Here is a 72089-nt window from a genome sequence, read left to right as displayed (position 1 = left end):
TCTCACTAGAAGAACACCGACTATAAGGCCTAGTAGGACATATGACTGTCATAGTGGGGAAGGTCTTCTGCTCAAGACTACCTTTTATAGAGAGCTGAGAGGAAAACAACTACCAAGAATGGCCGGCATTTCATACTACATCTCTCCTACAGTGAGGGCAGCACTAAAAGTGCATGACCGGCCACAATTATGGGCTGTTATCTCCAACAATTCCGAAAGCTGAAAGCACAATGACCCATGACCCATGGGGCGGTGGATGCTGCATTTGATATTATGGTATTTATGTCCTATATTTGGTGTTGTGCACATATATCAGCCTGGAGCTCCCAGTAATGACCCCATAATCTACTCACATTTCTGAGATGTTTGTGTTGGATTCTGGTGTACACTCTGGAGGGGTCTTGGGATCCTCGTTGTTCACCATCCCGTTAGTGGTGGTAGAGTGCTAAATGTGGATAACAATAAGTTATTAAATATACATACTTTTTAATTTTATAGATCCTTTTTTTGTACATATTTTGGATTTATCGATCACATACTTACTTTAGAAAGCCTCTCAGAAGATGATGATGCAAATATTCGGAAGATAAGGTTCTCATCGTCCTCACTTGTGCCCTCCTTATCCTCTGAGACCAGATGGTTGTTTTCATCAGAGTGATCTACAAGACATAGGTAAGGAAGGATTGTTAGAGGGTGTCAGTATAACACAGTCGCTATATCTCACTAGGTTACTAGATGATACAACGTAATATACAGAATACATGAAAAAAAACTCCTGTACAAAATTAGGGAAATAGGGATACAGTACGAACCCATGGTCAACATAGCTGAGATCCATGAAACATGGATAACATAGTAGACCAGAAAAACCATGTGGAAATATTTGAGCCTTGAAGTCAACATTCACATTGTTGGTGCTGAAGACATGTACATACCTGGCAATGGGGACGAGGGTGGCAAGATGGTAACAGCATCGTCTGTATTACATACAGGAACAGATTCTTTCTGCCTGTTTGAAGAAGAAAAACATGTAAATCGTAAGTAAACACAGTATAAAATGGGTTGTCTCACTATAAGAACACTGACTATAAGGCCTAATAGGACATATGACTGTCATAGTGGGGAAGGTTTTCTGCTCAAAACTACCTTCCATGGATCAGAACACAACTACCAAGAATGGCTGGCAAGTAATACTACAGCTCTCCTACAGAGTAGGCAGTGCTAAAAATGCATGACCTGCCACAATTATGGGCTGTTATCTTCTGCATTTTCTGAAGCCAAAAGTACAATGACCGTTAACCATGAAGCGGTGAATGCTGCATTTCATATTCTGATATTTATGTCCTATATTTGGTGTTGTGTACATAGATCAGACTGGAACTCCCAGTAATGAAGTAATGACCCTTTATAATCTACTCACATTTCTGAGATGTTTGTGTTGGTTTCTGGTGTATACTCTGGAGGGGCATTGGGATCCTCATTGTTCACCATCCTGGTAGCGATGATACAGAGCTAAATACGGATAAAAATAAGATATAAAATATTTTTTTTATGTACTTTTAGAGTTTTTTTTTAATCTTTTTTACATATTTTGGATTTATTAATCAGATACTTACTTTACAAAGCTTTTCAGAAGATGACGTAAAATTTTGGAAGTCAAGGCTCTCATTGTTCTCACTTGTGCCTTCCTCATCCTTTGAGACCAGATGTTTGTTTATATCAGAATGATCTACAAGAAATAGGTAATAAGTCACAACGGTCACATATAAACTTCCTATATTCACAATGTATCGCACAAAAAGCTCCATCTGAAGCAGCCCAGCTTCAAAGGAAGATACATAAACTAGTAAGTAAAAGAATAAACTTTATTTCCAAATTTTTTTTAAAACCAAAAATTAATTAAGAATAGTTAAAAAACAGAGACCTTCGGGTTCCATCCAACAACATGGTACATATAAAACAGGATACACTGGTTAAGAAACCCCAGACGGTGTTCCCAAAATAGATGCAAAATTAATTGTATAGCATAGCCCTATTAAATCATCTTATGACAGCCAAGAAATAACAAGGTAGATAAACCAAAATTGCAGGCTAAATTGCTACGCTAGATTACTGCGCTATACTTAGTTACTTATCTCAAACATGAAAAGTGCAAAGTGCTTATATAAGGGAAGTCCCTTTGTTATGAGTTGAGACAGCTAGATGTAAGGCAATAGATGATAAGTGGTAAGAAGGACTCAATGATTTACATATGTACTCACATGAGGAGGGATGGAACCTACCCCGACGACGCCGTTTCGCAAAAGTGCTTCTTCCAAGGGGGCGTGTGTGCATGTGCAAAGTGTCTTGTTTAAATCTGGTGGTAATCAGCTGTTTAGAAGGAGTGATTATGGAGTACCGCGGCGCGTGCGCTTACTACTAGGACTTCCGTTTCAAACCAAATTGACTTCTGGGGTATAGCGCTTGACACGCATGCGATGGAACGCATCAGTGTCTATCGCGCATAGCCGGAAGTCAGACGGGTCCATTCGTGCGCACGCGCACTCTCCATATTAAAATCCCCATATAGAGGTAACGTAGTTGGAGGGGTGCATGTCTATCAGGGCATTGCGGCTGTAACTGTTTTGTCTGAACGGGGGACACTAGAGAAGAAAGAAAGGCATGAACAATTAAAAAAAGATAAATAGCTAAAGCGAAGTAATGAAGTGAAACAGTGTCGAGTAAAGACAATATGTATAAAGATCATATATGGATGTTAATATACATGTGAAAACAGTGTTGAGTAAAGACAATATGTGTGAAAATCATAAATGAATGATAATATACAGACAATAATTCAATAATACTACAAAAATAGGAAAATAATAATAATGATAATAAGAAAAGGTGAAGGTGAAAAAAAATTAAATAATAAGTAAAACAACAATTAATACAGTGCAAAATATATTACAGAAGGGAAATATTCATAATAAAAATGAGTTGCAAAGTCCAAGATAAATACTATTTCTTAAATTCATGTGTTTTCTTATTCTTTATCTTCCTATTATGAAAAAAACAAAAACCCAGGGCTGGGGAGAGACAACTTCAGACACCGCAGCAAATCTCCAGACATCAAATAGGGGATCCACTCCAAGACTGTACCCACAGAAAGAATCAGCAATGAGTACTGGAAAGTAAGTACTAAAGTTAAAACCATATAAAAACACAGAAGACATATGACGTGCCCCTGGGCCTGAGTTGCGCAGCGTTGCGCACGCGGGAGCCTACCCGGAGCCGGATCAGATGGGGGTAGTAGTCTCGTGGCGGTGACCCGGTCCGTGTCCAGGGAGTCAGACTAAGTGGCAGTCTATTAGCAGTAGATGGTGGATGACTACGCCACCCATTGAATGCAGCTATGGAGCTGCCGCTGCAGGGCAGACCGCTGAGGCCGGTGGAAGGATGGTGCAGCGTGGATGGTATAACCCCCAACGGGAGGGGTATGGCCTCAGGGCAGCCGACGTGGATGATGGGGGTAGCAGGAACCACTCAGAGACGATGCGGTGTAGTTCAGGGTCTTTACTGGTGACAAAGATAGACCCTCCCGGAGTACTTGCTAGCAATCGGGGCCTGGTCAGTCCTTGAGCAGATGGGATCTCCCCTGGCCAGGCGGAGTTGTAGGCCTTCCCAACTAACTGTACTCTTCTGGCTACTTTGCTAGAGGCGGGTAAAAGTAGCCCACGTCCCTGAGTGTACCGTGTGGTGCTCACCCGTATGGCCGGTGACTTGGGGCCTTCTAATGGCTTCCGCTCCACGATGGCGGTGCTGGTCCCACTCGTGTGACCGTGCCTTCGGGTTTCTGGGCCAGAGGACCTGCAATCTCCTGCCGGTCGGTTTCTGCTGCTGGGTAGAGATTAGTCCCCACAGCCTCTGACTCCGGGTCCGGTGATACTTCTCAGTCAGGGCGAGCTCTGCAGCTGCCAGCCCCTGACTCCTTGTAGCACTGTTCCCACAGAGCTCCTGATGTTCTTTTCCTATATCTGCTTCTCTGTCTCTACTTCTTCTCTACTCACTCACCCTGCCTCAGCCCTAGGTTTATATAGGGGAAGTTCTTCCCCTCCCAGGACTGGGCAGGAGGTGTGGCATGCATAGGATCCCTGACCAAGAGACCTCCCACCTGCTCTCAGACGTAATATCTCTATCACTGTGGCAACCAGACCCCTGGGGTGTCACATTCCCCCCTAGTGAAATTTAGTACTCCGGGACTAAACATATTTTTGAAAAAAACATAACAAGGTATAAACAATAATAGTACAATAAGAAAAACATATAAAGATGGTCACGGCGTGTCCACAACCGGGTGCAGTTTTTGAAGAAAAGCAAGGTGTCCATTTCACCAAAACAGGGAGACGTAACCAGGTAGGGGTCTGTCCTACCCCGAGTCCTTAACAGTCTTTAGTCCGTCCTGGGTTACGCTCCAACTATGTACACAGGATTCCCGGTAAATCCACCAAAGACTCCTATAAACAACTAGAAACACATAATTATACACAAGCAACAAGAAAAACAGGTAACCACAAATAAAACAATTTATACACTTCAAATCCTCCAACGTGCGGGTAACTGGCCTCTAGTGGCCCTAGTGGACCTACGGAGCTGACTGTCTAGCCCTGAACTACAGGGTGTAGGAGCTGTCAAGGGTAAACTGGGCAGCTGTCTACCGGCTCCTTGGCTCACTAGGGGTACGGCAGGCTCACTATAAGCGGAGGGTTGATCCTCCTGTTCTGCTTGTGTGGAGTCTTCTGCCTCCTGGACCGGCTGCTCTTCCAGCTCTACCTGTCACTCCGTAGGTGCTTGGGATGCTGGTTGGAGGAAGGTGAGTACGGGTACCACAACTGCGCCATTGACTTGAGTCCAAGACCGAGGGAAGTCTCCGAGCACAGTACTAACCATGTCTTCCCTTTCCTCTACGGGTCGAGGGTCTTCTTGTTCCTCTTCAGGGTTCCGTAGCTGTTCGGGACACTTCTTCAGGTGATCCCGGGATACAATGGTCGTGGTTTCCCCTCCGTCTTTACTGATGGTACAGACCTTTGGGTTGTCGTGGCTTGAGGGCAGTACGGTGTACGGGTCCTTCTCCCACTGGTCGTCCAACTTGTGGAGCCGTCTTTTTCTCTTCAAGACCTGCTCTCCGGGTACCAGGGGAACAGCGGGAGCATACTGGTTGTAAGTTTTCTCTTGTCTTTCCCTAGCCTGACAGAGACTTCGCTCCACACTCTCCTGTACTCTCCGGTACTGCTGCTGCCTCTCTGTGTCCCAGTCTGCTTCTGGTGAAGTGTCCTCGGGTGTCAGGACTCCCATTTCCAGGTCAACAGGTAACTTACCAGGTCTCGCCCTCATTAGGTAAGCCGGGGTACAGTTGGTGGAACCTACCGGGATATGGTTGTATAGGTCCACCAGATCGGGCAGCTTCTCAGGCCACAGACTGCGTTCTTCCAGGGGCAACGTTTTCAGAAGATCCATTACCACCTGGTTCATTTTCTCACAAAGTCCATTAGTTTGCGGATGATAGGGTGTTGTCCTTATCTTCCGGCAGCCATACAGAGTGCAGAATTCTTGGAAGACCTCCGCTTCAAAGGCAGGTCCCTGGTCTGTCAACACTTGGTCCGGGTACCCGTGTGGACGGCAGAAATGCTGCTGGAAGGCTCTAGCTGCTGTTCGAGCTGTTAAGTCCTTGATGGGGACGACAACCAAGAACCGGGAGTAGTGATCCACGATGGTTAGTGCGTAGACGTAGCCACTTCTGCTTGGGGTCAGTTTTACATGATCCAAGGCTACCAGTTCCAACGGCTGCCGGGTGACGATGGACTGCAGGGGAGTCTTCTGGCTGGCACGGTCCTTCCTTCTTAGGTTGCACGGGCCACAGTCTCTGCACCACCTCTCGATGGTTCCCCTCATGCCTACCCAGTGGAACTGCTCGCGCAGCAGGAACTCCAGCTTCTTCCATCCGAAGTGTCCAGCCCCGTCGTGGTATGCCTCCATCACCATGGCTGCGTCTCTTCGTGGCACCACTACTTGCCAGATTAGTTCATGCGTCCGGGAGTTAACCATTCTGCGGCACAACTTCCCCTTGTAAAGGAACAGTCGACTCTTCTCAGCCCATAGTTGCTTGGCTTCCTCCGGAGCGTCTGGGTCAAGGCGAGCCTCTGGCCGAGTCAGCATCTCCTTCACCAGTCGGACGGCAGGGTCACTGTCTTGCGTTTCCTCCCAGTTGTAGTGAGGCAAGGGGTTAAACGTAGCGGCTTGCTTACTCTTTACCCGATGGGAATACTGGATAGTCCCATGACGGTGGAACGCGGGGAGTTCAACTTCTTCCAGTCCCTCTGGATCTTCTCCTACGTCCGGTAGGTTTGGCATCCTGGACAGGGCGTCCGCGTTGGTATTGGAGCGTCCTGCCCGGTATTTGATTGTGAACTCGTAGTTGGACAGACGGGCCATCCATCTCTGCTCTAGGGCACCGAGTCTTGCCGTGTCCAGGTGTGTCAACGGGTTGTTATCCGTGTACACGATGAACCGGGAAGAAGCGAGGTAGTGCTTAAAGCGTTCGGTGACTGCCCACACCACTGCCAGGAACTCTAGCTTAAATGAGCTGTAATTCTCAGGGTTTCTCTCGGTGGGTCGCAGTTTTCGGCTGGCGTAAGCGATTACTCGTTCTTTCCCCTACTGGATCTGGGACAGCACGGCTCCTAGCCCGATGTTACTTGCGTCGGTGTAGAGGATAAAGGGCTGGCTGTAATCAGGGTACGCCAGGATTTCATCCCCCGTGAGGGCCATCTTCAGCTGGCGGAAGGACTCTTCTTCTAACTTCTCCCATCTGAAGGGTGGCTTCTGGTTCTTGGCCTTCCGGGACTGGCCTATCAGGAGGTCCTGCATAGGAGCTGCCTTTTTGGTGAAACCGGGGATGAATCTGCGGTAATAGCCTACCAACCCGAGGAACTGCCGCACTTCTTTTACACTGGAGGGACTTGGCCATTCCTTAATTGCGGTGATCTTATCAGGGTCGGGAGCCACTCCGTCAGCGCTCACCACGTGTCCCAGGTACTGCACCTTTGGTTTCAGGAGGTGACACTTGGAGGGTTTCACCTTTAGGCCGTAGCTTGCCAGAGCTTCGAACACTTCCGCCAGGTGTTTCAGGTGGTCCTCATACGTCTTGGAATATACGATGACATCGTCCAGGTACAACAAGACCGTCTCGAAGTTTCTGTGGCCCAGACAGCACTCCATTAATCGTTGGAAGGTTCCTGGTGCGTTGCAGAGTCCGAACGGCATGCAGGTAAACTCGCTAAGTCCCATGGGGGTGGTGAATGCGGTCTTCTCCCGGTCCGCCTCTGCTACAGGAACCTGCCAGTACCCACTAGTGAGATCCAAGGTAGAGAAGAAGTTAGCAGATCTTAAAGCAGCCAAAGACTCCTCTATCCTTGGTAAGGGGTACGCATCCTTGTGTGTGATACGGTTGATTTTCCGGTAATCTACACACATCCTCATGGTGTTGTCTTTCTTTTTGACTAAGACTAGTGGAGCTGCCCAGGGGCTACAGCTATCCCTGATCACCCCAGCCTCCTTCATGTCTCTAAGCATCCCCTTGGCGTGTTGGTAGTGTGCAGGGGGTACGGGTCGATACCTCTCTTTTATGGGAGGATGGTCTCCCGTGGGGATGTGGTGTTCTACCCCCTTGACTCGCCCGAAGTCTAACGGGTGTTTACTAAACACTCTAATCATAGAATCATAGAATCATAGAATGGTAGAGTTGGAAGGGACCTCCTGGGTCATCTGGTCCAACCCCCTGCTCAAAGCAGGATTCACTAGATCATCTCAGACAGATGTCTGTCCAGCCTCTGTTTGAAGACGTCCATTGAAGGGGAACTCACCACCTCTCGTGGCAGCCTGTTCCACTCATTAATCACCCTAACTGTCAAAAAGTTTTTTCTAATATCTAATCTGTGTCTCCTCCCATTTAGTTTCATCCCATTGCTTCTAGTCTTTCCTTGTGCAAATGAGAATAAAGATGATCCTTCTACAATGTGACAGCCCTTGACATATTTGTAGACAGCTATTAAGTCTCCTCTCAGTCTTCTTTTTTGCAAGCTAAACATTCCCAAATCCTGCAACCGTTCCTCATAGGACATGGTTTGCAGACCAGTCACCATTCTGGTCGCTCTTCTCTGAACTTGCTCCAGTTTGTCTATGTCTTTTTTAAAATGTGGTGCCCAAAACTGTACACAGTATTCCAGATGAGGTCTGACCAAAGAGGAGTAAAGACCGATAATGACTTCACGTGATCTAGACTGTATGCTTCTGTTAATACATCCCAGAATTGTATTTGCCTTTTTTGCTGCTGCATCACACTGTTGACTCATGTTCAGTCTATGATCTATTAGTATACCTAAGTCTTTTTCACATGTACTGTTGCTTAGCTCTTTTCCTCCCATTCTGTATATGCTTTTTTCATTTTTATTGCCCAGATGTAGTACTTTGCATTTTTCCCTGTTAAAAACCATTCTGTTGGTTGCTGCCCACTGCTCCAGTTTATTTAGGTCTTTTTGAATCCTCTCTCTCTCTTCTCTAGTATTAGCTATCCCTCCTAGCTTTGTGTCATCAGCAAATTTAATCAGTTTACCCTCAATTCCTTCATCTAAATCATTGATAAAGATGTTGAACAATACAGGTCCCAGGACGGAGCCCTGTGGTACCCCACTTGAGACATTCATCCAGCTGGATGTGAAGCCATTTACAACCACCCTTTGAGTTCGATCACTAAGCCAGTTATGAATCCACCTAACAGTTGCCTGGTCCATTGCATACTTGGTCATTTTTTCAATGAGGATGGTGTGAGATACTTTGTCAAATGCTTTGCTGAAGTCAAGATATACTATATCTACAGCATTTCCCTGATCCACCCAGTCAGTGATTCTGTCATAGAAGGAAATTAAGTTAGTCTGACATGACTTGTTAGTTACAAACCCATGCTGACTCTGGTTAATCACTTCATTCTTATCCATGTACTTACATACATGTTGTTTAATAATTTGTTCAAAGATCTTTCCTGGTATAGAAGTCAGACTCACCGGCCTATAGTTCCCTGGGTCCACCTTCTTCCCCTTTTTGAAGATAGGAACAACATTTGCTCTTCTCCAGTCTTCTGGGACTTCTCCTGTTCTCCAAGAATTTTCAAAGATTATGGAGAGTGGTTCTAAAATTTCTTCTACGATCTCCTTCAGTACTCTGGGGTGTAATTCATCTGGACCTGGAGACTTGAACTCATTTATGTTAGCTAAATATTCCCTCACAATCTTTCTGTTTACAGATAACTTGGATTCCTCTATTCCTTTAAAAGGTCAGTGAAGATCAGTTGATGTTACATTTTCTTTCTGAGAGAAAACAGATGCAAAATAGGAATTAAAAAGTTCGGCCTTCTCAACATCCTCTCTTACCATTTCTCCATTTTCATCCTGTAAAAATCCTATAGCATCTTTGACTTTTCTTTTACTTTTGACATACCCCCAAAATCCTTTTTTATTGCTTTTGACATCTCTTGCAAGCCTTAATTCATTGTCAGCTTTAGCTACCCTGATACGTGCCCTACAGGAACTGCAGACTGTATTATAATCTTCTTTAGATATGCCTCCCTCTTTCCATTTAATAAACATTTCTTTCTTTCTTTTTAGCATGTGTTTAAGTTCTGTGTTCATCCATCCTGGTTTCCTTAAATGCTTCCCATTCTTCCTACTTTTCGGGATTGTTAACGATTGTGCTTTGAGAATCTCATTTTTAAAAATTTCCCATCCTTCCTGGACATTTTTGTCCTTAAGGACATCCAGCCATTGGATCCCTCCTATTCTCTTTCTGAGTCTCTTAAAATCTGCCTTTCTAAAATCTAACCTTGAAGTTTGAGTCTTCACATGTCTTCCTCCTCTAGTTATCCAAAATTCTATAATAGCATGATCGCTGCCTCCTAGGGTCCCAGCCACCTTTACCTCCTCAACCATTTCCTCCCTGTTTATAAGGATTAGATCCAAAGTAGCAGATCCCCTTGTTTTCTCCCCTACCTTTTGGAAGATAAAGTTGTCAGCAAGAGAGGATAAGAATTTGCTTGACCTGTTAGTTTTACTTGAGAGAGATTCCCAACAAATGTCTGGATAGTTGAAATCTCCCATGACCACTACGTCATATTTTTTGGAGAACTTGGTCATTTGATACATAAAGAGTTCATCCATATCTTCAGCTTGCCCAGGTGGCCTGTAGTAAATGCCTACAATGGTGTCCTTTCCGTTGTTCTCTCCTTGTATTCCTACCCAAACAGTTTCCACAGAACTCCCAGTCTCTGAAGCTTCAATCTCTGTGCAGATATACGCTTTTCTAACATACAATGCAACACCTCCTCCTCGTTTATCAAGTCTGTTTCTTGCAAATAAGTTGTATCCTTTTAGCCTTTTATTCCAGTCATGTGTATCGTCCCACCAAGTTTCAGTGATTCCAATGACATCATATTCCTTTTCCTGCATTAGTAGTTCCAATTCTCCTTGTTTGTTGCCCATGCTTTGTGCATTTGTATAAAAACATTTTAGTTTGTGATTGGTTTCTCTTCCTCCCATATTTTTATTATTTAAATTGTTTTGTCTTTGTTCTTCCTTTCCACTTCCAGTAGCAGAGATCTCAATAGTATTTGTCAGCTGTATGGCTTTTTCTGGCCTTTTGCTTCCCTTCCCACATTGTTCTAGTTTAAAGCTCTTCTGATGAGTGTAGCAAGGCGACTTCCAAATACATGTTTTCCAGTCTTCGTAAGGTGCACCCCATCTCTAGCAAGTAGTCCATCGTATAGGTAATTCATTCCGTGATCCAGAAATCCAAATCCTTGTTGACGGCACCATCGACGTAGCCAGTTGTTCACCTGTAGAATCTTATTCCACCTCATTGTTCCATGGCCATCCACTGGGAGGATGGATGAGAAGACCACCTGCGCTCCCAATTCTTTCACTTTCTTGCCTAAGTCTTCAAAGTCACTGCAGATGGTTTCCAGGTCCTTTCTTGCGGTGTCATTTGTCCCCACATGTATTAGCAGGAATGGGTAGTGATCTGTAGGTCTGAAGAGTCTTGATATCCTGTCCGACACATCTTTAATTTTTGCTCCTGGAAGACAGCACATTTCTCTTGAGGTTATGTCTGGTCTGCAGATAGCGGCCTCTGTTCCTCTTAACAGGGAATCCCCCATGACCACCACTCTCCGTTTTTTCTTCACAACATTCTTCTTTCTCCATCCAGGAGGATTCTGAGGGCTTACAAGGTTATTCATTGCTGGCAAAGTCTTATTTTGCTGTATTTCTTCATGGTTCTCCTGCGTGAGAGCCTGGTACTGGTTCCTGAGCAGTATGGGTGCTGACTGCCTCTCGATCCTCCTGCTTCTGTGGGTCACATGCTTCCATTCCTCTGTTTCGTCAGGTGCAGTTCGAATTTCTTCTCTTTCTGAATCATGAAGAGATAATTCTGCTCTGTCTAAGAACTCTTCACCTTCCTTAATGATTTTCAACGTAGTTAACCTCTCTTCTAGATTTCGCAACTTTTCCTCCAACAGGGACACAAGCTTGCATTTCTGGCATGTGAAGTTTGGCTTTTCCACTGGCAAGTCTGTGAACATGTAGCAGGATATGCAGCTCACCAAATGGTTCCTGGACTCTTCCATGTTCTTATTGTTAATGTTCTGAAAACAGTGAAAAAGGCTTAAAAAAAAAGCTTAAAAATGCGCGCTCCTCCCCTGGTTTACCGATGTCCTCTTTTCAGCTCCAACAGCCAAAATCCAGTGTTCTTTGAGCTCGCGGAGACTCTTCACTTACCCCAAAATGCAGTGGGAATATGCAAATTATCTCCTCAGGACTCCTCCCCTGGTTTACCGATGTCCTCTTTTCAGCTCCAACAGCCAAAATCCAGTGTTCTTTGAGCTCGCGGAGACTCTTCACTTACCCCAAAATGCAGTGGGAATATGCAAATTATCTCCTCAGGACTCCTCCCCTGGTTTACCGATGTCCTCTTTTCAGCTCCAACAGCCAAAATCCAGTGTTCTTTGAGCTCGCGGAGACTCTTCACTTACCCCAAAATGCAGTGGGAATATGCAAATTATCTCCTCAGGACTCCTCCCCTGGTTTACCGATGTCCTCTTTTCAGCTCCAACAGCCAAAATCCAGTGTTCTTTGAGCTCGCGGAGACTCTTCACTTACCCCAAAATGCAGTGGGAATATGCAAATGATCTCCTCAGGACTCCTCCCCTGGTTTACCGATGTCCTCTTTTCAGCTCCAACAGCCAAAATCCAGTGTTCTTTGAGCTCGCGGAGACTCTTCACTTACCCCAAAATGCAGTGGGAATATGCAAATGATCTCCTCAGGACTCCTCCCCTGGTTTACCGATGTCCTCTTTTCAGCTCCAACAGCCAAAATCCAGTGTTCTTTGAGCTCGCGGAGACTCTTCACTTACCCCAAAATGCAGTGGGAATATGCAAATGATCTCCTCAGGACTCCTCCCCTGGTTTACCGATGTCCTCTTTTCAGCTCCAACAGCCAAAATCCAGTGTTCTTTGAGCTCGCGGAGACTCTTCACTTACCCCAAAATGCAGTGGGAATATGCAAATTATCTCCTCAGGACTCCTCCCCTGGTTTACCGATGTCCTCTTTTCAGCTCCAACAGCCAAAATCCAGTGTTCTTTGAGCTCGCGGAGACTCTTCACTTACCCCAAAATGCAGTGGGAATATGCAAATTATCTCCTCAGGACTCCTCCCCTGGTTTACCGATGTCCTCTTTTCAGCTCCAACAGCCAAAATCCAGTGTTCTTTGAGCTCGCGGAGACTCTTCACTTACCCCAAAATGCAGTGGGAATATGCAAATTATCTCCTCAGGACTCCTCCCCTGGTTTACCGATGTCCTCTTTTCAGCTCCAACAGCCAAAATCCAGTGTTCTTTGAGCTCGCGGAGACTCTTCACTTACCCCAAAATGCAGTGGGAATATGCAAATTATCTCCTCAGGACTCCTCCCCTGGTTTACCGATGTCCTCTTTTCAGCTCCAACAGCCAAAATCCAGTGTTCTTTGAGCTCGCGGAGACTCTTCACTTACCCCAAAATGCAGTGGGAATATGCAAATGATCTCCTCAGGACTCCTCCCCTGGTTTACCGATGTCCTCTTTTCAGCTCCAACAGCCAAAATCCAGTGTTCTTTGAGCTCGCGGAGACTCTTCACTTACCCCAAAATGCAGTGGGAATATGCAAATGATCTCCTCAGGACTCCTCCCCTGGTTTACCGATGTCCTCTTTTCAGCTCCAACAGCCAAAATCCAGTGTTCTTTGAGCTCGCGGAGACTCTTCACTTACCCCAAAATGCAGTGGGAATATGCAAATGATCTCCTCAGGACTCCTCCCCTGGTTTACCGATGTCCTCTTTTCAGCTCCAACAGCCAAAATCCAGTGTTCTTTGAGCTCGCGGAGACTCTTCACTTACCCCAAAATGCAGTGGGAATATGCAAATGATCTCCTCAGGACTCCTCCCCTGGTTTACCGATGTCCTCTTTTCAGCTCCAACAGCCAAAATCCAGTGTTCTTTGAGCTCGCGGAGACTCTTCACTTACCCCAAAATGCAGTGGGAATATGCAAATGATCTCCTCAGGACTCCTCCCCTGGTTTACCGATGTCCTCTTTTCAGCTCCAACAGCCAAAATCCAGTGTTCTTTGAGCTCGCGGAGACTCTTCACTTACCCCAAAATGCAGTGGGAATATGCAAATTATCTCCTCAGGACTCCTCCCCTGGTTTACCGATGTCCTCTTTTCAGCTCCAACAGCCAAAATCCAGTGTTCTTTGAGCTCGCGGAGACTCTTCACTTACCCCAAAATGCAGTGGGAATATGCAAATTATCTCCTCAGGACTCCTCCCCTGGTTTACCGATGTCCTCTTTTCAGCTCCAACAGCCAAAATCCAGTGTTCTTTGAGCTCGCGGAGACTCTTCACTTACCCCAAAATGCAGTGGGAATATGCAAATTATCTCCTCAGGACTCCTCCCCTGGTTTACCGATGTCCTCTTTTCAGCTCCAACAGCCAAAATCCAGTGTTCTTTGAGCTCGCGGAGACTCTTCACTTACCCCAAAATGCAGTGGGAATATGCAAATTATCTCCTCAGGACTCCTCCCCTGGTTTACCGATGTCCTCTTTTCAGCTCCAACAGCCAAAATCCAGTGTTCTTTGAGCTCGCGGAGACTCTTCACTTACCCCAAAATGCAGTGGGAATATGCAAATTATCTCCTCAGGACTCCTCCCCTGGTTTACCGATGTCCTCTTTTCAGCTCCAACAGCCAAAATCCAGTGTTCTTTGAGCTCGCGGAGACTCTTCACTTACCCCAAAATGCAGTGGGAATATGCAAATTATCTCCTCAGGACTCCTCCCCTGGTTTACCGATGTCCTCTTTTCAGCTCCAACAGCCAAAATCCAGTGTTCTTTGAGCTCGCGGAGACTCTTCACTTACCCCAAAATGCAGTGGGAATATGCAAATTATCTCCTCAGGACTCCTCCCCTGGTTTACCGATGTCCTCTTTTCAGCTCCAACAGCCAAAATCCAGTGTTCTTTGAGCTCGCGGAGACTCTTCACTTACCCCAAAATGCAGTGGGAATATGCAAATTATCTCCTCAGGACTCCTCCCCTGGTTTACCGATGTCCTCTTTTCAGCTCCAACAGCCAAAATCCAGTGTTCTTTGAGCTCGCGGAGACTCTTCACTTACCCCAAAATGCAGTGGGAATATGCAAATTATCTCCTCAGGACTCCTCCCCTCTCGTACTCTTGAACCACCCGATAGACTCCCTGTTTCTGGTGTGAGGGAGTGGAGTCAGTACCCAAATGTAGTTGCTGACACCAGTCCTCCATCGTTTTCTTAGAGCCGTTACCTTCCTCCGGGGAAGATGGAGGCAAGGGTTCTACGGACTGTATGGAATCTTGATTGATGGTATACAATTTGGCTAGCGTGGCATACCGGGGCAGGTACACTTCCCTCTTCCCGATATTTATTATGCGAACGGGCACCCTCCCATGGCGTACATTGACCACCCCCCGTGCTGTCAAAATGGTGGGCCTACTGTCTGAGTAAACTGGTTCTACCATTGCCTGGTAATCTCTACCTCTCAGACCAATAGCTGCCCGGCACCAAATCATCATTTCACTTTTTGGGGGCATGGCAATAGGGAAAGGGTCACACATTCGCACGCTACCAATCTCACCACCGGAGAGTTCTAGCTGTTGCCGTCGCATCAGTGCCCGGATCTCTTTCTGGAGCACTCGCTGCTGGCCGGAGCTGGCGTTCTTGGCAACCTGCTGTAAAAGGAAAATCACCTCTGCAAGACAATTTTCAATTACATTAGTTCCTAGAGTTATCTTTGGGTGACTCTCGTGTTTGTCAATGTCTATAATGATCAGTCCCTGTGCTGCCAATTCGACTCTACCGATTTTAATGGTCACCTCTTTAAATCCAATCTGTGGCACGGGCTGACCATTGCTGGCGATGATACTCAAGTCGTTGTCAGGGTAGCGGGTGATATCCGAGTCATTCCAGTACTGCTTGAAGAGCACGTACGGGATGGTGGTGACCTGTGACCCGGTGTCCAGCAGGGCACTCATAGGAATGCCATCCAGTACCACGGGTAAGACTGGACGTCCTCCCACATATTTGTCGCGCCAGTTCGATGGGCCTGGTGATCTTTTTCCTGGGGGTTGGCCCTCTACCCCAGGTTGTGCCAGTTTAAAGGACAGTACCTTGCCATATGTCCGGGTTGATTGCAGCGGCGGCAGATGGGTCGTCCGTCCTCGTTGTATCGGTCGCTGGGTCTTCCTCTGGCCGGTGGGGTCCTCCTTGGTCGACGCCACGGGATGTCCTCCGGTCCGGATGCCAGCTGGATCTTCCCTGGAGTGGAAACCTGTAAAGACTGCACAGTTCGGGTTAGCGCAGCAACGCTTTTAGCTAGCTCTTGGACCTGATGGTGCAGGTCTGGAGCCGGGTCATTGTTCAAAGCCTGCGCATCAGCTCCCACAGGCCCTGCCGACAAGGGCGCCGCCTCCTGGTGGTAAGTGGTAGTGGGGCGTCTGTGGGTCACAACGCCACCTGGTGCCGGTTCTCGAAGCACCCGGATGGCTCTGTCCTTGAACTGTGCAAATCCCAGATGAGGGTCCTGTAAGGCCATTGCCCGCAACTGGGTTCGGTGGGCATTGCAATATAAACCCTCTATAAATTGTTCAGTCAACAGCCTGTCCTCGTCTCCCACGCCGTCAGGGTCGGTCTGCTTAATGGCTCTCAGGGCCTCTTGTAGGTTTAGGGCATAGTCCCTTATACTCTCATGTGCCCGCTGTTTGCACCCGTAGAATCTAAGCTTGATCTCGGCTGAGGTGCGGGTATCAAAGGTGTCCCTCAGCCGGGTTAGTATCCCTGCGACAGTCCTCCCCCCAGGTGGCCAGGACTTTACCTCCCTTTGGGCTGCCCCGGTTAATTGGGCCACCAGGATGCTCACTTTTTGCTCCTCTGTGAGGGGGTACACCTGGAAGAGGCTATCCAGCTTTTCTCTAAAGTCATGCAGGGTATGTGACTCCCCCGAGTACTGGGGTAGCCAGGCTGCCCCCGGGATATAGGGCATGGTGAAAGGCATGACCGCCACAGCGGTGGCGCTGGCGGGGGTTGAAGCGGTGAAGCTCTCCTCCGTATCCGACATCCTTCTCCCCCCTAGTGGACCGTGGCCTACCTTGCGATGATCCTCTTCCGTAGGCCGCGGCTCCGCAGTGGATCGTCAGGGTTGAGGACCTTCCGTCGCGCTCCTGTGACGTCGGCGTCTGCTGGGCTCCTTCCAGGACCTTATGCAACGTCCGGACGTGAGGCGGGGCTTCAGTTCTCGCGCGCTTTCGGAGTCCACGCCCCTCTTCTTCCCGTGCGGCGTCTTCAAGATGGCGGCCAACGGCGGGAAAACTCCACGGATGGCGGGAAGAAGGCTGAAGATGGCGCCGGATGGCGGGAAAACCTCACGGATGGCGGGAAGAAGGCTGAAGATGGCGCCGGATGGCGGGAATCTTCACGGATGGCGGGAAGAAGGCTGACGATGGCGCCGGATGGCGGGAAAACTTCACGGATGGTAAGTTTTAAAAGTCTCTTTTTCAGGCATGCAGTACCCGGTGGTTGCGGGCACGAAATCCTGCCGACTACGCCAAAAGTTGACGCGCCCCTGGGCCTGAGTCGCGCAGCGTTGCGCACGCGGGAGCCTACCCGGAGCCGGATCAGATGGGGGTAGTAGTCTCGTGGCGGTGACCCAGTCCGTGCCCAGGGAGTCAGACTAAGTGGCAGTCTATTAGCAGTAGATGGTGGATGACTACGCCACCCGTTGAATGCAGCTATGGAGCTGCCGCTGCAGGGCAGACCGCTGAGGCCGGTGGAAGGATGGTGCAGCGTGGATGGTATAACCCCCAACGGGAGGGGTATGGCCTCAGGGCAGCCGACGTGGATGATGGGGGTAGCAGGAACCACTCAGAGACGATGCGGTGTAGTTCAGGGTCTTTACTGGTGACAAAGATAGACCCTCCCGGAGTACTTGCTAGCAATCGGGGCCTGGTCAGTCCTTGAGCAGATGGGATCTCCCCTGGCCAGGCGGAGTTGTAGGCCTTCCCAACTAACTGTACTCTTCTGGCTACTTTGCTAGAGGCGGGTAAAAGTAGCCCACGTCCCTGAGTGTACCGTGTGGTGCTCACCCGTATGGCCGGTGACTTGGGGCCTTCTAATGGCTTCCGCTCCACGAAGGCGGTGATGGTCCCACGCGTGTGACCGTGCCTTCGGGTTTCTGGGCCAGAGGACCTGCAATCCCCTGCCGGTCGGTTTCTGCTGCTGGGTAGAGATTAGTCCCCACAGCCTCGGACTCCGGGTCCGGTGATACTTCTCAGTCAGGGCGAGCTCTGCAGCTGCCAGCCCCTGACTCCTTGTAGCACTGTTCCCACAGAGCTCCTGATGTTCTTTTCCTATATCTGCTTCTCTGTCTCTACTTCTTCTCTACTCACTCACCCTGCCTCAGCCCTAGGTTTATATAGGGGAAGTTCTTCCCCTCCCAGGACTGGGCAGGAGGTGTGGCATGCATAGGATCCCTGACCAAGAGACCTCCCACCTGCTCTCAGACGTAATATCTCTATCACTGTGGCAACCAGACCCCTGGGGTGTCACACATACACAATAAAATGGTACCTCACTAGAGGAAAAAGAGATGGTACGGGCAGTATAGCTTATTATAATGAAGTAATAAGTAATTGATAAATAAATAAAGTGATATAAAAGGGTGGTAGGAAAAAAAGCAAGTATAAAAGTAAGAAATATAACTATAAGAAGGCAGAGAAACCAAATTGTTCATTTAGGCCTTGAGGTGAAACAGTACCCAATCTGAAAATCCATTTGCTTTCGAGTCTAGCAAGGGCCTGACCCAAATCACCACCCCTACTTCCCATGTCAATCTGGTCGATCCCCTTTATTCTCAACCCTTTGGGATCACTATTGTGGAATATTTTAAAATGTCTGGGGAGAGTTCGTAGACCAGATATGTCATCCATATGAATCGACTTCTCGATGTCCAATATGTGTTCCCGAGTCCTTACCTTAAGCTCACGAGTGGTGAGACCGATGTAGACTTTTTACACGGACACTCGGCATAATAAATGACACCCTTAGAATCACAAGAGAGGGTTTTCCTAATTTCATAAATCCTACTATTGTCATAATTTGAAAATTCAGTACTGTTGGTCATGTTTCTACAGGCCTTACATCTACCACACTTGGTAAAGCCAAATTTTTTTCTCATGGATCCAGTAGCGCATTGATCCCTCTCATAGTAGCTATGTACCAAGGAGTCCTTAAGATTCCTCGATCGCCTAGCCACTGCTATAGGTTTGGGAGGTAAAATTTTCTGCAGAATTGGATCGGTCAGGAGTATGTTCCAGTGTCTCTTCAGGATGGACATAATCTCTGGCCATAGGACATTGTAGTCAGATATAAATCTGACTACTTGCTGGTCATTCTCCCTTCGGCTTTTAGTCCCAAATAGCAGTTGTTCTCTGTTAGAGCTAACTGCTTTTTGATATCCAGTTTTGATATTCCTATGGCTGTATCCGCGATCCTTAAAACGCCTAATGAGATCCTGAGAGTGTTGAAAAAAGAACGCATTATCGGAACATATCCTTCTTATTCTAAGAAATTGTCCTGTGGGTATCCCCCTAATTGTAGAGGGAAGATGGGAGGAAGAACTATGCAGCAAGGAATTGGTAGCGGTCTCTTTTCTGTAAACATCGGTTAGGATGTGACCATCACTAGAAGTCCATATGTGTAAGTCCAGAAAATTGACCTCTCTACCTAGTTGAAATGTAAGTTTAATATTCAGTTCATTCTGATTTAGCCTTCGCATAAATTTATCCAGCTGTGCAGAAGTGCCCTCCCAGATGAACCAGACGTCATCGATGAATCTCATCCACCCCTGTACGAGGTGGATGTCCTCGATGACGTCTCCCTGAAAGAGGCACCTTTCCCATGCTCCTAAAAACAAATTTGCATAAGATGGAGCACACGAAACCCCCATAGCAGTCCCCTGTTTTTGTAAAAAAATTTGCTTGTTAAAAATAAAAACATTATGCTCAAGGACAAATCTCAAGAGTGTTAAGATCAGGTTAGTAGTAGGTTCATCAATACTGCTTTCTTTCAGAAAAAGTGCTATAGCCCCAAGACCATCCTCATGCCTGATGGAGGAGTATAGAGCCTCCACATCAGCTGTAACCATCACTGATTCAGGTTCAATCTGTATTGAATTTAGTCTTCTCAAAGCCTCGGTAGTGTCTTTAATAAAAGAGGGAAGATTACGAACCAGAGGCTGTAGATAAAAATCAATGATGGTACAGATATTTTCACAGAGATTCCCATTCCCAGAGATTATTGGTCCCCAGGGGGGTCAAATTGATCTTTATGCACTTTAGGTAATAGATATAGAGCTGCCAATTTAGGTCGAGTTTTTTTCACTAAGTCAACTAATTTTTTAGGAGTGATGTTGGCTTCAAAAGCTCTTTCAAGAATTGTAATCAACTCTGACTGAAATTGGGTCAATGGATTATAGCTCAATCTTTGGTAACATCCCGGGTAGTTGAGAATTTTATTAGCCTGTTTCTCATAAAGGTGGGTGGGCCAAATGACCACATTCCCACCTTTATCAGCTGGCTTAATGACAACATTGGGTAAGTTTTTCAGCTGATCAAGGGCCAATTTTTCATCTCTATCGAGATTCAACCTGTTCCTAGGACTATGTGGAAGTTTTTCAACCTCAGAAGTGACAATCTTAGTAAAGATGTCAACTGCTGAGCAAGTGGATAAGGGGGGAAAAATTTTTGGTTTCTTTAGTAGATGCACAGGAAACCTACCTCTACTACTAAATGTTTTCTCAGCCTCCAGCTCCTCCAGATCCTTAAGAGCCCTCTTTTCCATATCAGTGGGAAAGAGGGAATCCAATTCAGGTTTGAAGTGAAGTTTCTGTAGTAGAATTTTTCTTGAAAACAGGTGTAGGTCCTTCACCACCGTGAATTGGTCTAGATGTGAAGAAGGTGAGAACGTTAAGCCCTTTTCCAGGACCCTAACCTGTGCATCTGAAAGTACAAAATTTGGCTTTACCAAGTGTGGTAGATGTAAGGCCTGTAGAAACATGACCAACAGTACTGAATTTTCAAATTATGACAATAGTAGGATTTATGAAATTAGGAAAACCCTCTCTTGTGATTCTAAGGGTGTCATTTATTATGCCGAGTGTCCGTGTAAAAAAGTCTACATCGGTCTCACCACTCATGAGCTTAAGGTAAGGACTCGGGAACACATATTGGACATCGAGAAGTCGATTCATATGGATGACATATCTGGTCTACGAACTCTCCCCAGACATTTTAAAATATTCCACAATAGTGATCCCAGAGGGTTGAGAATAAAGGGGATCGACCAGATTGACATGGGAAGTAGGGGTGGTGATTTGGGTCAGGCCCTTGCTAGACTCGAAAGCAAATGGATTTTCAGATTGGGTACTGTTTCACCTCAAGGCCTAAATGAACAATTTGGTTTCTCTGCCTTCTTATAGTTATATTTCTTACTTTTATACTTGCATTTTTTCCTACCACCCTTTTATATCACTTTATTTATTTATCAATTACTTATTACCTCATTATAATAAGCTATACTGCCCGTACCATCTCTTTTTCCTCTAGTGAGGTACCATTTTATTGTGTATGTCTTCTGAGTTTTTATATGGTTTTAACTTTAGTACTTACTTTCCAGTACTCATTGCTGATTCTTTCTGTGGGTACAGTCTTGGAGTGGATCCCCTATTTGATGTCTGGAGATTTGCTGCGGTGTCTGAAGTTGTCTCTCCCCAGCCCTGGGTTTTTGTTTTTTTCATAATAGGAAGATAAAGAATAAGAAAACACATGAATTTAAGAAATAGTATTTATCTTGGACTTTGCAACTCATTTTTATTATGAATATTTTCCTTCTGTAATATATTTTGCACTGTATTAATTGTTGTTTTACTTATTAAATTTTTTTTCACCTTCACTTTTTCTTATTATCATTATTATCATTTTCCTATTTTTGTAGTATTATTGAATTATTGTCTGTATATTATCATTCATTTATGATTTTCACACATATTGTCTTTACTCAACACTGTTTTCACATGTATATTAACATCCATATATGATCTTTATACATATTGTCTTTACTCGACACTGTTTCACTTCATTACTTCGCTTTAGCTATTTATCTTTTTTTAATTGTTCATGCCTTTCTTTCTTCTCTAGTGTCCCCCGTTCAGACAAAACAGTTACAGCCGCAATGCCCTGATAGACATGCCCCCCTCCAACTACGTTACCTCTATATGGGGATTTTAATATGGAGAGTGCGCGTGCGCACGAATGGACCCGTCTGACTTCCGGCTATGCGCGATAGACACTGATAAGTTCCATCGCATGCGTGTCAAGCGCTATACCCCGGAAGTCAATTTGGTTTGAAACGGAAGTCCTAGTAGTAAGCGCACGCGCCGCGGTACTCCATAATCACTCCTTCTAAACAGCTGATTACCACCAGATTTAAACAAGACACTTTGCACATGCACACACGCCCCCTTGGAAGAAGCACTTTTGGGAAACGGCGTCGTCGGGGTAGGTTCCATCCCTCCTCATGTGAGTACATATGTAAATCATTGAGTCCTTCTTGCCACTTATCATCTATTGCCTTACATCTAGCTGTCTCAACTCATAACAAAGGGACTTCCCTTATATAAGCACTTTGCACTTTTCATGTTTGAGATAAGTAACTAAGTATAGCGCAGTAATCTAGCGTAGCAATTTAGCCTGCAATTTTGGGTTTATCTACCTTGTTATTTCTTGGCTGTCATAAGATGATTTAATAGGGCTATGCTATACAAATAATTTTGCATCCATTTTGGGAACACCGTCTGGGGTTTCTTAACCAGTGTATCCTGTCTTATATGTACCATGTTGTTGGATGGAACCCGAAGGTCTCTGTTTTTTAACTATTCTTAAATAATTTTTGGTTTTAAAAAAAATTTGGAAATAAAGTTTATTCTTTTACTTACTAGTTTATGTATCTTCCTTTGAAGCTGGGCTGCTTCAGCTGGAGCTTTTTGTGCGATACATTGTGAATATAGGAAGTTTATATGTGACCGTTGTGACTTATTACCTATTTCTTGTAGATCATTCTGATATAAACAAACATCTGGTCTCAAAGGATGAGGAAGGCACAAGTGAGAACAATGAGAGCCTTGACTTCCAAAATTTTACGTCATCTTCTGAAAAGCTTTGTAAATTAAGTATCTGATTAATAAATCCAAAATATGTAAAAAAAAAATTAAAAAAACTCTAAAAGTACATAAAAAAAATATTTTATATCTTATTTTTATCCGTATTTAGCTCTGTATCATCGCTACCAGGATGGTGAACAATGAGGATCCCAATGCCCCTCCAGAGTATACACCAGAAACCAACTCAAACATCTCAGAAATGTGAGTAGATTATAAAGGGTCATTACTTCATTACTGGGAGTTCCAGGCTGATCTATGTACACAACACCAAATATAGGACATAAATATCAGAATATCAAATGCAGCATTCACCGCTTCATGGTTAACGGTCATTGTACTTTTGGCTTCAGAAAATGCAGAAGATAACAGCCCATAATTGTGGCAGGTCATGCATTTTTAGCACTGCCTACTCTGTAGGAGAGCTGTAGTATTACTTGCCAGCCATTCTTGGTAGTTGTGTTCTGATCCATGGAAGGTAGTTTGGAGCAGAAAACCTTCCCCACTATGACAGTCATATGTCCTATTAGGCCTTATAGTCAGTGTTCTTATAGTGAGACAACCCATTTTATACTGTGTTTACTTACGATTTACATGTTTTTCTTCTTCAAACAGGCAGAAAGAATCTGTTCCTGTATGTAATACAGACGATGCTGTTACCATCTTGCCACCCTCGTCCCCATTGCCAGGTATGTACATGTCTACAGCACCAACAATGTGAATGTTGACTTCAAGGCTCAAATATTTCAACATGGTTTTTCTGGTCTACTATGTTATCCATGTTTCATGGATCTCAGCTATGTTGACCATGGGTTCGTACTGTATCCCTATTTCCCTAATTTTGTACAGGAGTTTTTTTTCATGTATTCTGTATATTACGTTGTATCATCTAGTAACCTAGTGAGATATAGCGACTGTGTTATACTGACACCCTCTAACAATCCTTCCTTACCTATGTCTTGTAGATCACTCTGATGAAAACAACCATCTGGTCTCAGAGGATAAGGAGGGCACAAGTGAGGACGATGAGAACTTTATCTTCCGAATATTTGCATCATCATCTTCTGAGAGGCTTTCTAAAGTAAGTATGTGATCGATAAATCCAAAATATGTACAAAAAAAGGATCTATAAAATTAAAAAGCATATATATTTAATAACTTATTGTTATCCACATTTAGCACTCTACCACCACTAACGGGATGGTGAACAACGAGGATCCCAAGGCCCCTCCAGAGTGTACACCAGAATCCAACAGAAACATCTCAGAAATGTGAGTAGATTATGGGGTCATTACTGGGAGCTCCAGGCTGATATATGTGCACAACACCAAATATAGGACATAAATACCATAATATCAAATGCAGCATCCACCGCCCCATGGTTATGGGTCATTGTGCTTTCAGCTTTCGGAATTGTTGGAGATAACAGCCCATAATTGTGGCCGGTCATGCACTTTTAGTGCTGCCCTCACTGTAGGAGAGATGTAGTATGAAATGCCGGCCATTCTTGGTAGTTGTTTTCCTCTCAGCTCTCTATAAAAGGTAGTCTTGAGCAGAAGACCTTCCCCACTATGACAGTCATATGTCCTACTAGGCCTTATAGTCGGTGTTCTTCTAGTGAGACAACCCCTTTTATACGGAGTTTACTTGAGATTTACATGTTTTTCTTCTTCAAACAGGCAGAAAGTATCTGTTCCTGTATGTAATACAGACGATGCTGTTACCATCTTGCCACCCTCGTCCCCATTGCCAGGTATGTACATGTCTACAGCACCAGCAATGTGAATGTTGACTTCAAGGCTCAAATATTCCCACATGGTTTTATACAATACTATAGGTCTCTTATGTTATCCATATTATGACAAAGCAGATCCTATAAGAAGATATTGTTACTGATTTTTTTTTAATTTTTCATCAGAATTTCCATCTCATGAAGAAAGAAAATCAGCAATAAATCTGAGTATGGAGCAACAAAACTCAGAAAATGGAAAAAATGGGAAAAAGAGACGAGGTAAGTGTGAGAATCAACTCCATGTTGTGTGATGTCAGTGAGAATAATTCATGTGGAGTAGATGTCATCTGTCAGTGATGGGATTGTCACATGTATGATTGCTGACAATGACCCCTGACCTCTGTATGATAATATTCCTCTGCCGTCCGGCCACAGTGACTGCACAGCATTATCATGTAATATGGAGTCCCATCACTTACATTATATTTATTTCTCTTGTCATAGGTTCCATCTTCCGCCGGATCTTATCATCCTGCCGGCGTGGATTATCCAGGGCTGCTCGCGCATTTGCATGCTGTCACTGTTGCCCTAAAACCATCTAAAAGACGGCACACCTAAGCATCTAGCGCCCTGAAGTCCAGCAGATCCACCATCACTGCTGGAGCTGTATAGAAGGACCTTCACCATCTACCTGTGGCCTTCTGACTGGTCAACCTGGACAAGTTTCAGTAACGCCTCTGTCATCGGGCTCCGCGGTATTCATACTGCTCGTCTGACTTGTCATTTACTGATCACCTGGTATCTGACCTCGGCTATCTTCCTGACTTTGATTTAGTCTATTGATAATGTTCACGATTTTATTCATCCCATTATTAATTAAAAAAAAGTAAAATCTGTTACTGTTGCTCTGATTCCTTTTTGTCTTGAATTCACAAATACTTGTAACTCACTAATTGATCTTCTTCTCACTAAATGTATTTCTCATTATCCTTAATGCAGCAGTCAGTCTCATATTTCTGTCCAGCAGTTACACTGGTGCCTCCACCCTGTACCAGTCATTACACTCATCCACAAACCTCTCCACACTGCTGCACAGCCCTGCATCTCTACCATATCTACACTCCAATGAGCTAAGATTAACATCCTCCATAATCAGGACCTCCCACTCTCATGTCCAAGACATTTTCTCTGCTGCACCAGTTCTCAGGAGTGCACTACTGCAGGCAATCATGTTCATTCCCACTATCAGAGATTTTAAGTGTGCAGTAGAAACAGATTATTTGTGGCAGGACTATCAAATCACCTCACTATTCTAAGTTTTTCCTACAGCACTCAGTAGCACTTAATATTTGTACATATACAGATAATGGTTGGTGACTGGTTCATGCAGCCTTAATTCCACAAAGATAGAAATAAAAGGTCAACATGTTTCATACATCCAAACCATCCTTAATCATGGCAGAAAAACATAATTTTAAGTTCCCACTATGAATATTTGGTGAGATATCACAGCTGTGTATTTTCACAGCACAAAGAACGCATCTTACAGATCAGCAAATCACAGTGTGCTGACGCTTAGTGTTGTAGTTTTGAACAACACCATTCATTTTATCATATAATGTGTTGAAAAATGAGAAAAAATGGCAGGTTTGGGTTCCTTCATTTTACAGTGTGTATTGTGTTGTAAAAACAAACTGACAAAATGATTCAGAGTCAGTAGTACGATTACTGTGATACCAAACTTATAAGGTTTATATATATATATATATATATATATATATATATATATATATATATATATACAGTGTTTAGCATAAATCAGTACACCCAAGTAGATTTGTCAGCAAACCTGTAGTTTCCTTTCAGAATCATCATTTTATATGGGATGCCATACTACAAAATACTCTCGCAAATTTGAGCCATTGAATGCAAACAAGATTTGGTATTTTGCAGACCCCAAGAAAGTAATTTTCTTAACAAACTCATTCAAGATCATGTTTCAAAAATGAGAACATCCCAGTAACAGTCTTAAGAGAAAAGCTAAGTTTAGACAACAAAATTCTAATTAACAAGCACTGAACCACAGGTAAGTGTAATTATTCATTAAACAGATGTCCAGCAGACAGGTGTCTGTAAAAGGAAGTTACTTAATAAAGAAAACTCCTTCCCATTTCATGCTATCAGCAATGGCACCACATAGAAGGGAAATGTCACAAAACCTGAGAAAGAAAATAATTTCTTTGCAATAAATGTGAAGTCTACAAGAAGATCAGCAAAACTTTACTTAACAGTCAGAATACTGTAGCAAAAGTGATGCAAAACTATAACAAAGATGGAAGTGCAACCATCTTACAGAGACGTCCAGGCCGACTATGGAAGTTAACACCTAAACAAAAGCGTCCTCTGATGAGAAGGGTAAGTGGCACCACATAGAAGAGAAATGCCACAAGACATTTCTGAGAAAGAAAATAATTTCTTTACAAAAAATGTGAAGTCTACAAGAAGATCAGCAAAGCTTTTCTTATCAGTCAGATGGAAGATAACATCTAAACAAAAGCATCTTCTGATGAGAAGAAAATCGACAGGCAAATTCATTGCTATTAGCTGAAGAAGTAGAAAGCCAAACTAGGGTGAGTGTTTTCCATGACACGACACGGTGTACACTGCAAATGAATGGCATTCATGAGTGTCCTCCACAAAGGAAGCCTCTCTCCCTTAAAGCCCATGAACAATAAAAGTCCGTCTACAATTTGCCAGGGTCCATGCTTAAAACTATGAGGACTACCGGGACTCTGTACTGTGTATGTGCATCTTATGTGTATGTCCGTATTTTATGTTTGTGTGCACTATGTATATGCATACGTTAAAATGTGTATAGAGTATTAGCATGTGCAAATTTTATATGTGTGCCTAATATAAATATACATGGAAATGTATATGTAGGTGGTGCCTGATGGAGGGTGGGGGGCCCAGATCAGAAGTCCTGATTAAGGGCCCTTCACTGTCATTGTCTGCCCCTTATATAAACAGTAAAATCTCCTTTAATAACTGGACTTCCATTGGGGTGGACTTCTCATAGATGGCCAGTAGGCATACTATATTGTGAATCTGGGCATCTCTCACAGAAAATCTGATCTGGATATGAGGGTGGTCTTCTATAAGCGGTGATGTTTTGGAGAGATTTAGGGAAAAGTCCCAATTCTTATCCATCGATCTGGTAATTTGAGTAAAATATTTGTGTTGATAACTGATCACAAAGTCACAAAATATGTAAGATTTGGCATAACCTGGTTCATTTTTCAAAAAGTTATGCTCAATTTTTTTAGCACCAAGTTTTGTTGCTTTTTTGTAGACTTACACTAACTTAGTATATTGTGTGAGAATTAAATGAATTATGAATAGTGTTGAGCCACCCCCGTAGTGTTCGAGTTCGGTTCGGTTCGTCGAACACCCGTGTGTTCGCCGAACTGTTCGTCGAACTGTTCGTCGAACACCTTCGAACACCGTTAAAACCAATGGCAGGCAAACAAAAACACATAGAAACACATAGAAAACACCTTCAAAGGTGTCCAAAAGCTGACAAACTGCTCAGAAGACATAACTAACACATGGAAAAGTGACAAGTACATATAGTCATGCGAAAATAAAAGAGGTGGAGGAGTAAAAGGAGGGGGAGACACAGATATAGGCATGTCATGCCCTTCTAAAATCCAAAAAGTGAGAAGCCGACACGGCCAGTCCGCTCCTGCCCGTGCCACCTCCGTGTCGCCGGGTTTGTGCCAGAGCCGCGGTGAACCCTGACGGCCAGCCCCCCTCTCCCAATACTGGTGCCTGTCCGCTGGTGGGTCGAGCGAGCCCCCCTGTGGTGGAGGCAGCTCTAAGCTTTTTAATTTAAATTGTCTCTCTAATTTGAATGAATACACTTTAAATCCATTTACAAGGATCTATTGGAGGGCAAGTCTCATGCCAGCAGCCGCGGTAATTCCAGCTCCAGTAGCGTCCACTAAAGCTGCTGCAGTTAAAAAGCTTTTATAAGGATCACCGCAAGGCATCCTACTGCCAGTCCCAGCCCCTATGCCTTGGGGTGCCTCCTGATGCTCTTCACTAAGTATCCCATGGTCCCGAAGCATTTCCTTTGAAAAAATTAAGTGTCTAAACTACAGGTGGTGTAGCTTGCTTAACAGCCGGGATAATCCGCTGACTAGCAGACACTGCTACTAGGCACAAAGTATTTCCTGGGCTAGATGCAGTTAAAAATTTGTAATTAGATACTCTCGTTGGATGCTGAGAAAGCATTCCATAGAGTCTCCTGGCACGCCATATATGATTCTCTTAAAAAGCTTGGGGTAGGGGTCTAGGGGACCCTTTTATAGCCAAAATCACGGCCCTGTATCGCAATACGTCACCTAGGCTGAAGATAAATGGAACTGTAGCACCCTGAGGGCTCGGTTGCTACAGACGTATTGCACCTCACCCAGAGGTGTGATATCTCACTCTCAGGTAAGGATGGAGTGTGGATCAGGACCCGACACCTGCATGCATTACACCACATTGCCGTGGGGCAGGGCGACCAATATGCCCCTGAGATGGGCACGACAGTCCCTGTCCCTGGCTGGAGTGGGGGGAGGGAACACTGAGGAAGGGGAACCCTGTAGTGCAGGAGCAGGGAGGAAGCAGTTCCTGGGTGCATTGAGAAGGGAGTATAAAAGGTGGGCACCATCTTAGTTCAGTGCAGAGAAGTCTGAGCAGAAGTGGCAGGGAGCAGGGGCTCTGCATGAGCTCTGCTCCGGAGGCGGGCCTAGTAACAGAGGCCCAGGCCTGGAAGAGGGAGAAGGAAGGAAGAGGAGCGGAGAAGGCTCCAGGAACGAGGAATGAAGGGATCCCAGGGGTGCGGACGGGCGAGTCGCCACCGCACGCCCGAATCCACCTGCGTGGAGGGGTCAGGCCAAAGGGGGAGACCGGTCCCCGAACTAGTGGAGGCAGGAAACGACCCTCAGCTAGAAACAGGAGGCTCTGACATTTTATTTGGCGCAGCCCCTCGCTACACCCGCTAGGAAGGCACCACATAGGGTCAGGGAAACTGGCGCCAAGTTTACCAAGAGGAGGCCCGAGGCAGCCGGACAGAAGTGTTGGTAAGAAAGGCCAGACAAAGGACACACAAAGGGGGTCCTGTGAAGTGCTCCAAAGTTATCTGGGAGTTGTCTGAGCCCCTCACCTGGTGAGCACAGTACGACGTGGGCAGCCGTTACCTGCAGACGTGGTCTGGATAATAAGAACTGTGAGTAAAGGCCCTGGACTGCATCACTGACTCCGTGTCGTTACTGCTGCTGCCCTGCACCATCACCCCCATCCTCCGCATACACTGCCCTGAGGCTATACTCCTCCCGTGGGGAGTTATGCTACGCTCTGCTGCCCCCACAACACCAGCCTCAGCAGTCTGCCCTGTAGCGGCGGTTCACTCTGACCGCAATCCACGGGTGGCGTAGTCGGACATTTAAACATCAAAACCACATAAATAGTTCCGCCACTGGTTTGACCGCCCTGAGCCACGGAACCGGGTCGCCGCCACGAAGACTACAACCACCAGCATCCACCAAAAAGGGTCCGGCTCCGGGTGTCCCAAGGCCCAGGGGGTGCGTCAGAACATTTTCATCACCTTTCACAATCACCAATGGGACAAGGCAGGGATGTCCTCTGTCCCCTCTCTTATACATCCTAGTGACGGAGCACCTGCTCTCATCAATTCGCCATAACCCCAATATTAGGTGGATTGAGGTGGGAGGCACCGAGTACAAGTGCTCTCTATTTGCTGATGATGTCCTAGTATATATCACTCAATCACATATATCCATCCCTGCTGTTATGGCTGAAATAGATCACTTTGTTACATGGTAAAATTTTAAAATCAATGCAGCGAAGTCTGAGGCCCTCGATGTCTCCCTCCCCAAATCCATATAGGATTCCATCCAGTCCAACTTTCCCTTTGCCTGGCCCTCACAGGGTATCAAATACTTAGGAATTCCTATTCATAGAGACCTCTCCCATCTATGTTATCTTAATTTTGGGCCCTTTATTGAACAATTCCATACAGACCACGGTTGGCAAGTTAGAACTGTAAGATTCACTACGTGAACCACTGGTGTTTTGTGGAAAAGCACATGTACACTGCGTTCCAAATTATTATGCAAAAAGTGTTTAGGAGTGATAAGGGAAGAATTTGTTTGTTTGTCAGTTAAACTCATTGATGGTGATGTGTGTCAGGGCTCTTTATATCACTGTAAGCAATTGCAGACACCTGTGCTAATTAGTTTGGCAGGTGTGTCCAATGAAAGGCAAGACTACTTAAGAAGGCTCTCTCACATTATTAAGCAGCCTACATTTTCTGCCAAAATGGGAAAGAAAAAGGATGTGTCGGCTGCTGAGAAGCAACAAATTGTGGAGTGTTTAGGTCAAGGCATGACTACAATCAACATTGTGCGATGATCAGGATGAAGTGTCTTGGCAATCAAGAAGTATGTAGCTGATTCACAGTACACACGTGTGCGTGCTGATAAGGGCAAATTGAGGACTCTTTCCTACAGGCAATTACGTCAGGTTGAAAGAGCAGCGGCAAAAAAGCCTTGTCATAGCAGCAGACAAGTTTTTGAAGCTGCTTGTGCCTCCAACGTCCCCCGAACAACAAGATGCAGGGTCCTTCAGAGGTTTGCAGCTGTGCATACGCCATCCTGTCGACCTCCTCTATCCACTTCACACAAGCAGAAACGGCTCCAGTGGGCCAAACATTACATGAAGACTGATTTCAAAACTGTTTTGTTCACGGATGAGTGCCGTGCAGCGCTCGATGGTCCAGATGGATGGAGTGGAGGATGGCTGGTTGATGGACACCCCACGCAAACACGGCTACAGCGCCAACAAGGAGGAGGTGGAGTAATGTTTTGGGCTGGAATCATGGGGAGAGAGATTGTCGGCCCCTTTAGGATCCCTGAAGGCGCTAAAGATGAACTCCATAATGTATGTGGATTTTCTCAAACAGCACTTCCTGCCATGGTTCAAGAAGAAGAACCGTGTATTTCACAGCAAGATCATTTTTCTGCATGATAATGCACCATCTCATGCTGCACATAAAACATCTGCATCTCTGGCTGATATGGGCATAAAAGGGGACAAACTTATGGTGTGACCCCCATGCTCCCCTGACCTCTACCCCATTCAGAACCTTTGGAGCATCATTAAAAGGAGTGTCTATGATGGCGGGAGGCAGTTCACATCTAAGCAACAGCTCTGGGAGGGTATTCTGTCCTCATACAAAACAATTGAAGCAGAAACCATCAAAAACCTGACAAATTCAATGGACGAGAGAGTTCAGAAGCTCCTTTCGAACAAGGGGTCCTATGTGAAAATGTAACATCACCTAGAATAAAGTTTTGAGTTGAAAACTGTTTGATTTCAGTTTCTAACAACCTGCTAATGCTTATAATTTCAAAAATGACCATTTTTTTGGTCTTTATTAAAATGAAAAGGTTGATCGAAAAGTTTGGGGGATCTAAGAGTGTGGCAACCCAGTAGTCATGATTACTTCGAATTCTGACAATATGAGGGTCATGCTGCAGGTAGTGCAGCAAGAAGGCACTTATGTGTCTTGCGCATCTCGGAGCCCCAAAATAATTTTCCGGGCTAGATGCAGCTAAAAATTATTTTTAGTTTTAAATCTGGTGGAGCTTATTATAGATGGCCTAATAGGATCAGTGCTGCACACTGCTACAAAGCCCAAATTATTTTCCAGTCAAGATACAGATAAACATGATTAGTAATTTGAAAGCTTAAAACGGTTGGTAGGGTGATTTTAACCAATCATCAAGCTTTTACTCTCCCCAGGATGACACAGGGGTAGAAAAGTCGTTTCGGATCCATGATTTGTTCATCTTTATGAACGTGAGTCTGTCTACATTATCAGTGGAGAGCCGCGTGCGCTTATCTGTCAGCACACCACCAGCAGCGCTGAACACACGTTCAGACAGAACGCTGGCTGCGGGGCATGACAAGATCTCCAAGGCGTAAGTGGCTAGCTCCGGACATTTATCCAGATTGGAAGCCCAAAAAGAGCAAGCGTCCAGTGACACAGTCGTGGCTTCAATGTTTACTTGGAGATACTCCTGTACCATCGTCTCTAGGCGTTGACTATGTGTCAGACTTCTTGTCTCCTGTGGCCTTGCAAAGGATGGGCTAAAAAAGTGGTGAAATGATTCCGCAAAATTGATGTTACCAGCAGATACTGTGGTTCTGTTACGGTTTGAGTGCTGAACACTTGACGGTCCCACGGTTGGCAAGTTGGAACTGTGAGATTCACTACGTGCACCACTGGTATTTTATGGAAAAGCACATGTAAGATTCTGCAACAGTCTCTGCTGATACTCCTGCATGCGTGCATCCCTTTCTATGGCAGGAATAATTTCTGCAAATTTACTTTTGTACCGGGGATCTAACAGTGTGGCAACCCAGTAGTCAGGATTATTTCTAATTCTCACAATTCGAGGGTCATGTTGCAGGTAGTGCAGCAAGAAGGCACTCATGTGTGTTGCGCATCCAGGAGCACCAAGTCCCTGTTGTGTTGGTGGCGAGGTAACAATCATGCTTCCTTCCTCTGTCCTCTCCCCCCAACCTCGCACAACAGAAATGTGATCAAGGTCTCCCTCATCTGATGAGTCTTCCATCAGTTCGTCCTCCACTTCTTCCTGGGCTCCTGCACCTTCCTCACTAGTTTGGCTGCTACCATGCGCCCTGGTAAAACCATCTCCCCCACCCTCACATGCCTGCCGCCTTGGTGCTGCCGACCTTCTGGACCTTGCAGATGTTAGCCCTTCCGCATACAACTCCTCCTCCTCTACTTCCTCCACCTCCTCTTGTGCCACCACCTGACTCCGAATTCTGTTTAACATGTGCTCCAGCATGTAAATCACCGGAATAGTCATGCTGATAATGGCATCGTCAGCACTAAACATCTTCGTCGCCATTTCAAAACTGTGCAGAAGGGTGCATAGGTCCCTGATCTGAGACCACTCCTCCAGCGTGATTTGCCCCACCTCTGAATCTCGTTGGCCCAGGCTATACGTCAGAACGTATTGCACCAGGGCTTGTCGGTGCTGCCGCAGTCGCTGTAACATGTGCAGAGTTGAATTCCACCGGGTAGGCACATCGCATTTTAGCCGGTGAAGTGGCAGGCCCAACGACTTCTGTAGAGATGTAAGTCGCTGAGCTGCGGGATGCGAACGGCGGAAGTGAGCACACAGCGACCGTGCCCTCTGCAGAAGGCCATCTAGTCTGGGATAGTGGGCTAAAAATTGCTGGACAACCAGGTTCAACACGTGAGCCATACAAGGCACGTGTGTGACATTGCCCCGGCGAAGGGCCGCACCCAGGTTTGCAGCATTGTCGCACACGGCCTTCCCTGGTTTCAGGTCCAGTGGAGACAACCATTCATGAAATTGGTTCTCCAGAGCTGACCACAACTCCTCAGCTGTGTGACTCACATTTCCCAGACATTTCAATGTAAAAACCGCCTGATGACGTTGAGCCCTACTGCCAGCATAGTAAGGAGGTGTGCAGGATCCCTTCTGCGCAGTTAGAAAGCTTGTGGCATGACCAGACAGGCTTTGGGTGCAGGTGGAAGACCGAGAGGAGGTTGAGGAGGCAGAAGCAGTGGAGGAACTTTGACATAAAGAGGATTGACGCACAACTCGTGGGGACGGCAAGACTTGGACAGCAGCCCCTTGTCCTGCTGTCACCATAGTTACCCAGTGCCCAGTCAGCGACATGTAACGCCCCTGTCCATGCCTACTCGTCCAAGTGTCTGTGGTGAAATGCACCCTGTCACACACAGAGTTTCTCAAAGAAGCGGTGATGTTGTGTGCGACATGCTGGTGGAGCGCAGGCACACCTTTCTTTGAGAAGTAGTGCCGACTGGGCATCTGGTACTGGGGCACTGCGACGGACATAAGGTCTCGAAAATCCTCTGTGTCCACCAGGCGGAAAGGCAGCATTTCTGTAGCCAAGAGCTTGCAGATGGTGAAATTCAACCTCTTAGCTTTCTCATGGCTAGGAGGAAATGGTCTTTTACTTGTCCACATCTGAGGGACCGAGGGCTGGCTATTGTGCTTAGACGGGGTTGATACGGGTGTCCCCGGCAAACTGCCGGTCTGTGAGGAAGATGCAGGCGGACATGTTAGGTTGCCTTGATCCAAAGGTGGTGCTATCGATGTCGGACAGCGCTCAACACCATCTGGTGTTACCACCTCCAAAGAAAATGATGACCTGCCAATCACGCTGGCTGTTGCGGGTAAAGAGGTGGCAGGTCTGCGCCCCAAAACAGGTGTGACTGCTGTCCCCCCAGTCACAGAGGATGAAGAGGCCGCGGATGCACAAGATATGGCAGACGGTGGTTGGCCCGGCCGGCTAGGCCGCATTGTAGCACACTGAGCTTCCCACTGCAACTTATGCTTCATGTCCATGTGCCGGTTCATGCATGAAGTACTCAAACTATGTATTTTTTGGCCTCTACTTAGCTTTTGCTAACAAATGTTACAGATAACACGAGTTGGGTCATCTTTATCGATCTGAAAAAATGCCCAGGCTATGCAAGGCTTAGCACCCATGCGACCTGAAGAGCCACCACGACTTGTGGTGAGAGGCAGAGTTGTGTTTGAGGATGCAGTTGTTGACGTGCTTCCAGTACTACGTCTCTGTCCAGGAAGGCGCAACCTGACCTCGTCGTCACTAGCATCTTCCTCCACCTCCTCTGCTTACCTCATCTCTTGGCTGACTGTGGGTTGACAGTAAGTGGGATCTCCAACCTCATCATCATCACCCTGTGTGTTATCACACCCGTCGTCCTCAGAGCCAACCTGTTCCTGCCCTGACAAAAAACTAAAGTTGTCGCTCCAATCAGGTATTTGAGTCTTATCATCGTCTTCCTCATTGTCTCCACCAACAGGAGTTACAGTTTGGGAATGAGGGTCTACATTATGGTCAGAACCTTCTGCGTCTGGTCCTGGATCCGACTCATAAAGATTCTTGGCATCAGTGCAGATCATTTCCTCGTCTGGATTCACAGAAGCGCTGGAGTCGACCTCTGATTCCCAGGCTATAGTATGAGTAAACAGCTCTGCAGACTCAACCATCTGTTCTACCTCATACTCAGACGGGCAGCTGGAGATTTGGGAGCTGTGAGGAAGCAAGTGCGATTTGGGTGACACCTTTGAGGACTGGAGTATTTGTGATGTTGAAGTTGATGTGGAGGAGAGCCCACTTAAAGGAGCACTTGATATCCGTTGAAGCACCTGCTGTTTTTGTGCCTCATCTGGAATTTGTAGCGATTGGCGTGGCCGTAAGAAAGGGATCTTATCACATTGTCCGCTAAAAGAAGTAGACATTTTAGTTTGGCTGGAAGATGGTCTTTCTTCTGCAGATGTTACTGTTGCTTTAACACCTACCCCACGGACACAACCTTTTTTCCCCTTCCCAACACGCCTATTCCCCTTTCCACCAGCAGCAGGCCTTTTTCCACTCATTTTGGTGGTTAACTAATTCACAACTCTGGAGTTGTTTGCACAAAAAAACAATGGATGGTAACCGAGCAGAGCTGAGTGGCCAAACTGTGGTATTAGGCCAAAACTATTGGCTGGGTTAGATGCAGAAAAAAATTATATTCAATTTGCAACCTGATGGAGGTCAGTATAGATGGACTAATACAACAAGTCCCACACACAGCTAGAAGCCCAATATTTTTTCAGAGGTAGATGCAGAAAAAAATATATTCAGTTTGCAACCTGATGGAGGTCAGTATAGATGGACTAATACAACAAGTCCCACACACAGCTAGAAGCCCAAATATTTTTTCAGAGGTACTGTAGATGCAGATAAAAATTATTTTTAATTTGCAACCTGATGGAGGTCAGTATAGATGGACTAATAGAGAAAGTCCGACACACTACTAGGAGACCAAATATTTTTTCAGAGCTAGATGCAGAAAAAAATTATATTCAGTTTGCAACTTGATGGAGGTCAGTATAGATGGATTAATAGAACAAGACCCACACACAGCTAGAAGCCCAATATTTTTTCAGAGGTAGATGCAGAAAAAAATATATTCAGTTTGAAACCTGATGGAGGTCAGTATAGATGGACTAACAGAGAAAGTCCCACACACTACTAGAAGGCCAAATATTTTTTCAGAGCTAGATGCAGAAAAAAATTATATTCAGTTTGCAACCTGATGGAGGTCTGTATAGATGGATTAATAGAACAAGACCCACACACAGCTAGAAGCCCAATATTTTTTCAGAGGTAGATGCAGAAAAAAATATATTCAGTTTGCAACCTGATGGAGGTCAGTATAGATGGACTAATACAACAAGTCCCACACACAGCTAGAAGCCCAAATATTTTTTCAGAGGTACTGTAGATGCAGATAAAAATTATTTTGAATTTGCAACCTTATGGAGGTCAGTATAGATGGACTAATAGAATGATGCTATGCCCAAAAGATTTTACTTCACTAGGTGCAGTAAAAAAATTGGTATTCTATACACAGGTGGTATATCTTGAAACACAGATAGGCTACTCCACTGACTAACACACTCTGCAATAGGCCAAAAAGGATTAGCTTTGCTAGATTCAGCCAAATGCTGTGAAAAAAACTTGCACAGCACTGGCACAGACCTGCCTGGCAAAAACTGATAGCAACTGATGTAACCTAGTCCTGAAAAGGACTCCAATTACAATTAGTCTTTACTCCCACAACCTATCTATTTAAGAGCACAGACCTGCCTGATAAAAGTCGTAGGAAATGCTGTAACCTAGTCCTTAAAAGGACTGCAATCACAACTATTCCCTACTCCCAAGCTATCTGTATATTTGTGCAAAAATTGGCTTGAAATTAACAAGGTATAGCGCACACAGCAACAGCGGTGCCGTCTAACACGCAGCTGCAGCAGTGAGAAAATGGTGGCGACGGGGATAATGGCTTGGTCTTATAGGGCAAGGACATGTGACATACACTGCCAATGACACATGCCCTTGCTTGTGTGAAAAAAAGCACTTCGCTCCGTGTGTGCGCTGCTGATAGGCTGACAGATTGCACCTCCCCACTGCAAATGCGGGAAAGAGAAAAAAAAATGGAGATCTTCATTGTTCCTGCAGAGATCCATCCCCTGCCCCTCCCCCCACCCCGCTGTACACTCAAACTGCGTATTAACATTAATTTTCATCATTACTGAGAAAAAATCCAGTTATGATTTTGGTGCACGAACAGTTATCGAACATAACCTCGAACAGCCGAATTTTTCTCAAATTGTTCGTGTTCGCCGAACGGCTCGAACATCGCCCAAAACAGCTCGAATTTGAGATTGGCGAACAGTTCGAGTAGAACAACGCTCATCTCTAATTATGAATTAGTTGGCGCATTTTACCACACTCTGGGGGTCCCTGACAGTCCTTCTTTACTGGCCCTGTAGTGATGCCAATGTAAACTTCCAAGTGACCGCGCAGTCAATCACTGTCACGAATGCAGGACAACCTATGATTAGCTAATTTTTGGGAAATCCTTATAACAAAAGGGGATTGAAAATATTTACAATTATTTTAAAAGCATTAAAAAAAAAAACAGACCCAATACTTATAATTAGTTTGTTGAAAGTAGTCTAATTAAAGGGAGCTGAAAGGATTAGAGATTATGAACCCGATTCACCAGTGTTTTTGCCAGAAAACTGGCATAAAGCTCCTGATAAGTTGCAAAGTTTTGTGACTTTTCCCATTTTCACATAATTTTAACTTCTTTAAAGCCCAAGACGTACTGATACGTATCTGCGCCCTGGGACTTAAGAGCCTGATACGTATTAGTACATCTTTGCGATCGCGCCCGCACACAAGCTGTGCGGGCGTGATCGCCGCCGGGTGTCAACTGATTGTCACAGCTGACACCCGGTGCTATGTGCTGGGAGAGGTCCCGCACATTAACCCCCGCAATGCTGCGATCCCACCTCTCCTGCCGGCTTCCAGCAATGTGTGCCGCGGCTTCCCGGATGTTGCCATGATGACCCGATTCACTGAGGGGTTCAGTTTTAAGAATGGTGTCACTTTTGGGTATTTTCAGTCATAAAGACCCCTCAAAGTGACTTCAAATGTGATGCGGTCCCTAATAAAATGGTTTTGTAAATTTTGTTGGAAAAATGAGAAATCGCTGGTCAATTTTAACCCTTATAGCTCCCTAATAAAAATAAATTTGGGTTCCAAAATTGTGCTGATGTAAAGTAGACATATGGGAAATGTTATTTATTAACTTTTTTTGTGTGACATATCTCTCCGAGGGGCATAAAAATTCAAATTTTGAAAATTGCAAACTTTTCAAAATCTTCGCCAAATATCTGTTTTTTTCACAAATAAACACAAGTGATATCGAAGAAATTTTACCACAATCATAAAGTACAATATGTCATGAAAAAATATTCTCAGAACCAGGGGGATCCGTTGAAGCGTTCCAGAGTAATTACCTCATAAAGTGACAGTGGTCAGAATTGTAAAAATTGGCCTTCTCATTAACGTGCAAACCACTTTGGGTTGTAAAGGGGTTAAGGACTCTACCTGCATATACAGTCATGGCGGAAAGTGCTGGTGACGCGCCCCCTGGGCCATGTTGTGTAGCGTTGCGCATGCGGGGAATACCCGGAGCCGGATCTGATAGGGGTAGTAGTCCTCGTGGCGACGATCCGGTCCGTGCCCAGGGTGTCAAACAAAGTGGCAGAACTTAGAATAAGATGTTATAGAGTTCGACTACGCCACCCGTAGATTGCGGTCAGTGGGGACCGCCGCTGCACTGCAGACCGCTGAGGCTGATGGTATTTGTGCAGCTGAGTATGGGATGACTCCCCACGGGAGGAGTATTGCCTCAGGGCAGCTAGTGTGGAAAATGATGGGAGTGATGTTGTGAGGGTCCCAGTGCTAGTGGTGCTGGAGCGGCAAGGAATCACAGAGCCGTGTGGTGCAGTTTCCAAAGCTTTACTCACAGTTGTTGCTCCGGTCACTTCGGCCAGCAGTGACCACCCGAGCCGCGCTGCGTCCACCAGGTACGGGACTCGGCCAACTCCCAGGCAAGTCCAGAGCGTGGTTCAGAGCTCCCTTCTCTTCCTCTCTACTGGCCGTCCCCACCAGGGACCCACCTATGTCCGGCTTCCTCGGGCCTTCTGGCGGCGAAACCTCTCCCGGTTTCCCTGACCCTATATGGCGTGCCTTCCTGGTGGATATGGTGAGGGGTCGCGCCAAGACTTGACCACGACCTCCGGTTCCTGGCTAAGGATAATTGGCCTCCACCAGTTTGGGATCCGGTACCCTGCTCTGACAACCCTTCACCCGTTATCTCGTGGGATCTTAGGGTTCCCTCTTCACTTGCGTCTCTGGGCCTTTCCCTGTGTTCCTGTTCCTTTCTGTTCCTTCTTCTTCTTCCTTCTCTCTCTCTCTGCCTCAGGCCTCCACTTCAGGCCTGGTTCTGGAGCTGGGCCCGGACTGAGCCACAGCTCCCTGTCAGCCCTCTCTGGCTGAGCTCCTCTCTGAACTGAACTAACCGGGACTGCACTGCACACTGTTCTATCATGGTGCCCACCTTATATACTCCCTTCTGACACCCGAGCCCAGGTGACTAGCACCCAATGGGCTCCTACCTATGCCCAGAGTCCCTCCCCTCTCTGCTCCTACACCACTGGGATATTCCTCCCCCCTCCCCACTCCAGCCAGGGACAGACGCTGTCGTACCTGCACATCTATCTGGTGGGAGTACCGTTGATCTGTCCCCCGGAAATGGGGTGTGTGTGGTGCATGCAGCTTACTGAGCCCTGGTCCACACTCCATCCTTACCCGGGAGTGGAATATCACACCTCTGGTTCAAGGTGCAATACCCCTGTAGCAGCCGAGTCCTCGGGGTGCTACACTGGCACCTTTGAAATTGTTTCAGAAAATTACACATGTTTTATTACACGCATGTTTATTTCCTTTGTGTTTATTGGAACAACACAAAAAAACTGAGAAAAAAAAGGCAAATTGGACATAATTTCACACAAAACTCCAAAAATGGGCCGGAATACATATATATATTTTTAATGGGACAACACTGAAGATGCGACACTTTGATACAATGTACAGTAGTCAGTGTACAGCTTGTTTAACTGTAAATTTGGTGTGCCTGCAAAATAACTCAACACACAGCCATTAATATCTAAACCGCTGGCAACAAAAGTGAGTACACCCCTAAGTGTGTTCTCAGCTGATGTTATTTGTTGGTTTTTCTTTGCATCCCGAACAATTTTCTTGGCAGTTGTGGCTGAAATTTTTGTTGGTCTACCTGACTGTGGTTTGGTTTTTACAGAGCATCTGATTTTCCATTTGTTAATCACAGTTTGAACACTGCAGACTGGCATTATCAATTCCTGGGATATCTTTTTGTATCCCTTTCCTGTGTTATACTCTTTTTGCCTCCCTTTCCTGTGTTATACAGTTCAACTACCTTTTCCCGTAGATCCGTTGATAATTCTTTTGCTTTCCCCATCTCAAAATCCAGAAACGTCAGTGGCTGGATCCCAGAAAATCACTCAGCTTTATGCACACACACTGATTACAAGCAAACAGGTCATAGGTGAGGATGTTACCTTTAGTAGCCATTCAAACCCATTTGTGTCAAATTCTGTGCATGTTATCAGGCCAAAATCACCAGGCTATGTGAACTTTTTGATCAGGATTATTTGGATGTTTTTGGTTGTCATTAGTGATGAGCGAGCACTAAAATGCTCGAGTACTCGTTGCTCGGGTCGAGCAAATTGAAATACTCGGGTGCTCAACCCGAGCAATGAGCCCAATATAAGTCTAGGGGAAACTTGAGCATTTTTCAGGTGGCTCCCCATGGCGGTCTGCAGAGGGCCTAAAAATTGCCCAAATCGATGGGAACTGTGCTCAAATGACATGGGAACAGCATGGGGAAGACCCCTGGAAGCATCTCTGACTCCCAGATCACTGCTGTCAACAACGTCGTCAGAGTATTACGCCACTTTTACGGCGTAAGGAACATCCTTTCCAGGGTGATGACTTGTATATAAGGCAAAATAAATAAACAAAAACAAAAATACTCCTACACACCTTGGGCTATGTTCACACGTAGCATTTTTGACACGTTTTTGCACTTTTGCATTGCTTTCAACCAAGACAAATGCATTCACCAGGAAATGTAATTTTAACATTTTACAACCTTATCTGGCCATGTGGTGTGTGACACATCATCAGACACATGCATACAGTGCTGAAAAGACATGGGAACAGCAAGGGGAAGACCTCTGGAAACATCTCTGACTCCCAGGTCACTGCCTAAATGTGTGCCCATCATAAGTGATCCTTGGCACATGCGAAGATGCCTCCCGCCATGCACCTGTCGTTGCAGACTTGCAACAATCACCGTCCACGTCCTTGTCCCACTGCAGTGTTCAGTTGTCCCTACCCCATTCCTTGGAATGCAAGCACAAGAATGCCGGCAGCCACCCACCCACAGGCTGCAATACTATACTGCCAAATTTTTGACAGCTGCTTGCACTTGAAATGTGGCCTTTTAGGCTCGTGGAGGCGGAAGCTTTTCATAACCTCATGCCAGCGGCGTCCGGGTGTTCATACTCGGTCCCCAGCCGCCACTATATTTTCCAGTATCGCCTCCACCTTCCACAAGCACGGGTCCCATAACATTACCCATGCCTTCCCCAGTGCACTTACTGGGAAGGACCGCCTAACCACAAACACGTGGACAGGTGAATGTGGCCAGGGACGGTATGGAGCCAGTCCACAACTTTTTTTGCTAAGAGTTGTATTTAGCTCGGTGAAAGGACTGGCATAGAGGGAAACCGTATCTACCCTGCGTGTCATTTCTCCCAGGAAGTCCTCTAAAGCTGCTTGCACTTGAAATGTGGCCTGAACATTACTGCTGGTACTTTTCTGTGGGAATTTTCTTGCCTCCTACCAGCCTGGAATATTTCCAGCAAACTATGGTATAACACCATGGTATTAGCACTGCCCCCAGTACCAGTAGCGAAGCCATCCTCAATTTCCTTCTCTGGAATTTTATTTGGTAGACTGAGTGGCTGCCCAAATACATTTTCTCACAAAGGAGCTGATGATAGAGTGGCAGTAGGTTCAAGTTTCTCCAGACTGTTAGATATTAGAGTGTGAACGGCAGCACATTGGATCAGTGGTTAGCACTGAAGTCTTGCAGGACTGGGATCCTGGGTTCAAATCCCAGCAAGGACAACATCTGCAAGAAATTTGTATGTTCTCCCCATGTTTGCGTGTGTTTCCTCCTCAGTAAAAATAGAGAGTCCTGGAATCTTCCCACACACTTTTCTTAGCCAGGACTGCTTCTCGGCAGGGTTGAACAGTCCCACCAGAGAATTCTCTGGTGTGCCTTGGCTTCTACCTCAGGAGAGTTCATGATAGCGCTAACTTTGCAGCTGCTATGCGGCTCTTGAGCGGGTGAGAAAGGTTAGCCCTCAGAAACAAATCCTCTGGTGGGCACAATGTTTTTCAATCTGAAACAGCTTCTCAGTGGGAGTTGTATTTCACCACAGCCATATTCTTTAGCTCTGTGAAAGGACTGGCATAGAGGGAAACCGTATCTACCCCGGTTGTCATTTCTCCGTCACCAGGTTCCGCCCATTGTAACACACGACCATGCCTGGCTGTATGTTCAGCGGTGAGAGCCACAGATCAAGCTGCTGTGTTACAGCTTTCAACAACTATGCAGCGCTGGGCGGTTTGTCAATTAAGCATTAAGCATGTTATCTTCAGCACAGCCTGTTGCTGTTTGGCCAAGGCAGTGCTGCAGTGCTGTCAGCTTGTGACTGATGTGGTCATTTCGGAGATGGAGGAGGAGGTGCATGAGCTGAACAATGTGATTACATTGAGGTTAAATTGGTGATGCTGTTTTTTGTACTAAAGAAAGATCCTATTGTTAACCTAATACCCCTTTGAAGAGACATAGTGGAGGGTCTTAGTAAAAAAAATGTTCCCATTATAAAGGAGCGGGTCTTCTATAGTGGTAATGCCCATGCTGTGACTGCAAGGGTGGCCAAAATTTTTGAAAAAAACACTAACAATTTAAAGACACAAAGAGCATGGCCACAGTAACAAGGTACGACATGTTCCCATTAGAAAGGAGAGGGTCTGCTATACAGTTATAGGGTATGCAGTGAATCCAACGGCTGACAAATTTTAGGAAAAACCCCACTAAGAATTTAAGGACACACAGAGCAGGGCCACAGTAACAAGGTACAACATGTTCCCATTAGAAAGTAGAGGGTCTGCTATACAGTTATAGGGTATGCAGTGAATCCAACGGCTGACAAATTTTAATGAAAAACCCCAATAAGAATTTAAAGACACACAGAGCAGGGCCACAGTAACAAGGTACGACATGCTCCCATTAGAAAGGACAGGGTCTGCTATACAGTTATAGGGTATGCAGTGAGTCTAACGGCTGACCAATTTTAGGAAAAAACCCACTAAGAATTTAAAGACACATAGAGCAGGGCCACAGTAACGACAAATTCCCATTAGAAATGATAGGGTCGGCTATACTGTTATAGGGTATGCAGTGAGTCCAACGGCTGACAGATTTTAGGAAAATCCCCACTAAGAATTTAAAGACACACAGAGCAGGGCCACAGTAACAAGATATGACATGTTCCCATTAGAAAGGAGAGGGTCTGCTATACAGTTATAGGGTATGCAGTGAGTCCAATGGCTGACCAAGTTTAGGAAAAAACCCACTAAGAATTTAAAGACACATAGACCAGGCCACAGTAATGACAAATTCCCATTAGAAAGGAGAGAGTCTCCCATAGTGTTGGACTATGCAGTGACTTCAAGGGCTGCCAAAAATTTGGAGGCACTTCAATGGCCCTTGGAAGAGACGTGGAGGAGCGCATCATAAAAATTTTTTACCATTAGAAAGGAGCGGGCCTCCTATACTTGTAATGCCATGCACTAAGTGTATGGGCTGACAAACATTTACTCCTGGGGGGTATACATGAACATACTGTATAAAAAAATTTTTTTACGGGCATCATAAAAATGTAGCGCCCCGAGGGCTCGGCCGCTACAGGGGTATTGCACCTCTGCCAGAGGTGTGATATTCCACTCCCGGGTAAGGATGGAGTATGGACCAGGGTTCAGTTAGCTGCATACAGCACACTCACCCCATTTCCGAGGGACAGCTCAACGGTGCTCCCATTAGACAGAAATGCAGGCACGACAGACCATGTCCCTGGCTGGAGTGGGGAGGGGGTAGGAATACCCAGTGATGTAGGAGCAGATAGGGATTGGTTCCTGAGCGTAGATAGGAGCCCATTGGTTGCCGGTCACCTGGGCTCATGTTCTAGAGGGAGGTATAAAAGGTGGGCACCATCTTAGAACAGTGTTCAGTCAGAGAGAAGAAGTGACGGAGTGGGGGCCTCGGCAAGGGGCTCTGCTCCATAGGCGGGCCTAGCCTCTGAGGCCCAGCCAGCACAGAGAGAAGAGAAGAAGAGAAGTTCAGTGAGTGGAGTAAGAGAAGGAGTTCAGCCAGAGAGGGCTGACAGGGAGCTGTGGCTCAGTCTGGGCCCAGCTCCACGAGGCAGGCCTAGGGTGAAGGCCAGGAACAGAAAGGAACAAGAACAGAAAGGAACAAGAACAGAAAGGAACAGAAGAGAAAGAGAAAGAGAGAAACAGAAGGGCTCAGGAACAAGACGGCAGAAGGGACCCTAAGAACCCACGAGAATACAGGGTGAAGGGTCAGGCAGATTAAGGGTACCGGATCCCAAGTTGGTGGAGGAGAAACAGCCCTCAGCCAAAGACCGGAGGTCGTGATCATTTATTGGTGCGACACCTCATCAAACCTGCTAGGAAGGCACCATATAGGACAGCGGGGAACGGGAACCACGTTTATCCGCACAAGTCCGCGGCAGCTGGACAAAAGTGGGTCACTGGTGAGGCAGGCCAGAGAAAGGATTGAAGGGGGTCCTGTGCCATGCTCCTGAACTGCCTGGGGTTGACCGAGCCCCTCACCTGGTGGACGCAGCATGGCTTGGGCGGTCATTGCTGACAGAAGTGACCCGGAGTACATGAACTGTGAGTAAAAGACATTGGAATGCAGTAAGTTGTCTGTGTACTCTTTCGCTCCTCCAGCACTAACGGCACTGGGACTCTCTGCACCATCACCCCCACCATCCACTACACTGCCCTGGGGCTGCACTCTTCCCGTGGGGAGTCACACTACCTCAGCTGCATACATCATCAGCCCCAGCGGTCTGCCTTGCAGCGGCGGTTCATAATAACCGCAATCCACGGGTGGCGTAGTCGGACATCACTTAGGACTGCTAAAGGACTACCACTGGTCTGACAACCCTGAGCCACGGAACCGGGTCGCCACTACTACCCCCACCGTCTCCCTATTGCCTGGCTCCGAGTGCCCCACGGCCCAGGGGCGAGTCAAACACCCTTTAAAAAAATTATGTGGGTGTTGCATCATGGACCACGGTCACCCTGGTGATATGGTGGTGGAAGATGAGGAGAAGGAGGAGGACAAGAGCAAATAGCCAAAATCAGGAAGCTATACCCATGTGTGGGTGTGAAAAGGTGCATGGGAATACACCTCCCAAGAAAAGACACTGGATTTGAGTTTATGTTACGCTGCTATCATTCGGTGGTGTTGAGAAGTCTGGCCCAATCCAGCCCTTGTTCATTTTTATAAGAGTCAGCCTGTCAGCATTTTCAGTTGACAGGAGGATGCGCTTATCAGTTATAATTCCACCAGCGGTACTAAAAACCCGATCTGATAAAACGCTGGCGGCAGGGCAGGCCAGGACCTCCAAGGCATAGAGAGCCAGTTCATTCCACATATCTAGCTTGGATACCCAATATTTATAAGGCACAGAGGAATCACGGAGGACGTTGGTACGGTACAGTAAGGTACTCCCTCAGCATCTTCCCAAACTTTGCACTCCTTGTGAGAGTACCCTGCGCCTCAGGGCCTGTGTGATGGGAGGGTCTGAGAAAACTCTCCCAGAACTTTGACAGTGTTCCCCTGCCTCTGCTGGATTGAAGTTGTGTCTCTCTCGCCTGTACTCCTTGCTTGTCGAACGAAGTGTGCCCTCTGCCTCCAGCGTTTTCAGATGGGAATTTTTTTTATAGTTCCGCAACAAGGGCCTTCTGGTACTGCCTCATTTTTGTACACCTGTCCGCCTCAGTAATAAGAGATATAAAGTTCTCCTTGTAGAGTGGGTCTAGAAGTGTCACCAACCAGTAATGACCTAAAATTTTGAGAATGCGAGGGTCATGGGAAAGGCAGCATAACATAAACTCAGCCATGCGTGCCAGACTACTAACAGGCAAGACTTCCGTGTCCTCACCAAGAGGATGACTGACCATGCTCTCCTCCTCCTCCTCTCTGTCCTCTAGCCATCCACGCTGAACAGACGGTATGACAGCTGTGCAGATAGCACCGTCTATAGTGCATGAAACTAGTTACTGTCCTTCCTCCTCCTCCTCTTCCTCATTGTCACCCAATCCACGTTGGGATGAGATGAGGCTGGGCTGTGTGTAATCACCCTGTATGGTTAATTGCTCCATCTTATCGTGCTCCGCCTGCAATGCATCATCTTTGATTGTGAGCAGAGAGCGTTTCAGAAGACAGAGAAGCGGGATGGTGAGGCTAATTATGGAGTCATCGCCGCTCACCATCTTGGTGGAGTCCTCAAAGTTTTGGAGGATGGTACATATGTCTGACATCCACGTCCACTACTGAGGTCTTATGTGTGGAGTCTGAACTGAATACCGATAGCCTTTTTGATGCTGGTACTCAACAACTGCCCTCTTCTGCTCACAAATCCTTCCCAACATCTGCAATGTAGAGTTCCAACGTGTGGGGACATCACACACCAGTCTGTGAGCCAGAAGCTGCAAACGCTGCTGAAACACTGCAAGGGCGGCGGAAGCTGTAGCTGACTTTCTAAAATGGGCACACAGGCGGCATACTTTAACAAGCAGATCCCGCAGCTCCGGGTAGGATTTGAGTAACCGCTGAACCACGAGGTTAAGCACATGGGCCAGGCATGGTACGTGTGTGAGCTCGCCTCGCCTCAGAGCCGCCACCAGGTTCCAGCCATTGTCACACACGACCATGCCTGGCTGTAGGTTCAGCGGTTTGAGCCACAGATCTGCCTGCTCTTTCAGAGCTGTCCATAACTCTTCAACATTGTGTGGTTTTTCACCTAAGCATATTAGCTTCAGCACAGCCTGTTGCCGCTTGGCCGAGGCAGTGCTGCAGTGCTTCCAGCTTGTGACTGATGTGGTCATTTCGGAGATGGAGGCTGAGGAGGAGGAGGAGGCTGAGGAGCATGAGGTGCAGGAGCTGTAGACCGTGGGGGCAACCCTGATTGACCTAGGGCCTGCAATCCTTGGCGTCGGGAGGACGTGTTCCGTCCCAAGGTCCGACTGGGTCCCGGCTTCCACTATGTTAACCCAGTGTGCCATCAGCGAGATGTACCGTCCCTGCCCACAAGCACTTGTCCACGTGTCCGTGGTTAGGTGGACTTTACCGGTAACTGCGTTGTTGAGGGCACGGCTAATGTTTTGGGACACGTGCTTGTGTAATGTGGGGACGTCACACTGGGAGAAATAGTGGCGGCTGGGGACAGAGTACCGAGGGACGGCCGCCACCATCAGGTTGCGGAAGGCTTCTGTCTCCACAAGCCTAAAAGGCAACATTTCGAGCCAAGCAGTCGTGAATTGTGAGAATTTAGTAGTGTGGCCTGTGGGACGTTGGCTGCATATTTGCGCTTGCATTCCAAGGACTGGAGTATTAACAACTGAATGCTGCGCTGGGACAAGGACATGTACGTGCTTCCTGATGCTGTTACTTGACAGTGTGCAATGACAGGTGCAGGGCAGGAGGCATCTTTGCATGCACTATGGACAGGGGATTGGCTTGCATGCACAACAGCAGAAGAAGCAATGGTGCCACCTGTAGACACTGTTCCTGGACCCTGGTGTTCGGCCCACAAAGTCGAGTGCTTTGCTGCCATGTGCCTGATCATGCTGGTGTTGGTCAGGCTGGTCGTTTTGCCACCCCTGCTGATGCTGGTCTGGCTCGTGATGCAAATGGCCTTTTTGGAGCTATCGGCAGAGTCTTTAAAAAACAACCAGACTCGGGAAGACCTAACAGTTGTAGTGGCAACTTCCTTCGGGAAACGGTAGCCTGCCTTATGTCTGCGGCCACCACACTGCTTCTTCCTGCCTGTTGGGGTGCTCTGCCCCCTTTGTGCTGCTGTCCTTGCTCTGCATGTCCTCCTGCCAGGTTGGGTCAGTTACTACATCATCCACCACCTCGTCTCCCACTTCTGCACCCTGGTACTATTCCTGACTTTCTGCCAATTGTGTCTCATCATCGTCCACCTCTTGTGACAGTTTCCCACCGTCGCCTTCGTGTGACCGTGGATGCTCAAATATTTGGGCATCGCTACACGTGATCTCCTCTTGCCCCGCTTCAAGTGGACCGGGCGAGAGGCCCGAATCTATAAATGGAAAAGTGAACAGCTCTTCAGATTGTCCAAGTGTGGGATCAGTTGTCTCTGGGTACTCGGCATGGTGGGAGGAAGGAGGATCAGGGTGAGGAATATGCGGTCCAGACTCACGGCTACTGAGACTTGACCGTGTGGAAGACAGGGTGGTGGTGGTGGTGGCTAAGTGACTGGAAGCATTATCCGCTATCCAACCAACAACCTTTTGACACTGATCTGGGTTCAATAGTGGTGTGCTGCGGTCCCCTAGAAATTGGGACAGGAAGGTCAGGCGAGAAGATGTGGGTGTTTGTTGTGGTACAATTTCGGCTTGCCCACGGCCTTGTCCTCGGCCTCTGCATGTACCATTACCATCACGTCCAGTTCCCCGTCCCTTGCCACGTGCCTTGCCCATTTTAAATGGAGGATAGTATCTTCCACGCTCACTACAAATGACTGAGTTTGAAGCGAAGTTATATGTGATCGGTGTGATGGAGAAAACAGAGTTTTAAATACCTGGCCTGTAGGTAAGTAGTGTGAACAGCAAACTACTGTGAATTGCTTCACTGACACACTGAAAAAATGGAGGCCAGAAATGGCAGTATTTTCTGACAACGTATATGTGATCCGTGTGACGGAGAAAACACAGTTTTAAATAGCTGAATTTCTAGCGCTCTAATATGGAAAGGACCTGGCTGTATTCTGCAGTGCCAACAAGCAAATGGCGCAGAAAAACGGTGTTCTCTGGATTGCTTTATAAGCAAATAATGAGGATTAAGATCCAAAGAAAAGTATTCCTGGCCCCTGAGACCTGGGCCTTTGTATAGAAATATCTAACAGCAGCAGAAGGCAGAATTGGAATGGAGCCTCTTGTGCTATATGCACTGCAGTCTGCTATATACCCTGCCTGCCTGCCTATATACACTGCCTGCCTGATATCTCTGCAGATGGATTAGTCCTCAGAAGAACTGTTTGTTAGGATGGATATGTGTAATGTGCGGTTTTTTTCCCTACACTACCTAATACACAATCAAATCTCTCCCTAACGCAACAGCAGCTCTCCCTACACTGTCTGATCCGGAGTGACTGTGATGAGCATGGCGGCGCCAGGTCTGATATACACCTGATGATGCTGTGCGGCCAGCCAATCACTGTAATGCCCACAACCAACATGGCTATGGCATTACAGTGCATAGCAGGCAATCCCTGCATGTTCATTGGCTCTGTAAAGAGCGCCAAACATGCAGGGAGGGGACCCGACTTCCCGCCCGACCAACCCGGAAATACTCGGACGTGGGCTATTACACCACGAAAAGGGGGATAGTCAGAAAGAGTATAGAGAGAACGGTAGGCCTACACACTCACCCTGACCAGTGGGGCTCGCCCGAATGCTCTCAGACACCCAGGCCCATTCCTAACCGGTACTGTTGGGTCATTAATAATATCTACAATAAAGACCCTGAACTGTTTGAAGCGGACTCTGAACTCTTACTATTGCGGCCTGCACTATCACCCCCAACATCCACCTACACTGCCCTGAGGCTACACTCTTCCCGTGGGGAGTTATCCTACCCCTGTGCTGCACACCAACACCAGCCTCAGCGGTCTGCCTTGCAGCGGCGGTTATCTCCAACCGCAATCCACGGGTGGCGTAGTCGGACATTCAAAACACTGATAAATAGACTGCCACCATTTGGTCTGACCACCCTGAGCCACGGGATCGGGTTGCCACTACTACCCGCATCAGCACTGTACACTAGAAGGCCCGGTTCCGGGTACCCCACGGCCCAGGGGGCGAGTCAGCTTTGGCGTAGTCGGTAGAATTGTGACCAACCCGCCACAAACGGGTATTGCGTGCCTGGAAAAGACTCTATACATATCTGAGTGAAGTTTCCCGCCATTCGGGGCCATTTCCCGCCAATCGGAGCCGTTTCCCGCCATCGGGCGCCATCTTCGGGATGCCGCGCGGGAAGAAGAGGGGCGTGGACGTCCAAAAACGCGCGAGACCTGAAGCCCCGCCCTACGCTGAGACGCTGCGCAAGGTCCTGTAAGGAGATCCAGCGGATGCCGACGTCATCACCGAGCAACGCAAGGTCCTCGCCCAGAGCATCGCGAGCGGAGCCGCGGCCTACAGAAGAGGATCGCCAGAAGGTAGGCCACGGTTTACTAGGGGGGAGGAAGATGTCGGACGCGGAGGGACCCTCTACCACCAGCGTAGCCGCTGCAGCTGTGATGCCGTTTTCCATGCCCTATATTCATAGGCGGATTATAATGAGGGCAATCCGGGCGACCGCCCAGGGCCCCGAGCCTGCAGGGGGCAAGCGGCTCCAGGCGGGGTGTCTAATGCCGGATTGCCCTCATTATATGTGCGGGCCGCCGCGGCATATAGCGGTAGCAGTGGCATGAGGGGGGGGGCCCGGACCGCTCCCCCAGCAGCGGCCGCCGATACTTCTTCATCGGCTGGGCCAGCACTGCAGCAGTTAACTTCCCTGTGCTAGCCCGGCCGCGTCACTGCTAGGAGACACGGCCCTGTGCGCGGCTGTGTCTCCTAGCTGTTACGTCACGCAGTGCGATCCGGCCTGCAGTGCTGCACCGGAAAAGAGAGAGAGCAGGCAGGAGGAATGGAGCCGGGGGATGGTGAGTTTGTGTGTGTGTGGGCATATGTGTGTGTGGGCAGGTGTGTGTGTGTTTGTGAGCAGGTGTCTGTGTGGGCAGGTGTGTGTGTGTGTGGGCAGATGTGTGTGTGTATATGTGTGTGTTTATGTGTGTGTGTGTGTGTGTGTGTGTGGGCAGGTGTCTGTGTGGGCAGGTGTGTGTGTGTGTGTGTGGGCAGGTGTGTGTGTGTGTGTGGGCAGATGTGTGTGTGGGCAGGTGTGTGTATATGGGTGTGTGTGTGTTTGTGGGCAGGTGTCTGTGTGAGCAGGTGTGTGTGTGGGCAGGTGTGTGTGTGTGTGTGTGGGCAGGTGTGTGTGTGTGTGTGTGGGCAGGTGTGTGTGTGTGTGGGCCGGTGTGTGTGTGTGTGGGCAGGTGTGTGTGTGTGGGCAGGTGTGTATGTGTGTGTGTGTGGGCAGGTATGTGTGTGTGTGTGTGTGTGTGTGGGCAGGTGTGTTTGTGTGTGGGCAGGTGTGTGTGTGTGTGTGTGGGCAGGTGTGTATGTGTGGGCAGGTGTGTGTGTGTGGGGGCAGGTGTGTGTGTGTGTGTGTCTGTGTGGGCAGGTGTGTGTGTCTGTGTGGGCAGGTGTGTGTGTGTATATGTGTGTGTGTGTGTGTGTGGGCAGGTTAGAAAGTCTTGCCCTGTTGAACACTACACCTGACTTGAGGCCACCACCTCTTGGTTGTCCAATGTTCTTGCTTCTCTAGGGCTCTTCTCAGATATTCATTATACCAGCTCCCCAGAATACCAAAGTTAGGGTGGGTGACTGCGAGCCCTGATGGTGGTCATAACTGCGGCCACCCAGGGGCAATACTCCATAACAACAATCCCCTGAGGTGGTGTAGGATGTAAGGACCTATTCACACTACATTCAGCGCTGCATTCAGGTCTTTACACAAGGCTTACAACTGAATCCCTGAAATTCAGGATTGTGCTGTCTGAAATGAGACATCTGAAAGCAGAGCAAATGGAGCCTAAAGATTCAGACTTTAGCCTCGGTTTGCCTTTGTTCAAATCAATGGCTATGTCAAGGCACATCTGAATGCCATTTTTCAGGGATTTAGATAGAAGCCTGGAAAGAGGAGATGAATGCATTGCAAAATTCAGTGTGAATAGACCCTTATATCTGGAGTCTTGATATTGATGCCACAAGCATTTTACTTGTTTTTAACTTAAAAAAAAATACACACACACAAATTATACACACACACACACACACACACACTATACATACACACACACTATACATACACACACACACACACACACACACTAAACATACACACACACAGATGTGTATGTGGGCAGGTGTGTGTGTGTGGGCAGGTGTGTGTGTGTGTGGGCAGGTGTGTGTGTGTGTGATGTCTGTCTGTGTGTGTGTGTGTGTGTGTGGGCAGATGTCATTGTGTGATGTCTGTTTGTATGTATTTTTGTGTTTCAAATGTGTTTATGCGTGTCTGTATATGTTTGTGTGTGTGTATGACTGCATGCGGCCTCCTGCTGAGTATAGTTGGCGCCGTGCGGCCTCCTGATGTCTCTGGGGGTGCTCCGTGCAGCCTCCCGCTGTGTATAGATGGCTACATGCGGCCCCCAGCTTTTTATAGACGGCGCCGTGTGGCCCCCCGCTGTGTATAGATGGCTACGTGTGCCCCCTGCTGTGTATAGATGGCTACGTGCGGCCCCCCGCTGAGCATAGATGTCGCCGTGCGGCCTCCTGCTGTGTATAGATGGCTACGTGTGCCCCCCGCTGTGTATAGATGGCTACGTGCGGCCCCCCGCTGAGTATAGATGTCGCCGTGCGGCCTCCTGCTGTGTATAGATGGCTACGTGCGGTCTCCCGCTGAGTATAGATGGCGCTGTGCGGCCTCCTGCTGTCTCTGGGGGGAGCACCGTGCGGCATCTATACTCAGCAGGAGGCCGCACGTAGCCATCTATACACGTATACTCAGCAGGAGGCCGCACGTAGCCATCTATATGTTGCCATCTATACACAGCGGGAGGCCGCACGGCGCCATCTATACACAGAGGGAGGCCACACGGCGCCATCTATACACAGCGGGAGGCCGCATGGCGCCATCTATACACAGCGGGAGTCTCAGTGCTTTGCAAGAGCAGTCAATAAATTCTGCTTGACTAATTCTGAGCACCATAAAGTCTGGGTCGCTTCTAACCTGCTGTCTTCATTTTCAGCTTGCTGAATTCTAACTCATTTACTGTCATTCGAGACGATGCCTTTGCTGGTCTCTTTCACCTTGAATACCTGTAAGTGCTCCACTTAATGTCATATTTTTGATTCTGTTCTTCTTCATCTTTAGGCATGTGCAATTGTATGAGCAAGTATTCATATGAATTTATGACCTACTTAAACCTTTGAGGACCTTAAATTTTATTCAATCAAATTTTTTTCCAGTTTAAAACTATGGGACATATATGTGCCTTGGTCCTCAAAGGGTTTTTAAAGGGGCTGCAAACATAAATACGAAAATAATAATTCAATTAGTGCTTTTTGTGTTCATTTAATTTTTATTTGAAGTCCATTTTTTTTTATATACCTTGAAATTAAGCCCTACCCCATGGAATGAAGCCCTACCTACATGACATCTGAGAGCTACATGGATCCCGCTTGTGAGGTGCCTGTCCGTCACTACTATTCAGTTTTAGGGTCCACTCACTAAGCCATATATTCTCTCATGCAAGAGAATAGGGCCAATTATGCTAATGACACTGGGCTCAAACTCTGTCAGAGCTTCAACTGAGTGTGATCCGATTCTCTCGCAGCACAGATATGGAGAAGATGGAGAACTTAATTTCTCCATCTTCTCCATAGTCTCTGTGAGTGTTCATCGAACTGCACTTGGATGACATCCGAGTGCAGTCCAATGTTTTACGTGCACCCATAGACTTGTATGGGTGCACATGGTCTGAATATCGAATGAGATTATTTTCTCATGCCAATAATCGCACTGTCCCATAGTATAACATAGGGCCGAGTCCTATCCGATAAAACATCACATAGCATTCGGCCGTGTTATACGACAGTGTGAGCGAGCCCTTAGAGTCAAGGAATATTTACATGCAGATGATGATATTACTCTCCAAGTGTATATTTTTTTAGGCGAGTTCATAGTAAATGCTTTGCATTTTTGACATGTGATCAACTAAAGAACAAGAAAGATTTAGGACCTCGCCTATAGAGAAATGGAAAATAGTTTGGAGGACTTGCATGTCCTTTTTTATTTATTATGAGAAAATCATAAAAGATCCCGTTTTTTAACCATGCTGTGACTTTCTGCTGAGGGAGAGGGAGAGAGCTGCCCTATTCAGAGTCTGTAATAAGACCTGCTGACAAAAGTGTTGAAGATACAGTCTAATGTGAATTAACAATGAAAAAAAGTTTATTTAACAAATGGCTTGTATTTTTTTTAATACAAACTTTTTTGTCTTTACAGCTCCTTTGAAGGGAATCTGTCATCAGGTTTTTGCCACCTAATCTGAGAGCAGCATAATGTAGGGTTAGAGGCACTGATTCCAGTAATGTGTCACTTACTGGGCTGCTTAGTGTTGTTTTGATAAAATCATTGATTTGTCAGAAGGTAATTATCACTAGATGACTAGTAAGTTCTGTAGGACCCCACCCCCATCACTGATCAGTAGATTTCTGTGTACACTGAGCATGGGAAGAAAGCTGCCAATCAGTGGTGTGGGTGGGGCTATACAGAGCGCAGCATTCAGAGCGCTGCTAGATCTGCAGCAGATAAAACGGTGATTTTCTCAAAATGACAACAAGCAGCTGAAAAAGTGACACATCGCTGGAATCAGGGTATCTGCCCCAATATTGTGCTGCTCTCAGATGAGGCAGCACAATTAATATTATGCCAAATTAATTTCCCGTGAACTATCACATGATCTATCACAGGGGATCATGTGACATGTCACGTGATAAATCAGGTGTGTGGAGGGGGCCCGCGCCTTCTAAACTGCCCGGGGCCCTTGCTACTCTTAATCCACCCCTGCCTATATCCCCGGAGCGGCCTGGCTGCCCCAGTATGCCGGCGAGTCGCATACCTTGGGCGACTTTAAAGAAAGGCTGTAAAGACTGTTCAAAGTTTATCCCCTGACAGAAGAACAGAAAGTAAGCATACTGATAGGGCAGTTAACTGGTGCGGCCCAGCGGGAGGTAAAGTCTTGGACAGCTGAGGAGAAAAGGACTGTAAGGGGGGTTCTGACCCGTCTACGGGACACCTTTGATACCCGTACCTCAGCAGAAATCAAAATGCGGTTCTATGGATGTAAGCAGCGAGCTCAAGATAGCATCCGAGATTATGCCCTAAATTTACAGGAAGCCTTGGGGGCAATTAAGCAAGCTGACCCTGGCAGCGTGCAGGATACAGATAAACTATTGACTGACCAGTTCATAGAAGGTCTGCTGTCCAGCGCCCACAGAACCCAGCTGCACCTCATGGCCCTACAGAACCCCGATTTGACTTTTGCACAGTTCAAAGATAGGGCCATCCGGGTGCTCCGAGAACCTGCACCGGGTGGCGCTGTAGCTTCCCGGCGCCCTGCCATCCCTTACCACCAGGGGGCGGCGCCCTATCCCGCAGACCTTGTGGGGGCTGATGCGCAGGCCCTAAATCCATCCCCTCCTGCAAACCTGCACCATCAGGTCCAAGAACTAACAAAGAGTGTTGCTGCATTGACCAGGACCGTACAGTCATTACAGATGGACCCGTCAGGACCAATCAAGCTGGCTTCCAGTCCGGAGGATGTCCCGTGGCGTCGACGCAGGAGGATCCCGTGGTTCAGAGGGAGGCCCGCCGATCATTACACTGAGGATGGACAGCCGATTTGCCGCCGTTGCAGCCAGCCGGGACACGTAACCAGGTACTGTACTTTAAATGGGTCCGACCTGGGGCAAAGGGCCAACCCCCAGGCATAAGGTCATCAGGCCCATCTAATTTGCGTGATAAGTACGTAGGGGGACGCCCGATTTTACCCGTAGTGCAGGACGGTATCCCCATGAGTGCACTGCTGGACACCAGGTCCCAAGTGACTACCATCCCCTATGTACTTTTCACGCAGTACTGGAGTGACACTGATATAACTCGTTATCCAGACGATGACTTGAGCATCATCGCCAGCAATGGTCAACCCGTGCCGCAGGTGGGGTTCAGAGAGATGACCATTAAGATTGGTAAACTTGAACTGCCGGCACAGGGAGTGATCATTGTGGACATTGACCGTCGAGAAAGTCACCCTAAAATAACCTTGGGTACTAATGTGATTGAAAATTGTCTTTCAGAAGCAATTGTAATTTTGCAGCAGGTGGCGATGAACGCGAGCTCCAGCCAACAGAGGGTCCTCCAGAAGGAGATAAGAGCCCTGATGAGATGGCAACAGGTAGAACTGTCTGGTGGTGAGATCGGTAGCGTGAGGATGAGCGACCCGTTCCCCATTGCCATGCCCCCCAAAAGTGAAATGATCTGGTGTCGGACTGCAATCGGGTTAAGAGGGAGAGACTACCAAGCCATGGTAGAACCCGTGTACTCAGACAGCAGGCCCACCATTTTGACAGCCCGGGGGGTGGTCGATGTCCGCCATGGAAGGGTGCCCGTCCGGATCTTAAACATTGGGGAAAGGGAAGTACACAAGCTGCCAGACCTGATAGACTTATACAACCATATCCCGGTGAATGCTACAAATTGCACCCCGGCTTACCTGATGAGGGCAAGACCAGGTAAGCTGCCGATAGACCTGGAGATGGGAGTCCTCCCCACCTCCCCAGACGCGGACTGGGATACGGAACGGCGGCTACAGTACAAGAAGGTACAGGAGAGTGTGGAGAGGAGTCTGGCTCAAGCGAGAGAAAAGCAAGAGAGGCTCTTCAACCAACACGCCCCTGCTGGTCCTGGAACCTGGGGAGCAGGTCCTGAAGCGGAAGAGAAGGCTTCACAAGCTAGATGACCAGTGGGAGAGCGACCCGTACACAGTACTGCAGTCCAACCACAACAACCCGAAGGTATGTGTAATTACCAAGGATGGAGGAGAAACCACTAGCACCGTCTCCAGAGACCACCTAAAAAGGTGCCCCAAGCAACTACAGAGTGCAGGAGAAGATCAAGATGACCTTGAACCCGCAGAAGACAAGAAAGAAATGATCAGCACAGTTCTTGGAGAGTTCCCCCGGTCCTGGACTCGGATAAATGATGCAATAGTGGTACCCGTCCTACACTTCCTTCAACCAACCCAGCAGGAACCTACAGGAGAGCAGGAGGAATCAGAAGACGAAGCAGCCCTAGAGGCAGAAGAACCCATGCCAGCAACCCAGGAGAGTCAACCCTCTGCTGACAGTGAGCCTGCCATACCTGCGGTAAGCCAAAGGACCCGCAGATAGCTGCCTGCACTGCCTGTAAACCCAGCTAGTAGCTGTACCCTGAATGCTAGTGGGGAAAGTCAGGTTAGACCACCACCAGACAGTGGGTTACGCAGGTCAACCCGGAGCACTAGGGGGCAAATACCAGCTCGCTGGAAGATCTAAATGCTGTATATTGTAAATGTTTTATGTTTGTTGCCTGGTTGCTAATTATGTTTTTCCAGTCTTTCTAGTTCATGGACTAACAGGTTATGGACGCTGAATAACCGGAACTGTCTTGTAGATAGTTGCACTTGGTGCCCTCTTTCGAAGATGGCCAAGGAAGAAAAATCTATCCGGTGTGGCCTCCTTGTGGCCTCCTTGTGGCCCAAAGTAGAGAGCTCAGCCTTGTCGCCACGCCCAAGGCGAGGAACTTGGGGTTTATGGAAACAGGTCCCCACACCGTGGAAAACTTCACACCTTGTTGGGTGACATGGACACCCGGTCACGGAAGCGCCGTGACCTCAAGGACAAAATATACTTGTATATATGTTATGTTGTCATTTATACCATGTATTTGTGTTTCCTGTTTAGTCCGGAGTACTAAATTTTACTAGGGGAGAATGTGTCACCCCAGGCCTGGATGCCACAAACAATAATCTGTGTCTGAGAGCAGGAGGGAGGTCCCCTGGTTAGGGACAATTAGCATACAGCACCTCCTGTCCCAGGCCAGCAGGGGGAGCTGGCTGCCCCTATAAAAGCTGGAACTGGGGGCAGGGTTAGAGAGAACTGGAAGACCTAGCTCAGGAGTGAGACTAGTCCCAGAGAACGAGGGACAGTTCAGCTGTAGCTGAGGAGTCCGTGAGGCAGAGGAGAAACTGCAAGCCAGGGACAGAGGTGACGAGAGCCAGTCCTGGAAGAGAACCAATCTACCGGGCATTGGGGTCCGGGGCTGTCAGGGTTACAAGCCCAGCAGCAGAGAACCAACCTGCGAGGGATTTCAGGTCCCTTGGCCTAAGAAGCCTGGAGGCTCCGCCACACAGAGGGACCAGTACAGCGAGGAGCAAGCAACAGGTACCCAAGTCCCTAGTCGCATGCCATACAGGCGAGAAGTACACGGCCAGCTCAGGGACGTGGGCTATTACACCACGAAAAGGGGGATAGTCAGAAAGAGCATAGAGAGAACGGTAGGCCTACACACTCACCCTGACCAGTGGGGCTCGCCCGAATGCTCTCAGACACCCAGGCCCATTCCTAACCGGTACTGTTGGGTCATTAATAATATCTACAATAAAGACCCTGAACTGTTTGAAGCGGACTCTGAACTCTTACTATTGCGGCCTGCACTATCACCCCCAACATCCACCTACACTGCCCTGAGGCTACACTCTTCCCGTGGGGAGTTATCCTACACCTGTGCTGCACACCAACACCAGCCTCAGCAGTCTGCCTCGCAGCGGCGGTTATCCCTGACCGCAATCCACGGGTGGCGTAGTCGGACATTCAAAACACTGATAAATAGACTGCCACCATTTGGTCTGACCACCCTGAGCCACGGGATCGGGTTGCCACTACTACCCCCATCAGCACCGTACACTAGAAGGCCCGGTTCCGTGTACCCCATGGCCCAGGGGGCGAGTCATGTGCATCAAATTATACATACACATATGGGGCAGTGGGGCTTCATACTATATACAGCTGCTTCTCACAAAATTAGAATATCATCAAAAGTTAGTTTATTTCAGTTCTTCAATGCAAAAAGTGAAACTCCTATATTATATAGAGTCATTACACACAGAGGGATCTATTATATAGAGTCATTACACCGAGGGATCTATTATATAGAGTCATTACACACAGAGGGATCTATTATATAGAGTCATTACACACAGAGGGATCTATTATATAGAGTCATTACACACAGAGGGATCTATTATATAGAGTCATTACACACAGAGGGATCTATTATATAGAGTCATTACACACAGAGGGATCTATTATATAGAGTCATTACACACAGAGGGATCTATTATATAGAGTCATTACACACAGAGGGATCTATTATATAGAGTCATTACACACAGAGGGATCTATTATATAGAGTCTTTACACACAGAGGGATCTATTATATAGAGTCATTACACACAGAGGGATCTATTTTAAGTGTTTATTTCTGTTAATGTTGATGATTATGGCTTACAGCCAATGAAAACACAAACGTCATTATCTCAGTAAATTAGAATACTTCATAACAACAGCTTGAAAAATGTTTTTAAAATCCGAAAAGTTGGCCTACTGAAATGTATGTTTAGTAAATGCCCTCAATACTTGTTCGGGCTCCTCGTGCATCAATTACTGCATCAATGCGGCAATGTGGCATGGAGGGATCAGCCTGTGGCACTGCTGAGGTGTTATGGAAGCCCAGGTGGCTTTGATAGCAGCCTTCAGCTCATCTGTATTGTGGGGTCTGGGGTCTCATCTTCCTCTTGACAATACCCCATAGATTCTCTATAATAGATTCTCTATGGGGTAAAGGTCAGGCGAGTTTGCTGCCAATCAAGCACAGTGATACTGTTGTGTGTAAACCGGGTATTGGTACTTTTGGCCGTGTGGACAGGGGCCAAGTCCTACTGGAGAATGACATTTCCATCTCCATAAAGCTTGTGGGCAGAGTGAAGCATGAAGTGCTGTAAAATGTCCTGGTAGACGGCTGCGCTGACTTTGGTCTTGATAAAACACAGTGGACCTCCACCAGCAGATGACATGGCCCCCCCAAACCATCACTGATTGTGGATACTTCACACTAGACCTCCAGCAGCTTGGATTGTGGCCTCTCCACTCTTCCTCCAGACTCTGGGACCTTGATTTCCAAATGAAATGCAAAATTTACTTTTCATCTGAAAACAACACCTTGGGCCACTGAGCATCAGTCCAGGTCTTTTTCTCTTTGGCCCAGGTAAGACGCTTCTGGCGTTGTCTATTGGTCATGAGGGGCTTGACACAAGCAATGCGACACTTGTAGCCCATGTCCTGGATACGTCTGTGTGTGGTGGCTCTTGAAACAATGACTCCAGCAGCAGTCCACTCCTTGTGAATCTCCCCCAAATTTTTGAATGGCCTTTTCTTAGCAATCCTTTCAAGGCTGCGGTTATCCCAGTTGCTTGTGCACCTTTTTCTACCACACTTTTTCCTTCCACGTCCATTAATATGCTCAGATACAGCACTCTGTGAACAGCTGCTTCTTTAGCAATGACCTTTTGTGGCTTACCCTCCTTGAGGAGTGTGTCAATGACTGCCTTCTGGACATCTGTCAAGTCAGCAGTCTTGCCCATGATTGTGGAGCCTACTGAAACTGACTAAGGGACCTTTTTAAATGCTTAGGAAGCCTTTGCAGGTGTTTCTTGTTAATTCTAATTTACTGAGATAATGACTTTTGTGTTTTCATTGGCTGTAAGCCATAATCATCAACATTAGCAGAAATAAACACTTAAAACAGATCACTCTGTTTGTAATGACTCTGTATAATATATGAGTTTCACTTTTTGGATTTAAGAACTGAAATAAATTCACTTTTTGATGATATTCTAATTTTCTGAGAAGCACCTGTATGTAGCAGTGCGGCAATTATACTATATACAGTCAGGAGTATAAGTACTTGATACACTGACAATTTCGAAAGTTTTTCCACCTACAAAGAATGAAAAGGTCTGTTTTGTTCTACTTAACTGCTGCAACTTGGACCTTTAACAGGATTTATATTTCACCTATGAGAAAGCATACTATGTGTATTTGGCAGATTAACTCAGGCATGTTTATGATAAACTGAATACCTGGATTGGAGTCCTATTTGTATACAGAATATTGACTATTAATGCTGGCAGAGTAAGTCTTGGGCTATATTCACACTAGGTGTTTTTTTCTGCAGCAAAACATAATCTCTTGGCAGGAAAGAAGTAGCGTCAAAAACGCAGGTTTTTGTGTGTTTTTTTGCAGTGGTTCTTGGTGCATTTTTGGTGCGTTTTTCAGGATCCCAAAGTTCAGCTTTGCTTCTGACGCGCCCCCTGGGACATATTCCTTTTTGAGGGGAATACCCGGCACCGGATCAGATGGGGGGTTGTAGTCTCCGAGCGGCTGTGACCCGGTCCCGTGCCCAGGGCGTCAAGCTCAGTGTGATGTGGCAGTTCTACAGATGTTACTAAAGTTCTTTTGTGTCGACTACGCCACCCGTTGTGATGCGGTCACTGTGGCCGCCGCTGCAGCAGGGTCCGCTGAGGCTGATGGTGGGTGCGCAGCTTGGTGGGATAACCCCCAACGGGAGGGGTATAGCCTCAGAGGGGACAGGCGCAGAGGATGGGGGTTGTGGTGGTGTAGTGCAGACGGCAGTGAAGACAGAGTCGGGTTGTGCAGTTAAGGGTGTTTACTTACTGCAGATGTTGTACTGGTCACTCCAGCTGCTAGTGACCACCCGAGCCGTGCTGCGTCCACCAGGTCCTGGATCCAGCCAACCCCCAAACAAGTCCGGAGCGTGGCCCTGAGCTCTCTTTCTGTCCCGTTCTCTGGCCGTCCCCACCAGTAATCCACCTAGGTCCAGCTCCCTCGGGCCTTCTGTTGGGACACCCTTGGCCTTGGGTTCCCTGACCCTTCATGTGGTGTGCCTTCGGGGTGGATGTGATGGGTGACCGTGACAAACGCTGCCCACGGTCTCCGGTCTCTGGCTGGGGTGTGTTTTCTGCCCCCACCAGCTTGGGTTCCGGTACCCTGTGCCGACTCCTCACCCAGTGCTTTAATTTGGGTTCTTGGGTCCTCTCTGTTTTCCCCTCTGGGTACTCCTTCTCTGCTCCTCTCTCACTCAGGGTCTCTCTCTTGCTGCAGGCTGACTTCCTCTCTGCTTGCTGTCTGCTCCTCTGCAGCTGTCTTGTTCTCTGCATCTGACTCTCTGCGTCTGACCCTGATTCTAGTTGGTGCCCACCTTATATATCCCTCTATGTGTGAGCTCAGGTGACCAGCACCCAATGAGCTCCTAACTTTACCCAGGCTGCTCCCCCTATCTGCCCCTACACTACATGGGATGTACCACCCCCCTCCCACTCCAGCCAGGAACAGACTCGGTCGTACCTGCACATTTCTAAGTGGGAGTACCGTCGGCCTGTTCCTCGGAAATGGGATGTGTGTAGTGCATGCAGCCTACCGAGCTCAGTTCCACACTCCATCCTTACCCGGGAGTGGAATATCACACCTCTGGGTTGAGGTGCAATACCCCTGTAGCAGCCGAATCCTCAGGGTGCTACACTTCCACCATAGACACATGAAAACAGGTCACCATTGCAAGACATATGTTCATGAAAAAGTACACATTACAAATGTAACAGGGGGGTGAATTGGTCTGGAATGATTTATCTAAGACCCTGGCAGTTCATTGAATTTGTAGGACACTATTTACTTTCACATTATGGTTTGCCATTGAGTTGCTCAGGCATTGTTCATTTTCACACCTCCCTGGGCCACACGTGTTGTTCAATCTCACACCTAGCTCAACCAATGTTTACTTTGTAGGCATCACTAATTTAATTAAACTGTAATAATCCAAGCTGCTATCTCAGGTGACCAAGACAAGATGGTTTAAACTTGGGAAAATCACAAGAATAAATGTGTGTCGCATACTTGCTTTTTTCATTAAAAACGCAGCAAAATGTTCACATTAGGCTTTTTTTCAGCATTTTTTTCCACCACCCTTTTTTTTAATGGGTGAAAAACGCTGAAACAAGTGACATACTCTATTGCAAAAAGCCATAGAAAGCACAAAATACTGAGGACAAATAAGCAAGCTTTGTGCATGAGATTTCGGAAATCTCATAGACTTTGTTGGTACTGTAAAACGCAGCTGAAAATTTGCATAAAAAGCCCGCTAAAAAAAGTCTAGTGTGAATATAGCCTTGTATAACAGTTCGCCAATGAGTTAGGATATATGACCACGATGCAGAAATGCTGCGGATTTTTCCTAAGCGTTTCTGCATCTCCCTGGGTTGTCAAGCGCTTTGCCAAGTGATTTTAGCATCACTTGGAAAAGTGCTTGACAACTTGGTCACACTATATAATTCCATGCAACCGACTAAATGGCGTCATGGAAGGTCCTTTTACCAACGCGAGCAGCAGAAGAGCCAGCAGCACCGCCGGGAGCAGACAGGGGCCATCAGAAGGTAAGTATATGTTTATTTTTTATTTTAATTCTATTTTAACTACAGGTACTATGGTACCCGGGTCTGGAGGAGAGTCTCTTCATCTCCAGACCCGGGTACCATCCACGCATTGAGTCGCATAATATCCACATGTGTATTTGTAGTCATGCGGATGTTATGCGTTCCAATGCAAGTCAATGGCGGCTAAATCGCAGCGACTCTGCAAAATTAAAGGACGTGCTTCGGATTTTTCCGCAATGATAATCCTCAGCGGAAATCTCCGCGGCATGTGCACAGCACATGCGGATTATCATTGGGGACCATTGCAGACCTATCACCAAGCGTTTTTTAAGTGTTTCCGCGGCTGAAGTTACGCTGCAGAAACGCCTAAAAAACGCATAGTGGGCACACAGCCTTAAAAGTTCTATGGTGAAGAAAAACACGTGAGATAATAAATACTAAATATACAATATTTCCCATAATATGACTGAGGATATTTTTAGGGTGTATTCACTGTTCTTTCTTCTGCAGCAAAAATGCTGTGTTTTACAGTACCATCTTAGTGAATGACATTTCTGAAATCTCATTCACATGCTGTTTTTTTTGCATTTTTTTTAAATCTGCAGCTTGTCAAGTCTTTCAGAGGTTTTGCAGCATTTTTCACCCATGCAAATGAATGGAAAAAAAAAACACAAGTAAAAACACCTGAATTTTAAGCAGCGTTTTTCCTGCCACCTTTGATTTTTGAGGTAGAAAAAAAATACTGCCAAAATCCAACTTGTGAACACACCTTTATCCTGGTTGTGTTCTAATTGGATATAAAATAGAACGGCCATGATAACATGGGTAGTTAATTGTATGGTGTTTTCACTTTATATAATACCAGGCCGCATTCTATTTGCGCAGAGCTGCTCCCTGAAGATTCTATCACAAGATTCCGTGATGACATCACAGGTGATGGTGACATCACTGCTCACAGTCGCTATATATACAATGCACATAGGCTCACCCGTGCCTTTCTTGGCTCTATAGTGACTGATAGCACTTGCAGTTTTTCACTATGGCTGGAATTGTTTTGGACATTCCTCAGGTAAAAGCACTATTGTTGATCCTTATGATCAATCGTCCTAACAGTGTGCTTCTACCACCCGATGGCGTCCTCAGCTTCACTCACCGGCTGGTGATGGAGCTAGTAAAGGATTGCCTGACCAAACACCGACAACGTCGTCTAACGTCAGACTATCTGACGGATTTACTTCAGAACATCAGGACATTACTACACCAGGTAAGTGGCGGACACTCTGCACAGAACATCTCAATATTAATAGATAATAATGGAGGGATAGAAGCTTTTTCTTCTAATATATCGTATTTTGCAGACCATAAGACGCACCAAAAATTTTTGGGAGGTAAATAGGAAAAACATTTATTATAATAAAATGGGGGTCTGTCTTATAGTCCTGTCTTATAGTCCGAATTTTCGGTTGCTTACTGAGGGGGGTGGTGGCAGTGGAGCGAGGTCACAGGAGGCAGAGTCGCTGCTGCAGGAAGTTGGCAGTAGGAGTGGGGCACTGCTGCGGGCCCCAAGCTGGGAGGAGCGGGGTGCCCAGAAGGTGCGAGGCTGCGGGCCCTGGGCTTCAAGGAAATGTTAGCGGTAATTCAGGAGGGGAGGCCCTGCTCTGCTTATTGATTTCTCTGCAGTGGGCTTCAAGAAGTAGGCTGCTGGAGATGGCCAATACGCAGATTGAGATCTCAGCTCCTCATTGAGCCGAGATCTAAATCTGCACATGCACTGCCTCCAGCGGCCATTTGCCTGAAGCCCACCGCCAGAAATTCAATGGGCAGAGCGGAGACTCCCCTCCTAAATCACCGCTAACATTTCCTTGAAGCCCAGGGCCCGCAGCCTCGCACCTCCTGGATACCCCGCTCCTCCCAGCTCGGGGCCCGCAGCAGCGCCCCACTTCTACTGCCGGCTTCCTACAGCAGTGACCCTACCTCCTGTGACCTCACTCCACCACAGCCACCCCCCTGGTAAGCTACATTCAGACAATTATTTTTATTAATAATCTGTCTGATATGCTGGGGTGGAGAGTTCCAGAGTAGGGGGGATGCACGGGAGAAATCTTGTATGCGATTGTGGGAAGAGGAGATAAGAGGGGAGTAGAGAAGAAGATCTTGTGAGGATCGGAGGTTGCGTGCAGGTAAGTACCGGGAGACTAGGTCACAGATATATGGAGGAGACAGGTTGTGGGTGGCTTTGCATGCCAAGGTTAGGGTCTTGAACTGGAGTCTCTGGGTAATGTGGAGCCAGTGAAGGGATTGGCGGAGCGAGGGGAAAAGCCAGGGAATAGCGGGGGGACAGGTGGATTAGTCAGACAGCAGAGTTTAGGATAGATTGGAGGGGTGCGAGAGTGTTAGAAGGGAGGTCAAACATTTTTTAAAAAAAGGCATCTTATATTCCAAAAAATACGGTAAAACACAACGAGTCCCCAAATACAGTATGTAGTCATTGTATCTGCAGACAGAGAACCGATGTCACATACAATTTCCGCCTCCATTCTGATCGCTCTCATCTCAAAATTCTCCTTTCCATTTTTCCTTCTTTATAGGCTGAAGAAAGATCTCAGACTGAAGATTTGGCTGTCTTTAAAGAACTGGCCGAAAAAGTCCTGTCTCTACTAGAACGCTCATTGGAACGCCCGGTAAGGATCAATATTAATAGACGTATCTTAATCCACCGTATCTGAGGAGACTTTCTGAGAAAAGGTCTGAAGATGGCGCGGGATTTGTATCGTTACAATTGGTGCATCTGTAAATGTTGGTTTAGTCCTTCATGATTTATGTATTTGGTGATTTAGTGAAATCTTCCACATATTAATTATATATATTATATCTATCAGGAAACAACAGGAGGCGACGCCAAATATGGGCAAAATGTGACCCCGAAAATCCCTGACCCTAATAGGAGTCAGCCGGAGCTGAACAGCGATCTGATTACAGGTGAGCGATCACCCGACCTTCTACAAGGAATGTCCAGATATTACAGAGGACGGAGGATAATGTTAGATTTACTCTCTACTCTGTGTAATGGGAACCTGGCAGCACATTGTTACATATAGAAGTAGTGGTGTGACGGTATAGGCCATTGTCCCCTAATAATAATTGTTTGTAGAAATCCAATGTGCCAGTCAGGAGAAATGTAAAGTAGACACCATATACAAATCAGAATGGAAGTGCGCTGGGGGCGTGAAAGAAGAAATCCAAGTGCAGTGACACGCCCCCAGTGCACTTCCAGGCTAATTTGCAAATCTCTCCTATGTTTCAGCTCTCTTACCATCACTCGTATGTGCAGCGTGGGTGGGGGCTTCATGTGATGGAGGGTCCATTCTGCAGTGCTATAGCAAGTAACATGAAATAAATTAAATTTAAATTGCATTACTGCTCTAGAAAATGGGAAAAAACTAAGATACTGAGCACATAATTTGGCCAATGCATGAATGCCCAGCAGCCAATGACAAGGCGATCTTTGTGTTGGAATCCTCTCCTAATGTGAATCCTCTCCTAGGCTGAAGCCTACATTTATATGGGTAGGTAGGATCCTGTTGTAATTAAAACCACCCGGGGCTGATGGGTGGAGATAGGTTCCCAGCAAAAAAGGTCGCCTTGCCGTGACTGCTGGGCATGCACCCAGCAAAAGAAGGTCGCCTTGCCGTGGCTGCTAGGCATGCACCCAGCAAAAGAAGGTCGCCTTGTCGTGACTGCTGGGCATGCACCCAGCAAAAGAAGGTCGCCTTGTCGTGACTGCTGGGCATGAACCCAGCAAAAGAAGGTCGTCTTGCCGTGACTGCTGGGCATGCACCCAGCAAAAAAAAAGGTCACCTTACCGTGGCTACTGGGCATGCACCCAGAAAAAGAAGGTCGCCTTGCCGTAGCTGCTGGCCATGCATGAATTGGCCAAATTATGCGCTAAGTATCTTCCTTTTATCCTATTTTCTACAGCAGTAATGCAATTCAAATTTCATTTATTTCATGTTTACATGCTATAGCGTTACAGAGTGCAACTTTGTTAGTTATGTATTTGGATGGCTACTCTTAGTATGCACCTGTTCACACCCATTTTCTTTTCGGAAGTGATGGTCAGTCTTTTGTTATTTATGAAGGGGTTCCTCCATCATTTACATTACATTTATCTATGGATTCCCCGTATATTCTCATATTTAGAATCCCCATATAACGAGTATTAATCCAATTTACAGACATCTTGTCATTTCTCCGTTATATTGCTGTATTATCTATGTAGGAATAATATCCTCTAATACATTTCATTTCTTCATCATTATTTTAGAAACAACTGAGCTGTCGAATCCTAACAATGGAATTAGTGAGATCCCGGAGATCCAAGAATCCGTAAGTATCATAGAGGGGGATGCGTGTGTGTCATCAGATCATGGGGTGTGAATGACTCGTCCAGTATTATCCCCCATACAACCATGGGACGTCTCTATTCTAAGTGTAGATGACCCTATGGTGTTAATTACATTTGAATTACAGGGAATCTGTCACCAGGTTTATGCTATTTGGTCTGAGAGAAGCATGATGCAGGGACAGAGACCCTGATTCCATGTGTTGATTACTTTACTCGGTGAAGCAGTTGTGATAAAATCACTATTTTTTTCTGCTGCAGAGCTCTGAATGCTGAGTCTTGTATAACCCTGCCCACACCATTGATTGGCAGCTTTCTGTGTACACTGTGCATAGGCAGAAAGCTGCTAATCAGTGGTGGAGGCAGGGGTACAGAGCAATAGGACTACCTGGCTAGACAGATAGTCTTCTAGTGATAATCTACTGATTTTATTGAAACAGCCACACACAGCCTAGTAAGTAACACATCACTGGAATCAGGGTCTCTGCCCCTACATCATGGTGCTTTCAGAATACTTAGCAAACACCTGGTGACAGATTACCTGTAAGTCCTCCTCTGTGTGATCTCCCACATTATCCAGAATGTTATAGTAATGTATGATGACCGTTGCAGGGCGGCTCCAGGATTTCGTGGGCCCTGGGCGAAAGAGTCTCAGTGGCCCCTTTAACACATACCACGATTCATGATGCACAGATACCGCAGATAAATTTATATATATATATATATATATATATATATATATATATATATATATATAGTACAAGCCCGAAGATTTCACTTCTTACATTACATGAGCGATATCTATTGTAAATTCCACAATAACTCAGAAAGCGGCGAATCCTCACAGCTCACAGTGCAGACCGGACAGTAATGTCCTCCACACAGTATAATGGCACCACATAGTCCTCTATACCGTATTATGAGCTCCATATATTGCTCCATATAGAATAATGGACCCAATAAAATGCTCCATGCAGGCTGTGCCCCCATATAATGCCCCATGCAGGCTGTGACCCCACACATAATGCCCCATGCAGGCTGTGCCCCCCACATAATGCCCCATGCAGGCTTTGACCCCCCACATAATGCTCCATGCAGGCTGTGACCCCCACATAATGCCCCATGCAGGCTTTGACCCCCCACATAATGCCACATGCAGGCTGTGCCCCCTCCACATAATGCCCCATGCAGGATATCCCCCCCACATAATGGCCCATGCAGGATGTCACCCCCCATATATTTCCCCATGCAGAATGTCCCTCCCACATAATGCCCCATGCAGGCTGTGCCCCTCACATAATGCCCCATGCAGGCTGTGCCCCCCCACATAATGGCCCATGCAGGATGTCACCCCCCATATAATTCCCCATGCAGGATGTCCCCTCCACATAATGCCCCATGTAGGATGTCCCACCCCACATAATGCCCCATGCAGGATGTCCCCCACACATAATGCCCCATGCAGGATATCCCCCCCACATAATGCCCCATGCAGGATGTCACCCCCCATATAATTCCCCATGCAGGATGTCCCCCCACATAATGCTCCATGCAGGATGTCCCACCCCACATAATGGCCCATACAGGATGTCACCCCCCATATAATGCCCCATGCAGGATGTCACCCCCCCATATAATGCCCCATGCAGGATGTCCCCCCAACACATACTGCCCCATGTAGGATGTCACCTCTCACCCCATATATTGCCCCATGCAGGATGTCACCTCTCACCCCATATAATGCCCCATGCAGGATGTCACTTCTCCCCCCATATAATACCCCATGCAGGATGTCACTCCCCCCATATAATGCCCCATGCAGGATGTCACCCCCCATATAATGCCCCATGCAGAATGTCACCTCTCACCCCATATAAAGCCCTATGCTGGATGTCACTTCCCCCCCCATATAATGACCCATGCAGGATGTCACTTCTCCCCCTCATATAATACCCCATGCAGGATGTCACCCCCCTATATAATGGCCCATGCAGGATGTCACCCCCCATATAATTCCCCATGCAGGATGTTCCCTCCACATAATGCCCCATGCAGGATGTCCCACCCCACATAATGCCCCATGCATAATGGCCCATGCAGGATGTCACCCCCCATATAATTCCCCATGCAGAATGTCCCTCCCACATAATGCCCCATGCAGGCTGTGCCCCCCACATAATGCCCCATGCAGGATATCCCCCCCACATAATGGCCCATGCAGGATGTCACCCCCCATATAATTCCCCATGCAGAATGTCCCTCCCACATAATGCCCCATGCAGGCTGTGCCCCCCACATAATGCCCCATGCAGGCTGTGCCCCCCCACATAATGGCCCATGCAGGATGTCACTTCTCCCCCTCATATAATACCCCATGCAGGATGTCACCCCCCTATATAATGGCCCATGCAGGATGTCACCCCCCATATAATTCCTCATGCAGGATGTCCCCTCCACATAATGCCCTATGCAGGATGTCCCACCCCACATAATGCCCCATGCAGGATGTCCCCAACACATAATGCCCCATGCAGGATATCCCCCCCACATAATGCTCCATGCAGGATGTCATCCCCCATATAATTCCCCATGCAGGATGTCCCCCCACATAATGCTCCATGTAGGATGTCCCACCCCAAATAATGGCCCATACAGGATGTCACCCCCCATATAATGCCCCATGCAGGATGTCACCCCCCCATATAATGCCCCATGCAGGATGTCCCCCCAACACACACTGCCCCATGTAGGATGTCACCTCTCACCCCATATATTGCCCCATGCAGGATGTCACCTCTTACCCCATATAATGCCCCATGCAGGATGTCACTTCTCCCCCCATATAATACCCCATGCAGGATGTCACTCCCACCATATAATTCCCCATGCAGGATGTCACCCCCCATGTAATGCCCCATGCAGAATGTCACCTCTCACCCCATATAAAGCCCTATGCTGGATGTCACTCCCCCCCATATAATGACCCATGCAGGATGTCACTTCTCCCCTCATATAATACCCCATGCAGGATGTCACCCCCCTATATAATGCCCCATGCAGGATGTCCCCCCCATATAATGCCTCATGTAGGATGTCACCTCTCACCCCATATAATGCCCCATGCAGGATGTCACTCCCCCCCATATAATGCCCCATGCAGGATGTCACTTCTCCCCCTCATATAATACCCCACGCAGGATGTCCCTGCCTCCCCCCCATATAATGCCCCATGCAGGATG

The sequence above is a fragment of the Phyllobates terribilis genome, unplaced genomic scaffold, assembly GCF_046119375.1.
Source record: "Phyllobates terribilis strain yellow unplaced genomic scaffold, ASM4611937v1 Scaffold_88__1_contigs__length_6355796, whole genome shotgun sequence".
NCBI lineage: Eukaryota > Metazoa > Chordata > Amphibia > Anura > Dendrobatidae > Phyllobates > Phyllobates terribilis.
This window is presented reverse-complemented; position numbering follows the sequence as displayed.